We start from the raw sequence: 72,089 nt of genomic DNA on the forward strand, positions 1-72,089 counted from the left end.
CTCCTCCTGATGAGCATGGCAGCCTCTGCCATCAGTGTATGAATGTGTGTGTGAATGTGTGAATGTTGGCATGCAGTGTGAAGCATTTAGAGTGCTCCATTTAATTGCTAAAACACAAAAGACAATTCCTAACAAACTAATACACGTATTTACTGTTGTGTAAATTGGCCATAATTCGCTCATTAATTCATCCCAGAAAACAGAGCTTTGACTTACTCCACTCTGTATACAAAGGTCGACCTCCACGGCTGAATTTTGAAACATTTGTGCATCAAATTGCTATAATGAAGACACAGATCACCAACCAGGCACAACGGGCAACTACCCTGCGGGGCCCTGAAAGCTCCAGGCTTACTGAGTGTCAACAGGATTGTGCTAATTTAATTGACATTTTGTTTGGGAATATGCAAGACTAAAAAGCACAGTAACCAACATAACAAATGCCCTAAGGTGCTTTATTACCTGATCTTGAAGCCCTATCTTAAAAAAAAAAGAAGAAAAAATCTAGTTTTAAAGGCATTCATTATATCAGTTTTGTTGCAAATTCTTGAACAGTCTAAATCATAAATTAATGTGTTGATTCATTTACCACACAACAAACCAGCTAGCAGCTCAACACGGCCATGTACAGAATACAGAGCATATGATATCGTCACACTGTGGAACTTCAAAGCTAAATGTCCCCAAAATATGTTTCTCTTCTTGTTCCTACAGTTGAATGTTTGAGCTTCACTGTGCAGAATGATGTATGTGCAGAGTTTGTTTTAACATTCATCTGCTGAAAGTGGAAAGTTTCTCTGTGATCATTGAAAATCTGATTTTTTAAGGGGCGGGGCCTATGAACACCATTTGTGACATCACAATTAGTTTAGAAGCCATTCCTGGTCCAATATTTAGTTTACACATGTGTGATGTGGAAGCTTGACACCTCCAGTGCACAAACACTGAGAATAGACTTTACAGTGAAGTAGGAGACATCTGGTGTCCAGCAATTAAACTGCTGCAATAAAAACAGATTTGCATATTCATAGATTATAGCATTTTTAATGAGGGAGGAGGAGTAGATGTAATTTGAAGGATATTAACAAGATAATTGAACTTTTTTGTGGAATAACCGTATCAGACACAAATTATTTTTCAAAGTAGAGTATTCTATATGTCTTACAACATGTCTGGAGGGACTGAAGGAGGGATGAAATTGAAATAGAGGGATGAAAAAGGTTACACATCAAGCAAACCACATCTTCTTACCATATCAGAGTTTGACCCCACAGACTGTTAATATCTGAATTGTGATGATAAACCCAAATAATGTTTATATATGGATCTCAGAGTAATAACTAGGCAGCAAAAACACAAGCTTTGCATATTCCATCCCCAGTTTAATTGTAGCAGCGTCTCCACAGCAGTTACACTCCAGAGGGAGATGTGAAAACTAACTAACTGTGTTTCTGGCTGTGATTTTTCCACTCCACTATTTATATACAGACACACTGTTTCAGTCAGACAGCAAAGTGTCGCTCCGGGCTAGCTTCATAGCAATCTCCCGCTACGTCTTTCACACTGTCATCTTTTTGTTGTTGCAATGATTTGTGGGATTGGGAGGCATCATCAGGCTTCCTGTTCTGTCTCCTCTGCACTCCAGATCCTGCAGGAACAAAATAAAAATACTCAACTTCATCGTCTCACAACAGTGCCTTGTCAGAGATGTTATATTTACATGAAACATAAAAATACAAATGTTTCATCAGGAAAATGTGCTTCAAGAAAAACACAGGGTTCTTGCTCCTACTTAGTGTTCCGACAGTCAGACAGTCAGTCAGAGAGCAATTCCCTAAACTAAGCACACTCAACGGGATTCAAAGCCTCCGTTTCACTCTCACCGTCCCCCAATTAGAACTGAAATCCATAGACTCATTAGATTGTCCAGGTTACAAGGTTCGCTCATTCCCCTGACATCTCTTTCACACTAACAAGACAAACTCCGTTAACATGGAGCTTCCAATTATTCAGAAAAATGTGGCGGTGCTGGAAACAATGCAGTGAACAGCCTTTTGTCAGTAATTTGCAGCAACCCATCTGTGTGACGCACTCTGGACAATGGAGATGTGAGACACTATATTTTTACTTAATAAAAACAGCAGCATATATGTAGTATGTTCTGAGAACATCTTTGGCTTAAATGAGTGAGGGCGCTCAGAAGTTGTGGATATACAGTTAAATGGGCCCCCCACTGATTTCATGCATAAAGATCTGCTTACTTGTCATGGTTAGTACTGCTCAGACTGTGAAAACAGATGTATAATGTTTTGCTCTGGAGGAGCTTTGTCAAGTCTGAGGCAATAACCTTGATGATGTCATAGTGATTTCATCAGAGTTATATCACTTTTGGCCTCACACTACAAATTTATAACAGAAAGGCAGTGTGTTACACACTGGTGGTGTGGTTTGAAAGATGTCAGGAGTTTTGGAGCTTGACTTATACTTGGGGCTAACATTACACACACACACACACACACACACACACACACACACACACACATATATCTTATCCAGGGGCATTGCAATCACATGGTCAGAGCCCCAAACACACAGGATCTTTTTTTTTTTTTTTTACAGTCATTTATTTCTTGTGAAGCACCCTAACTTTTGAGATGTAATTCTAAGTCACTGGAGCACATCATAGTGAAAAAAGAAATGACATACAATGCTGGATATGTGCTGTAAAAATATTTAAGTAAAAAGTCAAGTGATCACTGAGGAAAACACACATAAAATGCTAAAAAATACATGATTGCTTATACAAACATTTGATACACACACACACACACACACACACACACACACACACACACACACACACATATATATGTTAAACAAGGCTGTTGCAAAGTCGTTGCCCATTTGATTGAAGGGCAGTGTTATATTATCCAACTTACTAACTACTGGGAGAGCATTGGCGTTGGTGTTTCTTTTTCATTTTTAAGAAGTTTTTATAATATATAATATATACTCTTCATTATTTTGTTAGAGTGTTTTGCATTAGGCATTTAATAAACTTTTCAACCCTTGTTTAAAAATATAAATGGCAAAGGACGTCGGTCTGGACTTCATTTCCCAGTAGCCTTTGCTTCTGAGGACGATTATAAAGTATCCCTGAACAGACTGAAGCTCCGTTTCAGTTAAAATATTGGATTCACGATTCATTTTATTGTAACAGTTTTGTAGAGCGTGTGTAAAAAGTTCGATTGAATACTACCAGAGAGTTAGACAATTAGCTTTAAGCCAGGACTTTATGCCAGTGTTAGTTTTTATTTGTTCCGCTTCCGGTTTATTCGACGCGGAACTAAACTCATGAGTCAAACATGCCTGTGTCAAGCAGCTCCTACAAACCTGTGAGCCATGTCATCTTCGACATGGATGGATTATTATTAGGTCTTGAACCGTACTTTGTGTTTATATGTAATCGTTTTATTATACACATGTGCACCTACGCTAAAGCTATGTCAATAGAGAAACTCATTCACTTCGAGTCAGTGCTCGTGCACGGTGAAGGGTTGCATGCCAAACTCCGTAGAAAAAAGATGAAGTTTGATTTCTTTACATATGGATGAAATGACTTAGCATATCCAACATGATTTAACACTGTCTATTAAACATTATAATCTACGGATAGATTCGGCGTGTATCTGATAAACCAGTCTGTGCTACAAACATTAAAAAACTATGTATTGCTGACCTTGATTGACGTTGACCTGAAGTTAACTGACTCTATTAATGTTTAATGTTGAGACTGGTTACGGCAGTGACCCACTGCTAAAAGTTGCGATTTTACTCACAGTTTGAAATTCGTGATTATGTATACATGCCGAATTGCCGATATGTTTCCACTGAACATTTTAAAAGTTGATTAAGCCAGGTTTAACGGTTTTGTGTATACTGCTAATCCCGGTTTCTAAAAATTGCCTTATTTCTTTATGATGTTTGGCCTGATGCCACCTCGTTTTACAAGAGAAAGTGGCACTTCAGGGATATAACTAAATGAACGTTTAACCTTGATAGTTTAATTTCCAAACGTCAGTTTAGTTGAGGTGTTAAAGAATCATGGCATATTGAATGAAGCACTTGTAATATTTACTGCTACTTTTTAAGTTGACAGCCAACTATTGGAGTCTCCTCTGTTCATTTGCAGGCTACAATGACTTAATTAATTGAAAGCTATTCATTTTCTGTCTGTATTTCCTCATTTCAGACACAGAGCGACTGTACACTGTGTCCTTCCAGGAAATATGTGACCGGTTTGGAAAGCAGTACACATGGGATGTGAAGTCAACAGTGATGGGTAAAAAGGCTTTGGATGCTGCCCAAATTATCCGGGACACTCTGGAGCTTCCCATGACAGCAGAGGAACTCCTCGCTGAAAGCAGACAAATACAAGAAAGGATATTTCCCTCTGCTAAACTCATGCCAGGTATGCTTCATTTACCACGTTCACCAGTGCCATATTTAAGGACTAACACAAAAGAATACAGAAATATGAAACAGTAAAATTGAACTGATTTGTTGTCAGCTATGAGTGGCCCATCAATAGCTTTTGTGTGGGCCGCTGTCCTCTTTATTCTACATGTAGGAGTGTGCTGTTTCTGCCATTTTTTGTGTGCGCACAGGACATTTGTGTACGCCATCTGCAACATTTTTATTCTGATATCTGCAGCTAACAATCATTCTCTGATTAATGAATAGATTATTCTGTAATAGGTCCAAAATAATGAGCAATAAACGTGTCTCTACTGTGATGGATAGATATTGATAACTAAAGTTTTAGTGTCATGCACATGTTCATTTCTGAGTGTTTTCTTTACATAACCTCATGGTCAGTCTACTGATCATACTGTCAGTGTCTGTCATGTCTGTAAGTTCTCATGTTTGAAATAGATTCAGAAAGGAAAACGCATCTTATAAATGTCCATTGGTGTTGTATAAGTATGGTGATTCAGCAGGCGCAGCAGTCATTTATTTCATACATTGATGCCCATGATGTCATGTCATCATTGAATTATAATGGAGAGCATCTGAGCAAAGACAAGAAAACCTTGACAACCTTGTCAGGGTTGACTTAGCAGAACCATTACGTTGATGTTCATTATTTTGTCGGCTCCTTCCTAATAGTGCGTAGAAGCAGTTGTTCGGTCGGTGTGTGCTGTTGTACATTAACAGTGCACATTTGTCAGGCAAACAGTAAAACATGAACTTGAGTATTTAGGCTGTCTGGATCTTGTTCAAACCTTCCTGGCTGCACACTATAGGACAATGTACAACATGTCATAGGAAACCATCTGGAAAGCTTTTCATAATGAAATTAATTCATTAAATTAAATTAATAATGAAAAAACAATATTGCAGTTTGACTGGTACAAAGAAAGATGAAAAAGAAAAAATCTTACAATAATACAAGTATGTTCTTCGTCAGCCACATGTTGAGGCGGGGTGCTCAGTCACAGTCCTGGATGTTTTGGTGCCGCAGACAATCTCTACTTTAATCTGTCAGTTGTTTTCTTGATTAATTGATTAGTTGTTTGGTCCATAAAATGGTGAAAATTGGTCACTGGTGACATCCTCAAATGTCTTGTTTAGTCCACAACTTACTGTCATAAAGGACTAAAGAAACCAGAAAATATTCACATTTGAGAAGCTGGAATCAGAGAATTTGGACGTTGTCTTCTTAAAAAATTACTCAAAATTATGTATCGATTGATTCAAATCGATTCATTTAACAGATGGCAACTAATCAATTAATTGACCAATCGTTGCAGCTTTTAGTTTTAATGGACTATATACAGTTGAATGGACTTCTTTAAAATTAGTAGTTACATTTTCCTCTAAGACTCCGTTAAGCTCAGCTATGCATGAAAAAATGTTGAGGTTGCCACTGAAAAAAGAATTGTCCAGCAAAAAAAGTTTAACCAGACTCTGCAAGCATACATTTATGGTGGATTACTTTGTAGCAGAAAATTGCTTATCAGAGGCAGTAAGCACCTGAATGCTGGCACAGTTCATCTTAATGATTAGTGTATTTAGTTAGTAGATGATGCTTGAAACAATACTCATTAAATATATTACATTTCCTGTGTGAAATATTGCATCTGCTCTTTTTTCCCTGAAGGATAATAAATAATTGAAGGACAATTTCATAAAGGTGTAATGGGTTTTTATGATGTTAGCAGAGGTGGTCTTTGACTCAGGCTTGCTTTCAGAGTTGAATACCAGTGGTACATTCTAACTAAACATGGCAATACTCAGAGTCGTGAGCTGTGGTTTGTTCAGAGTCTGCTTTTCACCTTACTCCTTAATTCTGTCATACTGCCTCCACTATTCATGGGTGTAAAAGCATTTAGTGGATATGTAGCGTTCATTCCTGAGGACAGAGGATTGCAGGATGCATGGGTTAGCAGTCTTACAGTGGCTCTGCAAAGTTGCAGTTTTTGGTTGCATTTAGAGGAACCTGGAATGGAACAGCCTTAATTGCCCTTTGTGACATATTTCATGTAGAAATGTGGACTTTGCAGGATTGAGCCATTGTATCTAGATGCAGTAATAATGTTTAGTAAAGTGGTAGCATGGTCAGCACTGCCGACAGTTTGCAGAGGACAGAGAGATGGTTTCAGTGTCCATGTTCATCACCTAACAGGCAAGTTAAAGGACTGTCCTCCCTGAGGGAGTTTTTATTACAGGTTTTATGGACGGTTTGTGGATGGTTATTCTTGAAACTGTAGATTCAAATCCTCCCACAACTATCAAAATAAAAAAAAATACAAATAAAAACATATGAACAAGTTGTGGACTGGGAAGGAGCTCCATATAACAGGGATTTTATTGAAAGCAGTCAGGATTAGCCTTGTAAAGTGACATATTTTTCTAATATCAGATGTTGTTGTGTACTAAAGGTGTGGAGAAACTGATAAACCACCTGCAGAAACACAGTATCCCCATCGCGGTGGCGACCAGTTCAGCTGGTGTGACCTTCAGTTTGAAGACGAGCCAACACAAAGCCTTCTTCGCTGTGTTTGACCACATTGTCCTGGGAGATGATCCTGAGGTGAAGAACGGCAAACCCCAACCTGACTCCTTCCTGGTCTGCGCCAGCAGATTCAAGCCTCCAGCCTCCCCAGAGACTGTAAGTACGACTGACTACAGATGTAAGACATTTAAGGTCAGGTTACTCCACTTCCCCAGTGTTCTTTGAAGTGTAGTGGTATTTAAATCAGTGTATCTGCAGGTTTTGAAAAGTCTTTAAAAGCACTGAATTCAGTTTCCTCAAAAACAGTTAGTAGAAAGTGTTAAAAGTCTTAAATCTAATTTAAAAAAGTCTTTGAGGTTTCTCTTGCCTTCTGTAGGCTGTAATGTTAAGTTGTTTTTGTAGCTCATTGCGAGCTGTCGGGAGACATTCTACACCGGTAAGGAGGGATTGTTTCGACAGTGGAGTGTGTGCAGAGGAAGCTGTTCAAACCTCTTTGAAGAGTTTCAGTCAGCATCATCAGACCCGTAGTAAACACTGTCTCTGCTGCAAGCTACAGTAGCCAGGAAGCTCTTCCACTTGCAATGGACAAGTGTCCATTTAAGCAAATACTTAAATGAATTAATCATTTTTTATCGCTTAAACTATCCATCCATTTTCTTACTCGCATTGATTTAATGAATTATATCATTAGGAATTCTTGTTAATATGCAACTGGAAAAATGTGATATGATAATAAATAACTGTTTTTGCGTCATGCTTTCACGCTATGGGCAGTATGATGGTGAAACAGGTATTGAATTGCATTCTACGTGGATTTAAAATGGTCTTAAAATGTCTTAAATTTAAAGGGGACATATTATGCTTTTTGTGATTATCTGTTATTTATATACTGTTATGATGTTGGATGTCAAATATGGTGAAATTTCAAAACCTGCTCTGAATGCTTTGTTTGCCACAGTTTTTTTCACCTTGCTGATGTCGGCTCATCACGCATGCTCATAAACAGCTGTCCTTTCTGTAGCCTTGGTTGCTAAGGTTGTTGCTAAGGTTTTTCCATGTGTTGTTTGTCTTCTTCAGTCTCATATTTTGGATCAGATTCCATCTCGAACATGTATGGATGGATTTGAGAAGCTGACATTTCAAGTAAAGAAGGAGAAAAAGTAGTGAATACCTGCTACTTTAGTTTGTTTCATGATCTGTTGTCGTAGCCTCCCGAGCGACCAGAAGGGCAGCTTCCTCAAGCTGCCCAATCATAACAGAGTGGCTCATCGGGAGGGGGGCCTCAATGCAACATTTCCTATAAACCCCTTCACTTCCTGTTTTGCCAGTTTCTTGGGGGTTTGTTTTGATGATGAGAGGAGAGGTTAACTAACTGTAAATGAGAATTTATTTTTGTTTGTCCGACCCGGTCGCACTCAATATTCACTCAAAATAGAGGATATCAATGGGCGTGTCGCAGTTGTCTTTCATTCTCATTGCAAAGTATGGACATTAAATTTACAATGATAAATTGTTGTGGCTAAAATTTGGTTGGCTAAAATTTCTGATGTTGTTGCCTAATAAAAAACAGACAGTCGTCAGGGGCCAAAAAGTTTTGCTGGAGAGCCGAATTTGGTCCATGAGCTGCTATTTACCTACTGGAGTAGGGAATGGATGGATGTGATGAATGTAGCTCCAAAGCAGATCACTTTGTTGCACCTGGTGAACAGTTTTGTCCTAAAAACAGACAAATGACATTAGAAGCAAAATATGACATAAAGATTTTACAGATTTTATTTCCAGTACCAGCCACTCAGAATTGCTGCCCCCAGCTGGCTGCCAGCTGCTGCCAGCCGGATATATCCATTCATTCCATTCAGGTAAGCAGGTTTGGTCCCTGTCGTGGACCAGCCGGCAATTCTGGGCGGCTGCATCTGTATAACACTCCAACAACAACAATACTATACAAATGATTTTACCAAAGAAATCTGTAAAAATGAATTGTTGTCGGTACATTTTAATAGATAAAGATTAGAAATGGTAGTAGTGTCTTCCCAGTTCTCAAGGTGTGGGGTTTTGATTGACAAGGTTATTTCTCTCACCACCAGATACCACAGTTGTTATACTGTATCTGCTCATTATATAAGTGACTCTTTTTTTCCCCAAAAGTAGCTTAAAAATATTGATGGATGTGCTTTTTATTTAATTATTTTGGATATTTTCTTTTTTAAACTTGCACCCGTTTGCTTTATGCAATGAAAAAAACACAGTTAGAAGATCTCTGATGAACAAGCTGTCAGTCATCTGCACCTGCTGCCCAGCTTCACCACCTAAATTACAGCACATACTACTGCAGCCTCATTATTACTCACTGACTAACTTTTTAAACTCTTCCTCCACTCTCTGTCTGTTTTCTGTACACTCATTACCATGTTCTCTACCAACCGTACAAGTCGATAGAGAGTACCAACCCGATCCATGGAAAACATCTGGAAAACCTGAAAAAGGTTTCCCGAAGGCTGAGACATAGCACTACAAGTCAGCAATATGTCCTATATCTAGTTGTATTTAGCTGCCTGTATGTCAGCCAATGGCTTTTTATTTGCAGCTAATGTGTTCCATTTGCAGTAATGCAGGCAGAGCCTGATGTCAGCCACTCTGCACTGACAGACGCGCACTTCTACTGTGGCACTTTAATCAAAAGTGGTGAGCTTTCAGGGTTCATAGGCTGTTTAAGATATATTTTCACTGTGGAAGCCTTGCGCAGTGTTGAGTCAGTCTAAAATAGCTGCCAAATATCTCACTAAAAGAACCAAATAACAGTGTGAGTCCTGACCTACTTCCATGAAAACACTCACACTGTAGACCACATGAAACAAATGTTAGCGTTATGCTAATTTGAACAAATCTGCTGTTGATCATTCTTTGGTGCACAACTTCTTAATTGAATATGTAATTTAATGACATGCTTGTTTTTGTTAATACAATTTCATTCAGTTTCTTATTCATGTAAAATTCATGTGTTTTTAGGAATATACTGCATATGATACACATCGTCGCCTATAACATTAATTATTTGGTGAGTTATTTTTCCACTAAGACCACTAAGCTGTAGTTGGCAGAGGTAATGTTTTTGCCCCACTGATCACATGTGTATATCTAGACCATGGCTGGGTGGGAGGTGAGATTTGTATGCAGCCTGAGGGAAAGTGTTGCCTGAGAAATCAGGAGCAAAAAACTCTTTTTTTTACCATGAAGCTTTTCATGTGAGTGTATGGTAACAATTAAAAGTAAAACCGGACTGAAAAATGTTGACAATGCTGTGAGTATAAGCTAAATAATAAATAAAGCAAGCTTAATGTTTTGTTTGGATCCTCACATTTATTTTGCAAAGTACCATATTGACCCAAATATAAGACGAACCCCCCCCCCCCCCTTTTTTTCAAGACTCATTTATGGAAAAAGATTTACAACTTGGAGCGTAGTTGTCGTCAACTGGAGTACTTCACCTGGATCACGGTCTCTCCTCTGCTCCGCTGAGCTCCATGTGTGTGTGGAGGGTGACGCAGAGGAAGGGAGAGAAACACAGAGCGATCATAAATGACAGCAAAACACGGTAGAAACTACGTTTATTTATGTTTTTTTACCTAATTTATGTGCACTCGTTTCATTTCAGCTCAGTGTGAGGCTCTCCACTGCATTTTGCTGTCATCTGTGGTTACGCTGTAAGTTTCTCTCCTCTCTGTTTCACCGCAGGCGGGGGCTGAGCGCTCCACTCACACATGGAGCTCAGCGGAGCAGAGGAAAGACAGTGAAGTAGTCGAGATGATGGCAACACTTGTTATTATACTGTTGCTCAGTTGTTGGTTAACTTGGCCTACTTTTCACTTTGTTCAAGACGATCACTGTGTCTCTCCATCTTTTAGGCCCCCCTGTGCTGTAGGCTAGTTTTGTGAGGGACGGTGGCTGGCCTCAGTCAGGAAGGGAGCACTTGTTTTAAAGATTTTTGGCACCATCTGTTGTTGTGAATGTATATTGACATTTAAAAGTCTTGATATTTATAAGAATATAAGACAACCCCACTGTTTTCACGTATTTCCAGGGAAAAAACCCTGTCTTATATTTGGAACCAATTGTAATTAAGTAGTCAAAACTAGGGCTGCACCAAACGATTATTTCTATTATCTATGAATCAGTTGATTATTTTCTCAATTAATTGATTAGTTGTTTGGTCTACAAAATATCAGAAAATGGTAAAAAATGTCGATCACTGTTTCCCAGACTCAACGTCCTCAAATGTCTTTTTCTTCCCAACCACAACCCAAAGATACTAATTTTAGGGCTAAATAAAACAGAAAATATTCACATTTGAGAAGCAAATTTCCTGCAAAAAATCCGTGTGAATGCTGACAGCTGAAATAAATCACAAAGCCAAAAATGCAGAAATCTGCAGCAATTTTTTTTTAAAAATCTTGTAGCGCCACCTACAGGTGGAACTGTATCAAATGCTGCAGACTTGTTCAGCATCCCCATCTGTACAACTTTGCTAAATTTGGTTAGCATGGAATATTTCATTTAAGAGATAAGGTAGTTAATAAGTAGTATAGTTGTGTGTCACTAATGGCCACAAGGTGGGGCTGTTGGTGTCATGTTTCATTGTGTTGTGCTCATTCTCAGGGAGAACTTCTGTACCAAGAGTCATTTTATTGAAGACAAGAGAAATGTAGAAATATATTATAATATTACAGTAGCGCCCCCTGTGGGTAGAATTGTATCAAATGTTGTGTGCAGTGTGGCTGTATGTATGTGTCTGTGTGGCATCATTCCCAAGTCTGGTCAAATTTAGCGTTGAAGAGTTATGGCCCTTATGTTAAGTGCATCAGGCCATGCCTTCAAAATTTTGGACAAATGGTAAGTAATACCCAAAAATGAACTCATAGGTTTTATCAGGGTTCATCTAAATATGGTGTGTACCAAGTTTGGTGAAGATTAGTTTAAATATTTGCCAACGGAAGCAAAAAATATGTTTACCAAAAAATTCAAAATGGCAGAAAATGTTTCTAGGCGCAAATAGGCATGGCCTATATCAGTTGAGTCGGCATCGTACCAAGGAACACACTGTGCAAATGTTGTGTTGCTGTACCTCATGGTTCATGAGTTATGTGGACGAGGCCTCACTTGAGCCTTCTAACTCTGCCTCCTCTATGGAGGACCTGTCAGTCGGTTCTAGAAAGGTTTAATACATTGGCAATTGAAATTGTAGTCTGTAACATATGCTGATTTCCAAATTTACACCAGGAAGCCTAATCAGAGGGCCAGAGAAAATCAAAGAGGTACAGAGTCAGTTAGTTATTCACATGAAGGTTGCATGTTTAAAGATGCTGTATAGCTTAAAGTGACAATCTCCAAGATCTCTGTTTTGTTCTCTTTGGCGGCACCGTATGGCGATAAGCGGTAATTGCAAGTGTGTTGTTCTTTTGTGTGGATAACATTAATAAATTACTCATTGGCTTTTTACTTGTGAAGCTTTTATTGCACTTACAGTAATGTAAGGGGTGTAGTTATTGTCAACTCGAGTACTTCACCTGGTTCACTGTCCTCCACTCTGCTGTGTGTGCAGCACACACACACACAAGGAGCCCTCGCTGAAATACAAGGGCGCAGTGGAGATGAGAGGATATAGCATGACTGTTTATTTATGTTATTTTCCAAATTTACGTGCACTTGTTTCATTTGAGTTCAGGGTCTGTTTGTCTCGTCTCCTCTGCTCTGCTCTGAGGAGCACCGAGGGGCAGGGCTCAGCACACACAGCGCAGCGCAGGAGAGACAGTTACTGTACGTGCAATAAAAGCTTTGCAATTAAAAAGCCAATAAGAATAAGCTTTGAAAAGATAGGCCGCTTCACACACAAGCGAAAGAAGAATGAGTCTGTTGCGTTAGCTCTGCTGATTCAAACGCATGGCAGGAAAGGTGCCACCGACACCTGGTTTGTAATAATCAAAAGGTACAAATAAATAGAATTACCGTAATTACATTTTTTTTCCATGTTTTCCATGTAAGGGTGTTGGTGTGTTTATTTGTAACCGCTGTGAGCCAATCAGAAAGTAACATTTTATTCCGGTTTTCTCACTACCACTGCTCGCTCTCTCTCTCTCAGCTGGCTCGGGCACGCTCTCTCTTTCTCTCGTCTTTTTCAAAATGAGTTGGGAAGCCGTCAGTAGCGAAACTGCAGCGAGACGCAGCAGCGAGGCAAAGGTTTGAAACAGTCAATAAAATTCAGTAAATAGTGAAACTGCCAGTTTCATTACTTCATATTCATGTAATAAACATACAAATGTCAATGGTAATCTGAATGAGTAATAAAGAAAAAGTAAAAAAAATCAGTTATAATAATCATCCACTTATAGTGATCAATTTGACCTGGACGGATGTGATCACTATAAACAGTTTCCACTGTGGTAAGGCCAGGGCTGGATAACATTTTTGTCCACTTTCTATCTACAAACCCTTTTTTTATTGAATGAAGTGAGCCAAAATTCTCAAATGCATCAGTGTATAATGTTGTATTAATACAGATAGCTGTCAGAAATAAAGTGTTAAATGAATGAGATGATTACTTCTATCAGGTAATATGTGATCAAAGCATGAGTATTTATTATTAGATATGTCTCAGTGCTGTAGACACAGTTCAGTCAGGACTCCAGGGCTGAGGATCAGTCTCCTGTCTTTAAGTAATACCAGTTTTATTGGAAATGGCAGCTGCAAACAGTTTCTTTCCCAACATCTATATAGTAACATCAAATGTTCATCATTCAGCAGGTTTGCTATTACTGATTGTATAAACCTCAACCTTAGTAAAAAGTGATTATATATCAGCTTTTAACTGTAAAACCGTGCGTATGTAAATGGATAATGTAAAAAAACACGGTGCAGTCAAAAAGAAATCATTCAGAAAGTGAGCAATGATGATATTTTCCTCATACTGCATTTGGACATTTACAGCCTAATTTAACAGGGAAATTTGAGGCATCCAATAGATATATTCTTGCTAACTCCTCTCCTCTCTTCTCACTTTAAAGGCTTTTTTGCTGCAAATAGGTCTGCCTGTGGCATGGCGCACCTGATTTTTTAATCTGGAGCCAGCCGCGGTTACGGCTGGCATTTTTCTTGATGAGATATGAAACTGCAGCTCAGAGGGGGAATCGACAGAGTGTTCAGTGGAATAACGAATGATGATGCGTCACTCCCTGGCTCCCACTCCGTGACAGAGGAGAGGAGAGGAGCAGGAGGAGGGGGGTGAGCGGCAGAGACATGAGACAGAGGGAGAGAGAGAGAAGGAGAGCGGGCAGAGGCAAAGCTAGAGGGAGGAGGGTGGAGAGGAGGAGGAGGTAAACAGAATGAGCAGGCCTATGGTAATAACACATCCAATTGTCAGCTCTTCCTGCCCTAATCTTAACTCTGAGGGAAAAAAAAAAAAAAACACTAGCTTGTTTTAGTCACTGAGAGGTGCAAGGAAAAGGCAGAAAGACAGATGCATGTAACACATTTTTGAGTTTGCACAGACAGAACGACACTTAGTAATAAAAGGATTTTCAAGTGCTATATAAAATGTACGATGCATTACAATGTCAAGAGGTCGTGATATGTAGCACAATAGGCAAGCCAAGCTCTGTAAATGGAACTGTATTCCCAAGCGTGTGCTGTTTTACATGGAACTACTCTTTGGAGACTCAAAACATGACTGCTGTTATTTGTCTTTGGAGCTATTTCTAAACATAATACCGTGCCTAAACTCTTTGTGGTGATGGGCCATGCCATGCAGAGCAGCTGTGTCACTCCTTCATGTGTTTTTACTAGTTTTTGGTCTACAGTACAGAGGAATGTGATATGTCTGGCTTTGGATACACATACAATACTTGTAAGTAGGATTGGTTTATTGTTGGTTTGGCTCTGCACATGAGATTTGTTGATGATGCCTAAAATATAGAAAATCGTCAGCGATATCCTTTAAGTGCAATACACACTGGCAGTGTAAGTCATTTGATGTGTATCATGATACAAATCATCATACAAATAGAAGACCTCGAGGTACTGTTGGATGGATGTGTCAAACCAGGGAGTATGTAAGAATTTTGATAAAATGACTTGCTTTCTGGAGATTCGATGTGCACTGATGCTGGGGAGTCAGCCCAATTTCCTGAGGAATTAGGTCCATATTGGACATACTCTTCATAATTTATGTCCAATCCCAACGTTCAGTACCAGTGCTGGAAGTAATGTGCCTTTAATGTATGTAATATGCAAAGCTTCCATGCAAGGGTTTAGTGAAATCTGAATAAATATGAACTTCATGGGTTAAAAAAGTTAAAGACAACTTGTTTTCTCAAAAAAAGTATGTATTTTATTTTGTATGGTAATACTGCATAGCATATATTCCTTATTCAATCATTGTTGACAGACAGATATCAAGGGTTATTAAAACATAATGCAAGGCGCAAATTACGTGTACGTGACTGTTGACATGATGCGTCATAGAAAGCCAGAAAACTGTAATGTTTCCTGTTTAGGAGGATTTAATGAAAATTTCCCCTGCAGCAAAGCAAATATATTACAAGATATGATTTAATGTGATACGCAAAATGCCAGGGGCAGAGCAGAGAAAGCCCCACGTCCCTCACTGTGAACAGTGAAGTTGAGTGGCCTCACAGGGGAATAATGTGGTGTCAGGCCCCCTGTCTGAGCTGACCAAAAGTGAAAGAAAAAGCACTGCTCTCTTTTCCATGGAGAGCAGAGACATTTTTCACAACTCCAGAGTAACACTGTTGAGACAGGAGATTTTACCAAAGGTGTGCTCGGCAGCCTGAATAAGATTAATGAAACATGAAAGCGAGCTAGTTCATGCTCACACCGATATGGAGGGAGAGAGAGAGGCAGAGAGAACTAGTTCTTCCACTGTCATTAATCATACAAGGCATTACACCTGGGGAAGGCTTCATAATCCAGATATTCAAATCAGGTACAATTAAGACATGAACTTTTCTATCTGAACATTAAATTGGCCCATTACTGCTATGACAAAGCTCACTATATTCACCCCCAACCTTCATCAAATACACACCAGCCCATAGGTTTCAAATGCAAATCAGCAAATTAAGGTTTTCATGTGAAAATATAAGATGTACTGTAGGTAAGTGGTTGAGGTCACTTTTTATATGCTTAAGTGCTCATTGATCATCCCTACATTGCACTTGCACATGCTCATGCATTCCTACATGTTTGTGTATATTCATTGGGTTGTTTAGTCTACTCAGCCATTATGATCACCAAAGGCTATGGTTTTTTGGTAGTGCTGGTCTGGATCCTAGTGGATTTCAGTCTCAGTTGTCCTTGCTTTACTAACTAAGGCCTCGGCATTCCTTATCTGCTATGATCCCCACAGCAGGATGAGATAGAAAAAGAGCTGGCAAAGTGTCCTCCACATTTGCTCCTCCATGGTGGTAGTTTTTTGGTGGTACTGGTGTAGATACGAGTACCGCTCAGTATCTGTGGTCCTCATTGGTTGCACTTGAGCCTTGGGGTCGCTCCTACCCGCCTCTCAGCATCTGTGGTCCTGCCGGACACAGATCATGGCAGAGACCCTGCAGGAGTATGAGGAAACGAGCTCAAAGATCCACCAAAGTGTTCTCCACATTCTCCACTTCAAGGTGGTGGTTCTTGATGGCACTGATCTAGATTTGAGTGCCTCTTGGCATATATGGTCCTTGCTGGACACATTGGAATCTTGGCAGTTCTCCTACTCACCTCTCTGTCATGATCCCCTCTGGAGTACAAGTGGGTATCTGAATCAGTAGTGGCTTGGAACTTCATCACTCTTGTTCAATAAGTCTGCCTTGGATGCCAACCAATATCTCCCTCTCCTGGAAGTTTCCAGGATTCTAGGCTTCACATCTAACCCATCTGATATGGCAGTCACTTTCGTTTCGAAGCCCCATTGAAGGAAAGCTCTGGTTGTGCACACTGCGTTGTTCATTGTCTGGGACTTCATCATGTTTGATAAGCCTGGCTTTCATAAGAAGCAAAGAATGAAATCAGCACTTCTAAAGCCCTCAATATGCTTCAAATGAAGTGCATGTCAGATCATCTAACATTGTCTGAAACCCCTTTTCTGATGGCAGAATCAGGGGTGTGAAATCAAATCAAAACAACTTTATTGTCCACCTGTGTTGCACAAAAGTAGAAATTTGTCTTCAGCTTGCGAGATACTTAGTCAATATCACATCATTCACATTATACATTACAAAAGCAGTAAGTAAAAAACATTTTACCACGTACTTCTTTTTATTCGATCTTGTCTAATTAAACTGGACTGTGTATGTGATGTTTCTCATTGAGCACAGATACAAAACTAGCCAATGCAGCTCTGTCAAAATAGTGTTGAATTTGTTTCAGGTGATTATAAGGCAGTAGATTCTAAACATTAATCAGTGAACCTCAAAGAGCCACCACTAAAGGGTAACAAAAACATATATTATTACACACTCATTTGACTATAATGTAATGAATTTAACATGCAATTATAATAACACTGTTATTCCTTCAAACAATGGGAAATGAGAGAGAGTAAGAAGAGGTTCCCACACAGACTGGATAGAGTCGGTGAATTCCCTTTCGGCCACGGGAGCTTTGGATGTGCAGATAATGATGCTGCAACAATACGGCAACTATGATTCAGAACCTGCCCCACCTCCATACTTTTATTGGCTTTCATCCCTCAGAAACCATCAGGGGTTTACAAGGATTCACATAATAAAGAATCAGCATTCTGATCCAAAGTAGGGGAAAAACACTCACTATTTCCAAGCTGCAGTGTGTGGACTTCACACTATTCATTTATCACTTTAACCGTATTATTGTTCTCCAGTTCAATGCTTGATTGTGCCACATGGCCAGGGTCAGTGATAGAACAGATGCATCTGTTATGATGGAGAAGCTGTGAGTGTTATAAAGGATGCCTTGAAAGGTTTCCATAAAATAATCAAAAACAATCCCAAGAGTTTTCAAACGGTGCTCAGGCTGAGAGGCTCACTTAGTGTTTTTTTTCTACTCTAAAATATTCAAGATGGTAAGCTTTTGGAATAAACTCTAACAAAATATTATGGTTGGATGAATGGTTTAAAGTGCAGTGATGGCCGAGTTGATTTAAAACCACTTAGCCCACACTCTGCAACTCTCCTCTTATCTAGTGTTGCGTATGACTTGCTCAACTTGCATCTGGATACACTGCTCCATCCTTCCTCCCTGTTTGTATTTTCCTAGCTGGATACTTTATCACCACAGACTTCAAATGTGTGGGTTAAGCTTGCTGCAGGGTCCTCCTCAGATCACAAGCAAAGCAAAGGGAGGCAGGGCGGCTATAAGATTTGCAGACACTCATTTTGGCTCAATGGTGATTTTTTTTGATTAAGTCCATGGGCTGTCCACAGGATTTTCTTTGGGTGAGTTGCAATCTCTTTACACTGAGCATAACGGTAAGTTATCTCCTAATGAAAACGTGCTCAGTAATAGCCGCTTCTGTTGTGAATGCACTGTGTCACTCAGTAAACACGTCAGCCTGTGTTTCTTTCTCACCAGTTTCACAGAGAACCTTTTAAACTTAGTCATACAAGTCTACTCTAGACTACAAAAAACATTTAACTCTACGTAATTCCAAGAGTCATTTTTATTAGAGCAAAGTAATAAACAAAAGTAATGAACTATAATAATAATGATCATTTCCACAATCCTGCACTAATATATGTCCTGATTCCATTCAAGAATACATACAAACCACCTTTAAATACATTAGACCATAATACTATTGTCTTCCACAATGTGAAAGCACAGAGGAGTATACATGGCTGGTCAATTTAAAAGAAACTCCTTATTTAACTCAGAACCGCTGCTTCTTCCTACTTTAACCTGAATAACAAACCGGGGCTAATGTTAGCTGAGAGGCTAGCGGAGCGTTAGCTGCAGCATGGCTGTGGGGAAGCACAGCACTAGCCAACGTTAGCCCCGCTTCTGCATGTGGATACAACCAGAGCACTGAGCTCCGGTTTGTCAAGTTAAAGTGGGAAGACGCAGAGGGTCTGACGGGCAGCTTGAGTGAAGTGGAGCCTGTGGAGGAAGCACTGGGACCGTCAGGGTGAAATAGTCTGTGGAGGGAAGCACAGTCAGGCGGCGGAGGAGATGGCAACAAATGGGCCTCTCACAATTGGCATAAATTGCCGATGCTGATATTTCATTTTAGAGCTTTTATCAGCCGATACCGATGACGTGCTGATAATATTGTGCATCCCTAGTTTTCAATTTTAATTAGCTTTGAATAATCAGTTTTTTGCAGCAGAGGTTTATCACAATATGCTTCCACTGAAAGTTAATAGTATAAAATTCATATAATATTAAATTATTGCTCAGCCATACTGAATATAAATGTTTTGGAATAATTGTGGTTAATTTGGATATTTCATATTATATGTACTTTTCATTCAAGTTTACAGTAGGTTCAATCATGGAAATTGGTTTAAAGTCATGGAAATGTATCACTCAAAATGTGTATGAACTATGAATAAGGAATTTAAACATCTAATTTGTGTCTGTTTGGAAAAGCAGTTTCAATGTTGCTTAGTGCACCATGGAAGGAATACTTCCATGGTGCACTAAAAAAAAAAAAGAATTAAAGCGAGAGTTAAACATTTTGTGAAATCTGTTTATTCGCTTTCTTTCAGAGACTTAGATGAGAAAATCAATACCTCTCACTGGAACTATTTCTTGGCAGACAACTCCTGAGTGCAGTGACTCCCTGGAGCCTAGTGAGGAATAATTCTTTCTGTACAGACAGCTATACTAGAACCTGTGCTCACCCATCATATCTGGCGCTCATCTGCACTGTAGTCAAGGACAGAAGTGCTGATTGGATGGATAAACTGTTTGAAATAGTTCCAGCACACAATGTCCTCTAAAACTACAATTTTGTTTTTTTTTTTCCCATTTCTGTTTATGCACAGATTAAACAGACAAGACATGTGTTCATTAGTGAGCTTCAGAGGTACTTGTAGGTGTATTTATCATCTTTGGACAGAGCAAGCCTAGCCTTTTCCCCATGCTTACACTCTTTATGCTAAGTTAAGCTAACAAATTCCCAACCGTTTCTCATTCCCAGGGCATCAAATACCGACGCATTAATACACTACTGTGAAATATATTTTTAGTCAAATTTGAGTTAAATATTTAAAGTGCACTTTTAAGATAACTGCTGTCACATACTATTCTAGTATATTTTCAGTAAGTGTAAACCACTGTTAGCATGATAGTATAGTTAAAGTACACTTTCACAGACTGAAAGTATATTAATATGATGTTATTATGAAATACTAAATAGTAGGGATGTCACGAGAACAAATGCTTCAGTACCAAGTCGATGCTAAAATTCTGCTGCAATTCTTCTGGACCTGATGGAGGCAGCATATATGCCTAAAAGTGTTCCAGTCTGCCGTTGAACACCTACCTACACGGAACAACAACAGGTGGAAGACGGCGACAAGTACAGCAGCAGCGATAGCTCTGTCTCGACTCGTCAAAAAGAAAAACAATAAGAGTCATGTATGGAAGTACTTTGTGTTCAAGGTGGATCATCAGATATTAATAATAAATTCACAAAAACCAGTATGCAAACAGTGGCATCGAACTTTTCAGACAAAAGGAGGAAACGCTTCCAACTTAGCGAAGTACTTCAAAGACAGATATCCAGATTGATTCAATGAATTGAAGGTGAGTGAGTTTCAATTCAAAAGTGTTATCCAAAGTGTTATCCTTGTTATCCTGAAATCACCATTACTTTTGTTTGAGACAGCTGGCACTGCTGTGTAGTCAACTATATTTACATACAACGTTTGCAATGGCTAAACCTTAAAGGCTACCGTGTTTAGGCTAACGTAATATAACCATAGCTCCTAGAAGTAGGCTACATCATCTGTCATCTAAATATATTATATTAGCGTTTTAAGTAAATATTTCCGGACTAATGGTCTGTCACCATGTCAGTAAATTCAAACGACTGCTTGCATTCTGAATATATAGAGGTGTGTGTATGTGTGTGTTAGTACATATGTGTGTGCAGCCTCTGCTGTTTTCTTACAGTCATTGAGCTGATAACTGAAACTTCATAGTTTTCCTTTCACAGTATCAGAGAGGAGGGTGTCCACCAGGAGAGACAAGAGCAAAGTCAGCAAACACATACACAGCCAACCATATCAGAAGCTTTTTTTGTCATGTTAATAGTTGTTTCTTTTTATCATTATATATAGGCCTATTTATTATTTCCATATTTTTTCATGTCTTGTCTCAATATTGTTTCTTTTAAATACTTGAAGGCTACATGCCACTGTTGTTGTTTTTTGTAATGTTCACATGTTTTTTGTAATGTTTACATGTTTTTAATAAAAGGAGTGTATGATGAAGTACATGGGATTTATTGCTGTGTTTTTAACCGTGGTATCGAATTGGGTATCGAGAATCGTGTAATTATACTGGTATTGGTATCTACTACTAAATTTCTGGTATCATGACATCCCTACTAAATATTATATTTTTACCACACTTGATTTAAAATTAAAGTATAATGTACTTCTAATAAATACACTACTGTGTAATATATATTACTGCTCTAGTATATTTTCAGTAAGTGTATTAAAAACTATTAGCATAATAGTGTAGCTAGAATAAAATGTTTCAGTATTTCCAAACTGTACACTTCAACACCACTGAAACAGAGAATACTCTAGTGAAAAAGGAGTTAGCTACAGCTACAGCACACTAAAGTGTACTTGCATCCAAACTATTGATCTATTAATAATAATTGTCATCTATTAGTAGTACAATTCATGTACATTATACGTGTGATGTAGTGGACTATATTTAAGCACATCTGCTTTCAGTTTTTGACCTTTTCTCTAATCTTTGACTTTTGGTGAAATATTGGATCATTTGAACATTTATTGAAATGAAAGCATGTGAGAAGTTTAGAGGGAAAAATCACTATTTGGTGGAGCTGTTAACAACTCATAAACATGTGAAATGTGTCCCCGACTACACACTGCTTTTTGTAAGACGTCAAAAGCCAAAAAGGTTGGAAACCACTGGTTTCATCTTTAACAATGTGTTGTATTTGAAAAGCTTGTTATAATGTATGTGTTGTTTATCCAGCCAGTCATTACAGCTTGGCCTTGTGGAGGCAAAGGCCTCAGAATCGACCTTGAACCATTTGTTTGACCTTTGAGATATGTTGCTCACACACACACATTAACATATACACTTCCTGTTCTTGTCCTCCATTATAAGAGTCCGTCTATCATCAACACTGGCTTTATTTCTGCTCTCCACAACAGAGATGATGAAATGTTACACATCCCTCGCTCGAGCTGCCCCGGGCTGCAGGATCATTTAGAAGATGTGGTGGGCAATCTGTCACTGTCGCTTATTCACTTGCCACTGCTCACAGGACACGAACGCACACATAATGCACATACTATTTTCCTTAGTCCTGTAGTGTGTTCATATATGTGTGTTTGACACATGCGTGGGCGCGTCGCCTTGTTAAAATTTTATAGTATGAATCAACCATGCATCTCAGCTGTAATAACAGTCATACTTTATTGCCACTGTTTCATTATATGTCTTCATTTCATACCTCTGTTGGGAACAAAAGCAGCAATGTCCTTGGGTTTCACTGAGGCCTGTAATATGTTATTGTATATTGTAAAAATACATAGACATTCTATACTTGAGTAAAGATGTTTTATTAGCAAAATGTGTTCTTTTCATAAATGGATTCTTTCAACACATTCAACAGTAAATTAGGATTTGCAGAATGATGTACGTATATGCAGAGTTTGACACTAGAAGGCTGTTTTAACAGCCATCTGCTGAAAGTGGAAAGTTTCTCTGTGTTCACTAAAGATTTTAAGGGGTGGGCCTATGAGCATGATTTGTGATATCACAACTAGTTTGGAGCCAATCCTGGTCCAATATTCAGCTTACACAAGTGTGATGTGGAAACCTGAAGCCTCCAGTGCACATAAACTGAGAATGGACTTTTCAGTGCATTAGGAGACATCTTGTATCCAGCAGTTAAACTTCTGAGATGAAATATATTTACATATTTATAGATTCTGGAATTTTTAATGAGGGAAAAGGAGTCGATGCCATATTATGGATTATTTTTTATATATTATACTTTTTTGTGGGAAAAACCATATCAGACACACATTATTGTTCCAAGCAGAGTATTTTTTTATACATTTTAATACATGTTTGGAGGGGATCTTTAAGCAATTTCATTAATTGATAGTCTGCCACATTAACAATCAATAGTCAATTAATTGTTGCCAGTTCAACTGTGTATGTTTTTCCATTACAGAACCGTTTTTTAACCACTGATGTGACCTGTGTTCACAGCAAAATCAGAGAACATTACAAATGTAAAGAACAGATTCAGTCTGACTGGTTTCATATAAAATAATATGCATACCTTCTTTACATGATTTGAGTGATGTGCATTGTTCACTGTAGCTAGTGCTAGTCCAGCTGCAGGAAACAGCTGCTCATCTGGAACAAATGGAAGCATGTGTATTTGAAGTCCTGCTTGTCCCGACTGTTAGCACCAGAGCTACAGTGGAGCTCTCTGCCATCTGATACTCAGCTCTCAGTCTGTGTTAACTGAGCAGCTGCTCGCCGCTTTGGTCGAAGATGCTAGTTTAGCATAAGCATGAGCCTTATTTAGCTAAACTGGACAGCCGCCAGACAACAACTCCATTGTGCTGCACACTTTTTTCTTCCTTGGACAGCAGGGAGGAGCGTTTTTTTTTTTACAATTTGTGTGGCCCTTACGGATGTTCAGCAAACACACCTGTAACTCTGCCTAAAGTAATGTCACAACCAGTGTTTCAGCAAATTTACAGTACATTTTCTGACAGTTAAACTGCACATCCTCCTCTTATGCATAACAGGCTAATATATTTATAATCAAGTAAACTATTAATAGCAATTAATCGATCCACCTTCCATGCTGTTGAACCTTAACCCTGGTCACACAGTGGTTCTCACACAAGCAGTCGATGTTAAAAGACATGGATCGGGATGGTGGGGCTGTATTCAGAACATCCCTAATTCATCCTCATCTCACATCACATGATCATCCTGAACAGATCTTCACAGACTCATCCTGATATTGATCTGATGAAACACCTGTCTGCTCTTTGTGTGCTCATTTGCAGTTCATTGGGTTACTCCTTGATGAACTCTGTGGTTCCAGTGTTTTAAGGTTGTGCGATGGAGCGTGTTTGACGGTTGAAGTCACACAGCAAAACAAACAGGATTGGAGATGGATAAGGGAGGTGTTGTGATCGCCGTGTGTGATGGCCACGGCTCAATCATGATCATCGAATCATTGAATTGGCTTGAATAAAGCTGCTTTAGCCAGACAATTGAGCCCAACGTTGTCATTTTTGTGTTTGAAAGGTATAACAAATCTTGAACTTGACGTCAGATGTTAAATATACTGAGCATCCTAACATGTCCCAGCAGTGAGCTGGGATCAGATTTAGGTAGTTGGGGTCACTGTGGTGCACTATAATGTATACATTGTTAAATCATTTCATTCAGAACCGAAATGTTCCATATTTTCCTCAAATGTTACCTGCCAGCTGCAATTCCAATCCAATGTCATCTCCACTGGGTGTTTATGTGCTGATGTCAAAAAGATGAAAACATGGCAGCTGCATCAAACAATCCACCGCTTCTTGAACTGAATCCCAGTCCACCTTAACTGGTTAACAGACTTGACGCCAAGAGCTAAATATGGAACTACTAAATTGGCTTGCAGAGCTTACAAAGAAAAAATGATCTCAACCACAGCCAAAAGGCAAAAGTTACAACAAAGGTATCCAACTCATGTTGATAGTTGCTTGAAGGGCTCCCTTCTTTTCATTTCACAATTAGTATTAGTGTCATTGTTATTCATACACATTAATTTCCAGATAATACAACATCATTGGAGGTTACCGTACAGAGATGACTTATTAATGTTTTTTTCTAGTGTGCATCTTCACCGGGACAGATTCATTCCACAGCCGGGTTAAGTTATCAGGCTGACAGACATGAAGTTGACACATTGGCTTCACCTCAGTGTCACATGCTGACAAAGTTGCTAAGTTGAACAACAAGCAGCAATTGGGCCAGACCAGATCTTTTAGTTTCATAGGAAAAAGCTTTTGTTCTAGAAGTTGTTTTTGTCAGTGCTGCAATGCTGATCCACCAGACCAGTCTCAACAGAACATTACACCATTAATGTCTATCTGCAGCATGATTTTTAAAAATTATCAATATGAATAAATATACATTCATTTGTCATCATATTTTGAACAGCATATAAAAATCTCAATGTGGCATTTTCTCTTTCTCCATGCCTTTTATCTCTTGTTACATACACCCAAATTATACATGTATAACAAAGATTGTCAACAACATTGACATAAACAAAAATAAATAAAAGTAAAACTAATTAAATAACAGAAGCTATTTTTCACCCCTTGTGAGATTAAGATATATCTTATCAGGGATATCATTACATTTCCATTCTGACATGACCCAGTACTGGAAATAACGAAAGATGATGAGTAGGTGAAGATTAATTCAAAGTCCACTCTTGCTGTGTCACCTTTACATTTACATTTAAACAGGAGCAGGACTTTATACATATGGATGTGGTTCAGGAAACAATTACAATAAAACTCTATGTACAGTAAGTCAATATTCATCATAGTAAATTACTCGGTATCATTATAAACCACCATCAAGCCAACATATATTATTTTCAATAAGGCCATTAACAGAGCTGTCAGTTGTACTGTTGCTGAACTCAAAATTGCAAATTCAGTAAATTATTACAACTGCTCTTATATTATATTTATTCTTATAGTCTTATATTGCTCTAATAAATGTGGATTGATAAATGGATTAAGAAATAATGTCTAGCATACCTACTAACAATATGCAAGCAGGTCATTTCTACTCCAAATTTACACAACAGATCATATAAAGTATTAGCAGCAGGTTAACTGGTCTCTAGTGTATGAATATAGGCCTCAGTTAGCTTAGATGAACATAACAGTCAGTAATTCACTGGTAGAAAAACTAGGAACATCAAATATTTAAAGTTTAGAGTCCATTTTGCGCAGGGACGCCAGATTCATTTTAGAATTGTGGGGGCCAAAAAGTGTGTGTGTGTGTTAAGCAAGAGCACAGGTCCCTGGCTTGAGCTCACCCATCTGTAGCACTAAGTAGCATGTGGTGACCACCCCAAGCTTTCTCACACTTCATTCAAGAGAAGAACCCCCACCGAACAGTAGAGAGGAAACAAAGAGAAACTCTGGCAGCTTCCAGCCGAGCCGGTTGGCGAGTTCGCTGTTAGCTCACCAGCTACGAGTCACCCTGTGAGTAGTTACTTGACCTTCCTGTTTGTGTAGATGAGCAGAATGTCGCTTTGTGGAGTGACTGCCACTTTACAGTGCTGAAAAATGATGTGAGTTTACACAGAGACATACTTACATAGGTTGAGCTTTCATCACTATAAAACTGTGATTGTCTGCTTTTCATTAGGAAGTTGATTCATCTCTGTACATAAAACAGCTGTGGAGTAAATAAACATCACAGCACCATGTGACCCCTTAGTGTAAAACACCATGTCCGCTCTTTTTTTTATAAAGAGATGATCTTTCCGATTGTGACCCAGCTGAAATGTAGCAGGACACCGCTCAGTCAGGTTCCTCTCATGGGTAGCCGTTCATTGTAGAGGCATCCTTATTGAACTGCTGTCCACAGCCAGCAGCGCTGTCTGCAGCCAAACAAGGCTTGGATCCTCTCCAAATCACAGCACACAGGCATCGGCTCCTGTCATCTCGCCACAACACACTCCTCTAAAGGGTTTGACTGTGTTTGTGTGTGTGTGTGTGTTAGTGGGCCAATTATGTTTGAGACAATAGCAAAGGTGCGTGTGAGTATCAGTGCACACCACACACACACACACAGTTTTCAGCACTGGCTTCACCCCACCTTCCCTTTGTCTTGTTTCATTCAGCAGCGCTGACTCGGGCACACAGTGAATCCAGATTCAGTTGGCTCTGATGAATCTTGCATGTTTTTAGGTGTAAGCCTGAGGACAGGTTGTAAATCTTCCATGGCATGTTTTGAAGAGAGTGGCCAGCGACCTCCTCATAGTTCCACCCAGAGGGGAGTGAATTCAGGAGACCAGCTGGCACCCCTGGAAAGAAACTCTGAAACTTTGATTAGTCACATTTACATACTGTACACCTTCCTACAGTTACAACTGTGTATGAGTCTACAACAATCTGTATATCTCTTCCTCCTTCATTTGAAAGAACGCTGTTTATTCCATCAATTCCAGCAATGTAGTACTATATTGAAAAGTGGTATTTTTTCCGCAGTATACTGATCTACTCTTTAAGTCTCATATTATGTGTTCTCCTTTGGGAAAAAAATTAGTATTCAAAAGGGAACATTGAGTCCATAGTCAGTTCCTTTAAAATGCCATTCTTGTCTTCAGATTAGCTCTTCATGTGTATGGTGTTTGACTTTTGCTATGATTGGCCATGGACTGTAACCGTGGTTGTTCATGAGTGATGTGAGTGATGCGATGAGATTATGCCATTGGTCAGCCAGCTGTGTTGGAGTTTCCCCATTGGCCGTTGCTCTTTCAAAATGAATCAGCGTGAGATGATGGAAGCAGAGCAACTGTATTTCCTGCTCTGAGCTCTCAGCTCCGGTATCACATGCAGTTAGGTCAGCTTAACTCCTGTTTAAACAGACACATAACAGCATCTCTACCATCTCCGCCTCTATCGTCAAGGGTGATCGACTCTCCAGCTGACAGTGCTGTCAGCAGCTGGTAGGAGAGATGCTCCATGGTGCGTTTGGATTTTATAACTGAGCCAGTACCAGGACGCTCAATTTTACTCCTACTGTGGTAGCCAGGAAGCAGAATAAAGGTGCATAGAGGCATGAGGGAGACAGTTAAAGCACCCCAAATAACCATCACAAAACACTCAGTGCAGAGTGAAAAAGGAGAGACATCTGCAGAATGAAACAGATGAAAGAGCAAGACATGAGAGGAAGTATTGTCCTTGCAACTTTACTCAAATGTTGCTTAACCATGTCATGTGATATGCTACTTCAGTACATGTTAATTGCATGTTATTGCATGTATGGAGTTGGTTTTCACCTTTATTTTTGTTGTTTTTATTCATTACGCAAAGCCTGAGGACAGACTTGGCAATGTATTTTTTCAAGTCACTTAATTGTGTGGTCTGATCTTAAAAGTGGTTGTTTTTTGGTCTAAGTTAAGAGGCGTACCACATAACCGCAACATCCGCTGTTTGTTTTCCGACGCAGACCTCTGTTGTATACATTACCCCTTAGTCTACCCCCGTTTCCTGTCTCTGCACATTTTACTGTCAAATAAAGGGGAAAAAAACCCTTTAAAAATGTACATTATTTACAGCTTCATAGTTTCCTGTTGAATTTTGTTTCAGAATTTGAGGCATATGCACATTTAAAGATAAATTAAAGTGAAGGCATACCATTGCATTATAAGACAATACATGTAGAAGATTTGAGGTTTCTTGGTGATGAAACCCCTAACCTTGTGTACAACTGGATGAACATTTTCCACAGAAGTTACCATATTTTTTTCAGTAGTCTGGAATCTTGAAATGTTGACTGGTTCAACATTAGATTAAGTTTGGGTTTCATTTAAATGGCTCTTCAACTCATTTTCAACCTAACTTGGTTGGGCAGTTTTTGTCAGTATCCATTAATCTGCCAACTGTTTTTCCATTAATATATTTATATATAATTGATTCCTCCATAAAATATAAAAAAATACCCATATTAGTTTCCCAGTTTACATCTTCAAGTGTCCTGTTTGTGTCCAAATCTAGTTGTTCTTGGAAATGTTTCCTTGTGAACATTTTGTTTTATCATTGTCAAGGAAAAAGTAAGAAATGTGCAGTGTTAGATGGAGGAAAGGCAATAGTGGGCGATATAAGGGTGTAATAAATAGTAAAAATTCTAAGCTCTCAGTACTGCTAATGTTCGACCGTCAGTCAGTAATTTTTCCCTCTTTTTTCCCCTTTACATCAGTTAGTGTACATGCTCTGAACTGGGTTTCTGAGGATTTATGTTGGCTTGAAAGGGTTGTTAAACTCTTTTCTCCCTCTAAAATGTTGGGAGAAGTGAATTTCAGTGGATTTATCTTGTTATATTTTTATGAGGCTTTGTTGCTCTGTGGCTGTGTTTAACAAGCAGAACACCTTCTCTTTGTGTGACAGCTTTGGTTGGGAAATGCTTTTGGGCTATAGTCAGCAGTACACAGTTACTGATACTGTTGTGGTTTCCTACTGTGGCCATTCAAAATGAAGTGTGTACACATTACAGTACATTGTGACACTAACAGTTGCACATTTATCTACCTAATAGTCCAGTATGCTCTATACATGCTAGCCTAATTGATGCTTGTCATGTCTCATATCCAGATAAAAACTATATGTGATGAAATACATTTTGGTTTATGCTGTGTTCAGAAGTATTCAGGCAGACGGTAGACGGCAGATGGACAAACCTCCTGGACGGCACAGGAAAAACAAACAAACAAATGACAGGAATGGCAGGACAGCAAAACGAAACACGCATGGTGATATGTTGCTATGGTGATGTCGTATTCGTTACAAAGAATGGAATAAAATATATTAATTAAAATTATTTTGTGTCTATTATTTTATGTAATTATTCCAGTAATGAATGTAGCAATAAAATACAGCTTTCTTTTAATATTATATTAAAACTTAAAATGAATGTTAAATTCAGGGGTCAATCATTCATTTCCAACATGGATAGTGAAAGGAGAACTGCACTTGGTCTATCCCTTTTTTATGTTAGTTTGAAAAAGAGACCACGACAACAAAAAACAAAAGAGCATATGGGTGCATCCTATTCTGCTAGAGTGTAGAATACATGGGGAATTTCATCCAGGAGCTGAAGATGGATGAAGACAGGTTTCGGGCATACTTTCGGCTGAACCATGCTCAGTTTAGCCACTTGCTCCATCTGATAGCTCCCTATCTCCAAAAGATGGACATCAATTTCAGGACACCCATCAGTCCAGAAGAGAGGTAACCTATTCATGTAATAAAATAATCTTGCCTCTGACTGGTATTATGAAGGCTAAACCCCTACCAGGGGTGCAAAACATCTATTACCTACAAACTTACCGGACATGTTTATATAGATGTCATACTTATTTAGATAGGTCTACTTATCTGTAGTGATTATATAGTTCAGCATTGTTTTATGGAGGTTATAGGTGATCCATTGTGGGAAATAGAACTGATATAACAATGAATGTAATTTACATTTAGTTGTTTGTTTTTTTGCTACAGACATCTAGCAACAGATCCGTAGCCAACAGTTTTCGAGTTGGAGTCTACACAGTGTGTGAGCTTGTCCCAGAAGTGGCCAAGGTCATTTGCGATGTTTTTTTGCCCACCTAAGCAAGCCTGGGAGAAGATTGCTGTGGAATTCTGGCAGAAATGTAACTTCCCCAATTGCTTGGGAGCAATGGATGGCAAGGACATGATGAGCCAAGCCGCCAAGTCCTCCTGATCGGCCTACTACAATTATAAGGGCTTCCACTCCATTGCCTTTTTGGCTGTAGTTAATGCCAGATACCTTTTTCGGATTGTGGATGTAGGTGCATTTGGCAGGACATGTGACCGTGGAGTCCTGGCCAATTCAACATTTGGAAAGACTCTGCACAGGAGCATAGCTGACCTGCCTGAAAATGCCACTTTCCCAAGGGCAGAAGACAGTGGTGTGGTGCCAAACACCTTTGTAGGAGATGCAGTGTTTCCTCTCAGGAGGTAGCCTACATGATGCATCCTTACCTAGGCAAAGTACTCCCAAGAGAAAGGAGGATCTTCAACTACAGGCTGTTCCGTGCAAGCAGGGTAGTTGAGAATGCATTCCGCCACTTGTCACGTCAATAAAGAATGTACAGACATGTCATGAGACAGCAGCCTGTAATTGTGGAAGCACTGGTACAAACAACATGCATGCTACACAGCTACATGCACTGGGACACTGCACCATTTTCACCTCCCCGGATTGACAACTCACACAGCACAGCTTCAGACAACATGGGCAGAGTGGACAGCAATAATAGAATGAGGGAGGCAATGAAGACCAGGGAGACCCTCACTCACTGCTGGAGAAGTATCATTCCAAGATGCTGCCCTGTAATCACCCTTTGGAGGACTTCAGAAGTAAATTTCATCTGTTATTAAAAAATCTACTACATTCTATGATTATTAAAACCAATTTTAAAACACTAAATTTTTGTCAATGCCTTGTCATTTAGTATATTTATGAACTTCATGCAATGGTTCTTAATACTTTAAATAGGTCACCACTTAAGAAAGCACACAGTATGTGCATATTTATTTATTTTTTTAAGTGCATAAATGCGTACATTTTTTAACTCAGCTCACAGTCTTAAGAAGTAACTGTAATTAATATCTAATATCTATAAAAGTGCATTACGCTGAACAACTGGCAAAAATGCCTCACACAATAGAGACCTTGCATGGAATTTCGAAACAAGCCACAGTGGAACAGTAATGTACTTTGCCAGTGTTTTACCTACTCTATCACTGCACAGAAAGTAGGCATTTTCTTTTGAAAGTGGTTACCAACAGTTACAGGCAGCCATACAAACATTCCGTGCTCCCAAGGCCTTTATTGGGAGCATTGCTTGCTTTGGTAACAATACCTCATGTGGGTGGAGTGAGAGATGATCTACCCCCTCACTCATATGCGCACGCACACATACACACACACAAGTAAGAGCATAAAAATATTCCTTGTCACAACCGGGAACTGGAAAACAACAATAACTGCCAAATGTATGAACTGTAATGAAATTATGAAAAACAAATCCAATGAAGTAACTGAGCTACACAAATCTAAAAAAGGCCCTTGATGTTTGAGAGGTTGAGAGGATGTTCCTGGTTCCTGGTCTTCATCCATTGTCACATCTTCCACAGGGGATTTCAAAGTGGTATAATTCTGATTCCAAAATTATTAGCTTCTTGTTGTCCAGATTGTCCATGTTTTTTTCTTGTATGAGGGAACTACATAACATAGGACTGTAAATTCTGTCGCAGAGGACAATATCTTAATATTTTTGACGGCAATGTCATCTACTGTCACCATTGCCGGTATTCTCTGATGTCTTCAACTAATTTTACCGTCCTGCTCCACTAAAATGACATCCAGTTTGCCACCTGCCGTCTGAATGAATCCGTGTAAACAAATCATTACACTTAGTATTCAGTGTAGACTTTACACCATTCCATTCTAGTGGTGGTAATCCACCTCAAGCTGTTGCCAAAAGGACAATTACTTATGCCAAAACACTTTAGCCATGGATTACTTGCATGGATGGACTAGGAGCAAGACATAAGGCCCAGTGTGCATCAAACTAAGTGCTTGTCAGATAGTCTAACATCAGTTTTCAGTCCTCACAACTACTTCCATCACTTTTTGTGCAACGCCATGAATACTTTCAAGAAGAGACTGTCTGAACATATACATACATTGTCCCCATTTGTGCACCTCAGCCTGTAAGGATTTTATAGACATGCAGAAGGTCTTGGAGAGAGGTTGGAGAAGCATCCTGGAGGAGGTTGCTTTACACCTAGCTGTCCATTGTGGCCATTCAGAACAATTAGAAACTCTTTTCCTCCCGGCTTGGTTGGATGACATGTTTTACGAACTAGTTTGTTTGAAGCATAGTGAGACCAATGTTTTGCCGGCCATAAGAACACTCGGGGGTGGGAATCTCACGATTCGTTTGATTAGATTCCATTCCAATTCTTGGTGTTGCGATTTGTTTTTGCAAATCAGAACCGTTGTGTCAAACCATTCACTCATGTTCTTGGTCCACTGAACTGAAACATGAAACATAACTGACAGTTAAGCTAACTGGTCTTGAAGAAAGAAACAAGAAAAAGTGAACTGCTTTAACAGCAGCCTGTATCATAGACTTTTGCAGTCAGTGTCACTTCAGATGCCACGATCATCGGGGACCCATTAATAGCACTTTTCCAGTGCAGGAACTTGAATTGAGGGCATTTTGTAATGCTGGATGTTGTTTTGGGCTACCGAACAGCTTGTGCTGGCCCCTGCAGTGCCCTGGATTCTCTATTCTCATGTTCTTAACCACTTAACTGTTCACCTACCAGCATATAAAAATTATGAGCTCGGCCCTGCTGTAGCCTAGTATGTGAAACAAGAACACTGTACCAAAGCTTCACAAGATTCTTAGGAGTTGAGGTTGTGTGAAGCTCGAGGGTAACGGTTGTGAAGTCCTTGTAGAACTAATGCAAATTACACATTTTCAACATCTGGCTAGAATGTGTCTCATCCAATGGATTACAGTGACTCATGAATTCTTCTCGGATGCATTTATACATTGCTTTAAAGATCCGCTCAAGTGTGCATGTGGTTTTGTAGTTTATATACATAGTGTCCATGACTTACCTCAGTTTATGCACATATGAGCTCATACACTACGTGGTGTCCATTCAGCCACAGATATTTTTTCTCATTGCTGTAACTTCCATCTGTAATCCACCCATGCTATCAATCCACTGTGAGCTGCAATGCATCTGTGTCTATTTTCATCCATTTCATTACAGCGCATTGGAAGCAGATTAAAGGGTCATTTTGCTAGCTCATTGGTAATTACCAGTTTTAATTGCTCCCAATCAAGGGAATTAATGTGCGGCCCTCCGTTGTGTGCTCTCAGTGTTTCCGACGCCATTGTTCCACTTCCTCCAGTTTCAGGCTTAGTGACATCACAGACGTCAATTAGGCTTTAACGAGACTTGAGGAGACCTCTTTGTTCTACCTGAGTATTAGAGTTGAGATGAACAAAGGTCCTTGAGGCTTTCTCTGAGACTTGCTTCTGGTGGCTTGTGTAGAGTTTTAGACTCATTGTAGTGCTATTTCCTGTATTCACACTGAAGTGTTGTTTCCAAGACAAACTTAAAGCTGTATTTTACCCCAATAATTAATTCACCATCCACCACTGTGTATAAAAAATTGAAGAAATGAGGCATTTCAAATTCAGGTTAAAGGGCGATGTGTGGCATACATTAATGCTAATTAGAATTAAAGGCAGAATATTTAATTACATAGATTTAGTATTGGCATCTCAAGATGAATAAAAAGTACTTCTATCCACAGCCTTTTTCTGATTTATTGTTCCTTTTGCATGCCATTATGCTGTGGAGTTACAGGAAGTGTGTGGATATTTGTTATCATTGGATTTTGTTGTTACTGATTTTGTTAGCCTCTTAGTATTATTCATCAGCATGGTGGGTTTTTCTCAAAAAGGTTTTATGCAAATCAAACTTTTCACAATCTAGAGTTAAGGCGTCAGTATGTTTCAAACAAACCTCTTTGTATAATGTGGTGTTCAACCACTTCTAAAGGCAACACTGTTTGTACCTGTTCTGAATGACCACGTTCAAAGGTGAAATGAAAAGCTGGCTGTCATAGCCTCCTCCTGGCTGCATCACTCTGCCTTTCCAATCTCTCTCACAGAACTGTGTGTCTTTTGCATTACAGTGTAGTTTGATGCAATGAATCATACAAGTGCATAGTTTCAGACAGTCTCCCTTTGAAGGTATTCATGGTGTTGCACTCAGTTGTGCAAATGAAAAGTGACAGTAATTGCATGAAGAAGAGCTTGAGAGAAGTTCCAACCCTGTCTTCTTTCCCACCCTTACACCTCCCGGCCAATCACTGCATGAAGGGGGCGTGATTGTGGGATTGTTTACCTTGGAAAATTACAAACATTTTCATCCCTGATTTAGGAACAAAGACAAAAATTCAGATTGTACAATTTTGGGCTCTGATAGAAAAAAGTTGACAGTCGTGATAAAAATGTGATGAAATCTTGTGATGAAATCCAAAACGGTGATCCTAGATTTCATTGTGAGACATGGCCACTGATTGTTGTGGACCAATGTCAGAAATGTAGGACCAGATTCTTACAATGTGACTGCCTCTACAAACCAACCAGCAGCATGAAATGCCATTGCTATGACCAAAGCTTGTTTTTTGCTGCATTTTCAATACATGCAAGGTGCAGATGGATGATGTGAGTTGATGACATGTCTCTGCTTGCATTTTTTTTTCAACTTACATTGTCATACTATGATTCCAGACATTCATCAGACAATCTGACATCCCTCAAAACTGACATCATACAGTCTGCTCCAGACTGAGACCAAGATTCTGTTAGACTCATCTCACACAGTGTGACATGATAAGAACTTGTAAGATCACCGTTACTGCACAGTGTGTAGAGGTCTGAACAGACTTGGACGTAGACTATGAGTCAGACTTTATCGCCCAACATCAATCACATATGTGTGTAATACCATAAATTCTCATATAAAAGGAAGTATTCAAATGATGGCAGAGTCTGCAATAACAGTCAGAGACGTGGCCAGCATAATCAAATAAAGTCCAGGGTAAAAAAACAAAAAAAAAAACATTGAGGAGGGTGGAATAACCTGCAGCCTACTATAAAAGCTCACATGGTAAATTTAGGATAATCTACATTTCCACAGCACTAATTCCATCACCACATGTTAAAGGACGGGTTCACAATTTTTTCAAGTCTGCCCTAAAACAATAATCAGCATTGAAACAGGTTTTTCTTGCTGTAATCATTCCTCCTGTTCATACTGACCATTAGAAGTAGGGGTGAATACAGCATTCAGAAAAGCACAAATAGCGGGTTTTTACAAACATTTATTTTGTACAAATATTTTGAAAAATTACTTGTTTTCAGGAAGAAAATAAAACGTCAAATAACAGCGCGCAGGTCAGGATTCATAGCCAAGCGAGATTACATTGCTGTCTCCATCTCTCTGCTGTGCTCCACTCTGTCTGTCTCTGAGTTATGATGTATAAATAGCTGCAGATCTGTGTGTCCGGCGGAGCTGAGCTTTGGCTCAGTGGTCAGCAGAGTCGTCTGTAGTCGGGGTTCAAGACCTGGTGTGCAAACCCTACTTTGCAAAAGAGTTTATCTAAGAACCCTTATTTTAACACCATAATATCCTAAAATTAGAAGTGTAATAAAAACAAAAACAGGATTTTTACGCTTTTTTCCACTTTTATTCAACTACAAATCATTTTGCTGCCTCAACAAATATATATATATGTATATATATATATATATATATATATATATATGAATACAAATACCGAGCTCTCTGCACATCCCTAATTAGAAGATCCCTTCATAATGTACAGTCCTCCTTCTGTGGAAAAATGTATTTAAAAGTTTATCTGAAGCTAATATGAAGCTTCAAGAGTCAAATCAAGTAGATATCTTTCTACGTTACAGTCTTTTTAGTGCCAAAGTCCCTCTTATTGTTACTTTACTTCCACCACAACTCAACAGGGAAACACTGTCTGAGGAAACACAAAGAGGGAATTTGATGCTAAGAAGACTGTAAATGTGTCAGATATCCACTTGATATGACCAACTCAGACTGCTGAAGACTCATATAAGCTCCACATCAACTTTTAAACGCATTTTTGCACAAAACAAGGACTGTGGATTTTGTTCCTCATCACTTACATTGTAAACGCATTAGAGCTGCAGCGATTAGTTGATTAATTAATTAGTTTCCAACTATGAAATTAATTGCCAGCTATTTTGATAATTGATTAATCATTTTGAGTTATTTTTTAAGAAAAAAAGTCAAAATTCTCTGATTCCAACTTCTCAAATGTGAATATTTTCTGGTTTCGTTAGTCTTCTATGACAGTTAACTGAGTATCTTTGGGTTGTGGACTGTTGGTAGGGATAAAACAAGACATTCGATGATGTCATCTTGGGCTGTGGGAAACAGTGATCAACATTTATGGACCAAACAAGTAATAGATTAATTGAGAAAATAATCAACAGATTAATCAATATGAAAATATTTGTTGCAGCCCTAAAGCGCATTCTGACCATCTTCTAATGGTCAGTAACAGGAGGAATGATTACAACGAGCAAAACCTGTTTCAATATTCATTTGGGCACCTGTCCTTGAACCTGTCCGTTAAGTATAACAGCCAGTGATGTCAAGCTAACCAACTAAACCTGCTCACAGGAACACTTAGTGTATTCCTAACAGAGAGTCTTTCTTAACCCACAACTCTTCAGGGGCACATTAGTATGTTTAACTGTCAGTGATTTACTGCCACTTTGTACCTTGCCACTTTGTATCACATCCACTACCCAGTCTGTTGGTGACGTCCTCTCACATTGTGCACTAATGGAATGGAGCCTCTTACTGAACCAGCTATATACAAATGAAAATATGTATGACTCCTTTATTTCACATATCTTTCTGCTTGTGAATCAGAGATTCTTTACACAGTGCACCTTTATTTGTCCAAAAAGGCCAATCCAGGCATATTTTAATAGATAGTTATTGACTAAAATAAAGCCAATGGAATCCCAATCGTTTCTCATTGTTTCATCCAGCTCAGCCTGCTAGTGTTACAGTGCTTCTGTCCTTTATGACAACCTATGGTGCATCAGTTCTACTGCATGTGAGTGTGAGTGAGTACTGTGCAAATGTTTTAGTCACTAAAAGTAAAGTGAGGATGCTTTCAAAAGCAATGCCATGAATAGTTTTTATTTATCTTCAAACACAGTTTCTTTAAGTGTTTTCTGATCTTTCATATTGACAACATTGACTGATGGTGAGAAACCGGATAAAGTGTCAAAGTTCCACACATACTCTACATAAATAGTAGATTGGCAAGTTGTACTGTCGACCTTTGACTTGCAACTCCTACCATGTCCATGTTTTAAACATGTAACATTCTGGAATGGATGCTTCTGTGTTTTATATATTGATTTTGCACTTTCAACTTCACAAGTGCAGTGCCCGTTCAAAACTTGCCCGTTCAGAACGGGGCAATTGCTTATTATTTCTGGAGAACCTTAACAAACTTAGCACAAAAAGTAAGGAAATTTGTGTTTGGTAGATTATTTCTTTGTTCTAACAGTGCTTCTTGGCAATAAATCTTATACCGTTGGAAAGCCTGGTGGTGGTGCCACATTTGTAAGGAACATGCATTTGTAGAATGAGAAGCAGAGCTGAGTATTTGGGTTGCGCCCATGAAAAATATGCCAAATCTTCTCTGCCAATGCCAAACAGCTTATTCTGCCATTTACTCTTGTTTGGTGTTTGGTGGATTGGATTATTGAAGTTTGAAGAAACAAGACATATTAGCAATTTAACAATTTATTCATTTAATAAACAGGAGCCTCAGTAGTGTGTGGAAGAACCATACACAGCCACAACAGCCTGGCACATCCTCCTCATGCTGGTCACCAGCCTGGTCACACACTGCTGTGGGATGGCATCCCATTCTTCAACCAGCATTTGTCACAAGTCAGCCAACGTGGTTGTGTTGGTCACTCTGGCACGAACAGCCCTCCCAAGCTGATTTATTGCCAAGAAGCATTGTTTCTACAAAGAAATAATCTACCAAACACAAATTTCCTTACTTTTTGTGCTAAGTTTATATGTATCAATTGCCAAACGTTTCAATTAAAATGATAAGGATTTAATAAATCAAATGGTTTAAATCCAGACAGAAACTGCACCAGTGAGACTAAACTGAAGTTGAACCGCAGAAGCAGTTTACGGCCTTCCATTGGTTGATTCTGCTGCCAGTGAAACATGTCTGCACTCTTATTGGCTACTTTTACTGCCACCGTCTCTTTTTTTTCTCCTGTGTACGCTCGTTCTTTTCTCTCCGACAGTTTAACTGAGCTGGCCATGTGCCTTTGTCCCACTCAGCCAGTCAGAGCCCAGAAGCCCCACCCTGCTGTGATTTGTCAGTGTTTATATCAAACAGTCTAATGCTGCACTTAGACATGGAGCTAAATGGCTCACTGTTCACTTGTTTATTCAAAATTAATTAAACGTGTCGCATGTCCAAAGAACTTCACACTTGACACTGCACTTCCTTGGGTCCTCAGTAGTACACCCGCCAAGTGTGAAGTTGATTGGATGAACAGTCCTCGAGATATTCGAAGGACACACATACATACATACATTCAGACAGACAGACAGAGATTCCCTGCTTTGTAGTTAGATGCTGCAGTGCGCATTCAAAACATGTCTGAGACATCCTGCAGTAAGTCTTGAACATACATGCCAAGTTTCGTTAACAGTACACAGTTCAATAGTAGAACTTAAGTCTCTTAAACTTTTTAAAGTGATTAATATTACAGATCTAACCCCACCTCCAACCACAATGTGGTTTGCAATGGCAGAGTGGCGCTGTCTATATTTACGCTCATTGACGCCACAGGCTGAAGAAGAAGCACATCAACGTTGCTTATGAGGTTTTTTTATATGTATCTCGAGAACCGCTCATCCAAACAACTTCACACTCAAGACTGCACTTCCTTGAGTCCCCAGCAATACATCTGCAAGGTATGAAGAAGATTGAATGAACACTTCTCAAGATATGTGAAGGGAAAACATACATATGCCTACATACATACATACATACAGCACAATATGGAGATAAGAGATAAGTGGAAGTACAATATGGAGCTCAATAATGTTACTGCAGCAAATCTTCACGTGGATTCAGGTTATATGAGATAGATTATTATACGTGCAGTTACCTTAGTAGCTGCATGAGTAAATATCAAAATATGCAGCTCGTTGAATAGTTGGTAACTGTTCCTCTTAACCCTCAGACTGCTGAGCCTCCACTCTCTCCCTCTCCCTGTCTGCACACTCCTGAATGTGATTATTGGATACTGAAAAATGATTAACCTCCTGGTGAAGGTTCAGTCGTATTAATTTACTGCAACTGTTGGAATGTCCTCGTCGAACATGTGCACAGATCAGGATTTCAAATGCCAATTAGCCCCCATGTTTTTCATATTTTCATTTGGCTCGGGTATGTCGCAGTGAGAGTTTTGCCTCACAAAAGACATTTATTTCCAAAGACGGAAAGCACGGCAGCAGCAGCTTGTTTAAAAAGAAACTTCACACAGAAAGATATTTTATAATTTGACTTCTAAGAAGATGCATGTTACTTCCCTGTGGTGAAATTCCCAACTTCTGGTCATAATCTCCAGTTTTGTTTTTTTTCTGGGTTTTTTTTTTTTTTGGTATTCCCTTGTTGATTAAAAGAGTCATGCTATTGCTAGAACTCATACTGTATACGCTGCAAGCGGTTACATGCTAACAACCCAGATATACATCAGACTTGATGATCCCTCAAGTGTCCATTTTACTCAACCAGAGTCTGTGGAATAATCTCCCCTCTGCACCTTCTTCTTCCTCTCTTTCAGCAGTGTATCATAGTTGGATAAACATTCTTATTCGTGGGTAAAAGCATCTTGTAAAGTGTCTGTCTGAATAGGGTTAGGACATAGGCTATATTTTCTCCTCTAACACTCTTGAAAATGTGAAGTAATGAACAGTTGTGACTATCTACCACTGGGCTGAACTGCAAAGACTTCTGTCTGTTGTCTGATTATTTTTACTGTTTTCCACTCATCTGTAATCAGATATTAGCTGTTTGAAATAATATGTTTGTATTTTATTCAAAATGTATGTATGGAAACATGAAACACTAGAAAATCTGGATTATTTTGTTAAATTTAGAAGAATACATTTCTACCCAGGAAAGTAAAATTTTCTTGCCTTAACTTAAACTCAAAAATCATCCAAGTGTTCAGCTTCAGTAAACATGTCTTTAAGTGGTGGAACAATCTGTCTGCTGTTTAGTTTATTTGACATTATGCCGCTAAGATATTTAATCATGCACAACTAAATGTCAAAGATGATGCAATATTATGTTTATTTCTATTGTGGTCCTTAATATAGAGACATACTCAAATACATTTTGATGTGAGCTTGCATGAAGGCCCAGTTTGACAAAAAAAGTTGAGAAGTGGATTTGACCTTCTGACAGACAATTCTAAAATACTGTGTGTAAAGCACAACCTTGCAGAGATGGACTGGCTATCAGAGTCCACATGTGGAACTTCCTGTCATGGTGCTGTGGCTGTTATATTGTGTGGCTGAACATTTTCAGGTGTGTTTATTTTCAGATTAAAATCTGTAGGAACTCACTGCAGACTGCAATTTCCCTGAATCAACATTGCTAATGAAAATGTACCTAATTGACATTTTACCTCAGATGTAATTGCCTCTGGGTGGAAACAAAAAACATACACAGTCAGTATTTAGTTACAACTTAATGATGATTAACAATTTTTTTTACATCTATAAATCACAGCCTTCAAGATTCACTTTTTCTTCTAACAAAAAACAAATTCTTTACTGTGGTCAGATGAATCCACATGTTGCACATCAGTGTTCCCTGTTTCAGGAATTGAATGAGAATGTAACAAAACTAAATGGAGGAAGATCACTGCACCAGAATAAAGAAAATAGCCAGTTTTTCTATCTAGCTAAATATATCCTACTTGAGTTTGCCACCGTTATGTATGTTAATGAGGTGGACAAAATATTAGGAACACAGTATCATTTTTTGAGTTTCTGATAACCGACACTATATTCTGATGATTATGTTATTATATGGTGCCTAAATGAACACTGAAATACGTTTTTCTTGCTGTGATCATTCCTCCTGTTCATACTGACCATTAGAAGATCCCTTCATAATGCATTTACAATGGAAGTAATGGGGGACAAAATCCACAGTCCTCTTTCTGTGGAAAAATGTATGTTAAAGTTTATCTGAAGCTAATATGAAGCTTCAGCGTCCAAATGAGTCAAATCAAGTAGATATTTTTCAACGTTACAGTCTTTTTAGTGCCACAGTTCCTCTTTTTGTTACTATACTTCCACAACTCAACAGGGAAACACTGTCCAAGGAAACACAAAGAGGGAATTTGATGCTAAAAAGACTGTAAATGTGTCAGATATCCACTTGATATGACTAACTCAGACTGCTGAAGCCTCATATAAGCTTCACATCAACTTTTCAATGCATTTTTACATAGAATGACTGTGTGGACACACTGGATTTTGGCCTCTATAACTTACATTGAAAGCACATTTTAAGGGTATCTTTTAATAGTCAGTATGAACAGGAGGGATGATTAGAGCGAGGAAAACCTCTTTCACTGTTCATATGGGACTGTTTTTTTAAGACACACTTGAAAAATTGTGAACTAGTCCATTAAAGAATTTTGACCCACATATGTTCTGTAAGGGACATTTTACAGTGTAAAACAACTGATATATCTGTTATAAGTTAGTATTGCCAATATATTGACCCAGCCTCTAGATGTAACATAAATGGTGCAAAGTCGTTTGTATCCTCTTTGGTTATTCTAATTCTGGGACACTTAAAATTCCTGAAGTTTTATGCAGGCAGTAGAAAAACAGACCTTGCATGAGTGCAACAACAACCAAAAGACTGGTAATAAAGGACTGATACACATTTCAATAATAAATAGATAAAACCAATACATGAGCCCTACCCTGACATAAACGTCAGTAGGCATATACTACACACAGAAAACTCATTGGGATTGCACCCCCCATCCCTATGTCCATGGCCTCTTATTTGAGTCATCTTCTCTCAGATATGATGTACTCTCTCAGATACAAAAGGCATGACTTTTGCTGACAAGGCCTCAGATCAGTTTGAGAGTGAAAAAACGTCTTCAATGCGGCGAATGAAAATATAGACAAAGGCAATGAAGTGAGGCTACAGGGGGCACCGTTCTTCAAATTGCAGATTTAATGGATAGTCCACCTGCCAGAGGTAAACAGCACTCCTCTGAGGAATGTCAAGTGCATCACGTTGAAAATGGAAATGGTGCTTCTGTTTCCCATTTTCCTGTGTTTGTTTTTGCTCTGAGCTCTGTGGTGTCTGGAGGGGTGAAATCCTGTAGACCTAATAGGCTTATAGGATAATATCACTTTGTTTTCCTCGCTTCTGTCCTTGCTCAGTGCCTGGTGTTTGAAGACGCTCCCAACGGCGTGAGGGCGGCGCTGGCTGCGGGGATGCAGGTGGTGATGATTCCTGATGACAACCTAGACCCCAGCCTTACCCAGGAGGCCACTCTGCGGCTGAGGAGCATGGAGGAGTTTGAGCCGCAGCTCTTCGGACTGCCGGCGTACGACTAAGCCCAGAAACCAAACCTGGAACCACACCATGTAAATCAGTCTCTTGGGGAAATGATGATGAGTGAGAAGCTGATTGTTTTCCTGCATGCCTCATCATGTTGTGGATGAATATTGATGTTCTTTTGTTGGCTCCAGTTAATGACATTTGATAGTTTTCTTTTGGATGAGACTTCACAATATTGGTCAGACCCTTAAAGCTGTTTATTAGCATTACAGTCAATATCGTCACTCCTGTTTGAAAGCTTTCTCAATGTGTCACACATATTTTATCACTAGATATTAGCCTCCACCCCCCTACAATGGAGGCAAAAGGAATTAATATTTGTTTCTCAGAACATAAACACTTAGAACTGGAGGTCAATGTCAAGGTTAGAATTTTTTTCAGCCCCAAAACAACTAGCTAGTGGACCTTGAGTTAAAATATTTTTGTCAAACTACTTTTTCAGAGGTAAAGAATGAACTTTCATGCCGAATTAAAAACTTGCATTCGATAAACTCAGCAGTAATGTGTTGACACAGACCTCACTGTGGACACTTCATTTTTCAGCAGAAAGTAGTTTGGCTGAAAACTGTTGACAGTGAGGTCTGAGGATTATCCAGAGTAATGGGGACACTGTTTCTGGACAGATAAGATGCAGCTGATGCTGTGAGCACCACAAACAAAGAAAATCCAAGCAGTCATCTCCCTTGTGTTGGGGTGAAGGCAGACATCTCATGGGGCGCATAAAACCTAAACTTATCTGCACGACTACATACCATTAGAGGAAGTGGAAAAATATGTCTATGTCTATGTTTGTGATTTGTGTGAACCGACCATTTAATGTAGATTATTCACTTTCAAAGTGCCACAATGTCAAACCTCAAGTCTGACACATACACATGGTCCTGTACTGTATCTGCTCCATGCCTCAGAAAGCCTCAGGGTTAGTCATCCAGGTTCAAATTGAGCCTCATTAAAAAAATGAAGGTTTTTTAAATAAGCATTTGTTCAACAACTCTATGTGTATGTAGGATCTGCTTCACATTGAAATAAAGTCAAGTAAACACTTTTAAAACAATGGATATATGTAATCATTTTGTTCTTTAAAGGTTTGATCTTGATTTTAATGTTAATTAAGAAATTTCTGTCTTTCTTTGCCTGCTGCACCAATTATCTTGTATGTTTTAAGTAGTAGGTCTTTAGTAGTATCGAGTCTTAAAGCCATGGATACGGGCTGAATTGGCCATTACAGAACTCTAAAGGTGTATTCACATTTCAGCTGAAAAACAAGGGTTTTGCATCAGCACAGTAATTTACAGCTCCAGAACTCCTGGCAGTGTGGTACTAAACACTAGACACCACCTATATATCTCTTCTGATTAGCTGATTTGACTTGTGAAAACCTACAAGCTACAAAGCTAATGTTGCTACCAGTAGATGGCTATGTTTCAGGCACTCTGTTTTTGTAACAAACCTGGTAGCTACATCTGCATGAGGATGTTTTGCCCAGCAAATACTTCTCTCTGGTCTCGATATGAGGCTTATTTTTATTGTACAGTTCTGGAAATTCAGAAACACAAGTCATTTGATTTTCATTCATCTCCCAGTTCAAGCAGTGGTCAACAGCAATTAACTGCACCCACAAAGGTCAGCACAGCTCGGTCAAGGTTCAATAAATTTGAACTTTCATCAAACACCCCCACTTCACGCACCGCAATGCGTACATCTGCACAGAGCTGTCATAACACACCACATACACAATAATGGAGGAGGTGCAAGCAAAAGCTGTTTTTTTTCATGGTAATGTGAATATGCTTTAATCTAAATGTCTAAAAATGTTCACTTATTGACCAAATTTAGCCCACTTTTAAACCAAGTGTCTTTTGACCTGCAAATCACCGAATCAGTGCTTACTGAACAATAAGCTAAACTTCTCAAATGTTTGTCTTTGAAATAATGAAATATTGTTCTCAATGTCATAATGTCAGACATCATCTGGTTAAAATATGAAACTCTTGAACAAAGTCAGTGAAGCAGTCAAATGTTTGTCTCTGCAGCATTGTCCTTGTTCTACAATGTGTTTAAGCGGTCTTATTGAAATGCCAAAGACACTACTATCTCCTCAGTGTAATCCAGGAAAGAGGCTGCGAGTTGTCCTCACCCTTTCATCTCTGCTCATGTCTTGCCTCTGCACTTACTACAATTCACATGTCCTTTCGTCGAGCAGGCTTTAACGGAGGGCCCGGCGCAGGAGCCTGGTTCCACGGTTCCCTCAGGCTGCTGAAATAGGATTTCACTGCACTTCCATCCACTTCCCCCCCCCTCCATGCCTTCCTGGCCTTTCATCCTCAAGGAGGGGGTAATCTCCTCAGCTGCTTTTTTTTTTTTCTCCTTTTCCTGCTCACATACTCATCACTCTGTAGTTTTACATGTGATTTACCCTCTCCTGTGTGTGTGTGTGTGAGCAATTGCCTTACAGTGTGTCCACACAGTGATTGCAGTGTTAAAAGGGATCTCTGTATTTTTGATTTAGATTCAAATGAAGGCTGCTTGAAAATAACACCGGATCAGACCACCAAAATGACTTCATCCAGTCTGTGTAACAACATTTTCTCTGCTGTGCAAATGTGTTAACTTTTCATTATCAAATAAAGAAATCCGTAACACAAACCCAGAGCGTGGTAATTATGCAATTTCCATTTTTTTTTATTTTTAATTCATTTTCTTCTTGACTTTGATTTCAGATTTAATTAGGTTATGGGTTATTTTCAGACATATTACATCTTTTTTTTCAGAACCTTCAGATGTTGGGAGAATGTAACTCATGCATGTATAGTGGATGTGCCGCCTCATTTTTAATTTATTCAAGCATTTAAATTAACTTGTATAGCTTTAGTAATCTTGTCACATACAGTTCACTGACTGTATAGTTGGATGAGAAACAATTTTATATATATACTGTACAATCAATGCAGGGTTTAAACTTGTGCTTATGGAGAAACATATCACATGTAAGACATGGCTAGAGCCACACTTTACAGAAAAAGGTGAGATAAAAGAACTATTAGCTAAAATTACCGTTTTGTCACCTTAAGACTGTGTGACAACGATGATTGTGTAAGTTAATTGCATGTCACACTGTAAGAGATGGCTCTAATAAAATCTCGGTCGCTGTGTCAGACTGAAAAGTTTGAAGCTGTCAGATTGTGTGATGTGATGAATGCGTGGTGAGTAATAGTGCTATGATGTCAATAGAAAAAACATATATGAAGATGCAGTTCAGGTTATGGCAACAAGGTAACAGGTTCCAGAGTTTAGTCAAAATGAGGCGTATTGACTGCTGCAAACGTCATCACATGTTCTTTTAATAAAGATGACTCAATAGTGTCATCCAACACAATAATATTAAACACATGACCCAACGTTATCATCAACATTACATGAAAAGCACATGTTGTCTGCAGCTCTTCCAGTACATGCATGTGTAGAGTTGATCGGTGGGAGGGGCCGTTGGTCCCCCATTCTGGTTCCCATTTCAAATATTTCTTTAATCAATCTCCTCAATGATACTGAACATTGAAACTCAAGATAATGTAACGATCCTATAGGTTTATATTCGGACCACCAGTTTCAATTATTTCAACTTTGCTTCTGAGAAATCACGTTTTGTCCATGATTTTGGTATACAGCAAAGAATACAATAATGCCCATGAGCCTCAGCGGCCGCTGCTATGGTGACGAAGCCATGGGCACGAATCGGAGCGTAATGAATTCAAAACACTTTGTCGCTGAAGTTGTAAACAATAGTGACCCAGAAACTGAAAGTAAACTGATTCACTCTGTAGGTTGTCAAATTGTTTTTCTTAACACTGTAATCATAAGCTTCAGCTCGCTGTTAGCGACACACATAACCAAATTTTAAGCTTGGTGATTGGATGTTTTTTGATGAAATGCACCTTCGGGAGTCGTAATCTACTTCTTCCCTAAAGTTTTCATGTACCTTCGACTTATTACTTAAGAATCACATATTGTTGTTCATCTTTTGTACTGTTGATTTAAGCGGGAGAGTTTCAAGCAGATCCAAGCTGTGGAAGTGCTCAAACTGTGAGTCACATAATGTTGTCTATGGCAAAAATGAATGGGATTTTTACTTCTGAAACAAGGGGTGCCTCAAATAGCTCCTCCTACTTCGCAACTCTGTAGTTTCCTGAGAAAATCTTTGAGGAAAATTCGTTTATTACAACTCTGTAGTTCTGATCATCAGTTCTATCAATTGTGATAATGCTGTGCTCACTGAGTAAATAGCTGAGATCTGGGAAGACACAGCATCATCACTAATAATAGATCTGACAGGTCAAGAAATGCTAATTAACCCTCATTGAACAAGCAAACTGTGTACACACTACTACAGTAACTGTTGAAGTAAGAGGTAGGTCTGTATGGGTAATCATTGCACTGTCCTCCCAACAAGTTTAACCTGTCTGATCATCTGACGTGATCTGATGTGTTTGTGACAATGGTGGCAATGTTATCATGAAAAAGGTTGTGCACTTACATGGAAATGACGTGGTGCAGAAGAGCTGTAAGAGCCACTTATCCACATACTGGTAATTGGTTAATTGTGTCTGCTGTAATCACATAGTATACTGTATGTATTCAAACATTTATGAGCAGTTTCTGTATAGTGTGTGTAAGTTTCAAGTATATTTTGAAGAGGATTATAGGTGAACTTTGCTAAGGTTATGTATATACTTGATATTTTTCTATTCTTGGGTGCAACAGTAGATTGTGCCATAAGGTAGTTTTAATGCACATGTGCTAAAATGTAGAGGAATCTGCAAGTAAGTCTAGATTGAGACAGTTTTTTGGTCATGTATTACGTGTTTAATGTGTGCATTGAGATAACGGATAATAACGTGTGTTACACTTTGGAATACAACATCATATCGGTAATGGACCACACTTTATGTAACTTGAAATACATTTTAATTCAGTGTTTTCCCTTTCTCCTGTGGACTTGTGAGTACACTGGGTTTAACAAGAACGGTGGGTTTAATTGAGTGGAACACGAGTCAAGATAGTGGCCAAGGAACTAGGGATGTGCAGAAAGCCCAGTATTTGTATTTGTATCTGTATTTGTTGAGGCAGCAAAATTATTTGTATCTGTATTTGTATTCAAAGTAAAGTGGAAAGAGGCTTAAAAATCCTGTTTTTGTTTTAAGAAAAAGTGTTAGAATAAGTGTTCATGAATAAACTACCTTACGAAGGAGGTCCGTCCCCACATTGGGTCTTGAACTGGAGTCTCCCAGATCATAGACGACTGATTACTGAGCTAAAACTTTACTCATCGCCTCATTGCAGACAGACCTCTACCTATTTATACACCCATAACGCAGAGACAGCACAGCGTGTAATGTGTAGGGAGGAACTTCAAAAGCAATCATTGCTATGCACTTTTCATTTATTGCCTATTTTTTACGACCTAACTTTGTGGAAAGGAGAAGGGGAACAACAGGTTATGGAGAGTCCCTTGGAAACACTTTGCTTGTGTCAGTAGCTCAGCTTTATCTCTGGGGAACACCCCCAACAAATAATTTTTAAAATATTTGTATGAAACAAATATTCGTATAAAACCCACTATTTGTGCTTTGCCAAATAATGTATTTGTATTCGGGAACACCCCTGCTAGGAACTTGACACATGGTAAAATGGCCACTGTACTGCCTGTGTTTGGCCCTTTAGTCATATTACTAATAACCAATTAATTTGACTAACGGTGTCTTCAAACTGAGTGTGAAGTAAATTTTACACGTTTTACTACATTGTACTGACTGTAAGCTTTACTGTTTTTTATTTTACCAGAGATGAAGTGTCAGTGAAGCTTGATGAAAACCTCTGAAGCAAAACACAATGCTGTCATTATAGCAGAGGAATGCATCTTTAATGTTGTGTTGCTATACGTTAATAATTCAAGGTTAAGTCTTCACTCGCTGTAAAAGACTTGAAATGTTCTTAGCATTGTAGTCTCAGTTGTGCTGCCATTGAACATCATTACCAGGCTTTTTGTCTGTGTTTCCATTGATTGAGAGCATTTGAAAGTACATGCAGGCTACCACACTGTCACTACTGTCTTGCTGCATGTAGTCCTCTTTGAAATTGAAATCTAGCTTGTGAGAAGTGTTGTGGAGCTTGGCGTCTTTCCTCTCATTTGTGCATTCTCTGACCCATTTCAAGATAATGGTTTCCAGCTGAAGGCTGAAATCATTTTCAGCTTGGGTTTTTGTCATACTTGAAACAGCTATTTTTAATAGTTTTGGCTAGGTGAGTGTATAGCAGTTCAGCCATCCTAATGCCCCCACATCACAGCGTGTCTCCGAACATACCTGTTACACCGATTACGCAAGAGCACTGAAGGCTACACCTTAAAACCTGTCCTTTATCCAAAATAAATTAGCATTCTTTCCCATCTCTGCCAATCACCCTCCCTTTTATCCTCGCAGCAAACCTTTTCAACTTTAATTCTGCCTGTGAGTGGAGAGGGCAGGAGAGAGACGGGGAGCGGCGGCAGAGATAGCTCCCTGACATGTTTCCCAGGCCCCTGTCCTCGTCTGTGCTCAGGACTGATAGGCAAGAGTGGCTGTGGGACACATTCATCTTCAACGTCAGGTTTTATATCCGGATTTTATCAGTGCTCAGACAAGCAGCTCCTCTACAGGCAAAGTCGAAAAACACTGGACGCTAGGGAGAGACGTTGTATGGATGACCTAATTTTAAACATTAAAGCTTTTTTTTTTTTTCGTCTTAAGGGGCTGCCAAACAGTCCCTCTGAAAGAGCAGGATGGGGAAGCTCATCAGATAATGCAGGCAGGCCTCTTTTTGTACATTTCCTTCAATCTTGTCTCAGACGTGCAGTATCAAAAGATACTGACTGAATGTCATATCTTCGAGGAGGCAGGGAAGCAGTTTTTGTATTTTTCTTCGGGAGGATTAAGAAGCTGAGGGAAAAGTCATCACCTTACGGAAGGAAATGGGGGATTAAATATACAGCAGCTTTTGTATTATAGTCAGGAAATCCACTGAAGCAACAGTGATTTAAGTCATTTAATTGATTTGTCTAAGGGAAATGATCAAAATCCAAAAGTTTGCATCTAAATACTCCACAATAGTTCTGTGTATGCCAACAGTCTTGTGGAAATCCTCTTTTTCTTTTAAAGACTCGGGCAAAACAAATGACTCGACTAAGTGCAAGGTAGCAGAACTTTAGATAGATTTCTCTATTCTCAACACCATGCGGAAGAATATCTGGAGTCTGCATATCTCCAAAGCACAGGCCATGGCTGAATTGCCAAGAAGGGTAAAGCACAGAAGAATGCCAAGATCTGATGGAAGTAGTTCTGCTGGATGCCATTTTGTATTCTGATGCCAAAGTGTGCAACCTCCACTTGAACCAAAAGGGATTTTATGGAGATGAAGATATCTAAGGCCTCTGACCGTGAGAAGCACTTTGTCTGTTATGAGATAGGATGCAGACACTGTGCTTTCTGCACTTGCTACTGTATGCTTCCTTAGTGATGCAAGTATACCTCATGTTTAATTCAGTATCCAGCGATGAGAGAATACATTTGATTACAGAAACAGGTGATACTGAGGATGATGTTAGGAAGCTGATTTGTGTATGCAAAGAGGAGTTTAATGCATAATTAAAGCCGGACAGTATGAGATTATCATGCTTTGCAATAACGCTTCATGGAATTTAACAGTTACTTCCTTGTTGGTCGTTTGATATCATGGAATAATTAAATTTGCTTGTTCTATATTTAGATTTTAGTTGACTAGAAATGGGAAAGAAAAGAGAGCAACAAATAACTGGACTTGTGAGTACACTGGGTTTAACAAGAACGGTGGGTTTAATTGAGTGGAACACGAGTCAAGATAGTGGCCAAGGAACTAGGGATGTGCAGAAAGCCCAGTATTTGTATTTGTATCTGTATTTGTTGAGGCAGCAAAATTATTTGTATCTGTATTTGTATTCAAAGTAAAGTGGAAAGAGGCTTAAAAATCCTGTTTTTGTTTTAAGAAAAAGTGTTAGAATAAGTGTTCATGAATAAACTACCTTACGAAGGAGGTCCCCACATTGGGTCTTGAACTGGAGTCTCCCAGATCATAGATGACTGATTACTGAGATAAAACTTTACTCATTGCCTCATTGCAGACAGACCTCTACCTATTTATACAGCCATAACACAGAGACAGCACAGCGTGTAATGTGTAGGGAGGAACTTGAAAGGCAATCAATGGGAAAGAAAAGAGAGCAACAAATAAACAGAACTTGAACCAGGGGCATTGTCAAATTTGCACTCAACTATCTGTCACGGGAGTGTTTTTTACTACTACAGCACAGTCTGCATGCATTTGCATGAAGGCGGTGTAGAAAATGATGCGTCTCCTGTGAAATGCATGGAGTGGATAGTCAGTTCTTTTCATCAGGGTGCAGCTTCACTGGGAGGGTGTATCCATGGATGCAGTGGTGCTGACGGTCCAGCACCCGCTGCAATATAGGTGTTATAAAAATCAGCTTATAATAGAAATCTTTGAATTTATATATTGTTTTCCCCTATTTTATTGAGTTATTTATGTGCAGTACACCGGTGTTTGTGGCAAGACAGGTTTTATCTTTGTATTTATACTTGCTCTCTATCTCACTCTTTTCTCTTTCATAGGCACATGTGCACACACATAAACAAATAACGAGCCTGACTCTGCAAAATGTTTACTTTACTCAATATGCATTTAATGACTTGTCTGTAACAGGACTTGTATCACGATTTTTTCTCTGATTTTTACATTTTATTTTATTAATAGACTATTTAACTGCAAATCTGAGACCAAAATTAATATTTAAAAATAACATATCACACTGTCACAATAAATGTGCGGAAACCTGTAGGCAATGTGCTGCTCTGGAACAAGCTGCTGGAAGGTTTTCAAACCTCACCTGAGATTCTGTCCTTTCAGTTTGTGGATTTGGGCGACACAAGTCAAGAGTTTCATGACAGAGTCACAGTGATGCTCACACCTCTCTCTAAATCATCTCAAAAACTTATGAGATGAATTTATGTCTCGATCTTTTACTATGACATCAGAGACCTGAGAAGCTTCAACTCACCTGTCTGTGTGTCTCTGTGCTACTCAGGCTGCTGCTGACAGGATTTTCATAATAAAATGATGCCTGACAGTCAGAAAACAGATCAGTTGGACAAGCTGTGGCTAATTTAGCTTATAAATAATGCTCATGTCTTAATGACACATGTGCAATAATAACTTTACTCTTGATCCACTCATGGAAAAAGAGAGAGATGGCTTTAAATAGTAAATATTTCTCCCACTAATTTCAAAGATTAATGTTTGGATTCATTACAGAACATTCTTATTAACTAAGCTCAACTGCTACTGACACTTTGGTTCTTCTTTTAAAAGGACCAGATGTCTTAATTTGCTTTTGGGGGGAATTTTCACCAACAGTAATAAAGTTGTTTAATTAGACAGCATGTCTGAGCAGCAATCACAAATTAGACAACAACACCTAATGCCTGAAATTATATATAATATCAAATGAACTTAGTTTTGTCCAGTGAAGCTGTTTTCAGTTCTATGACATTAGGAACATTTAAACTATAAATACTAACTGCTTCTGATTCTCCCATTATGTGGAATCAAAGCAGCTGGATTGTTTGAGATCTGTAAAAATATTGGTAGGGGTTCATACCCAAATCAACACCCATGACTGTGAGTACATACAACAACCAAAGGAATATTTCAGTAAAAGATGACTAATAGAGTAATAGCAATGAAAGAACAAAGAGCAAATTGGAGCAAGGAAGCATCAATAGAATGCTTTTGAGAAAAAGTTGGTCTCATAAGCGGATTGACTGCAGGGGCAGAGGGGGTGACCGCCCCAGGGCCCACACTCAGGAAGGGCCCTGCTGGGGACGTGCAGCAGGAATAGTAGAGCTTAACTCTTAACCTTGTCTATTCATTCTCTATATAGTTCTCATCACAAGAGGTGTAATCCCCACTTCCACCACAATGTGGGTTGCTACATTGTGGTCGAATAACAGAGTGGCGCCAATAACGGAGTGGCGCTGTCTGTATTTCTGCTTGCTGACTCCATGGGATGTGAAGACTGCAGAAGCAGTGATTCAAAGTTTATGACCAACTTTGCTGAAAACTTCCAAAATATGAGATATTTGTGTCTTTTTATGTTTGTGATCAATGAAACTCGCAAGACAAAGTTTCCACCGTCTGTGTCTCATTAAGAGCTATTTGGGTTTGTTCTATCCAGCCTCACTTTGCTGAGTGTTGAGCAAGAGATAAACACTGACAGACAAAAGTGGTTGGCAGGTTTGCCACCATGAAAGAGAGGAGTATGAAGTTTAAAAAGGGGATTGTGATATGTGGAGGATGGAGGATGGTGGAACACACAAATAGACTACACTACACTATAGGCTGAGCAGGGACAACAATCGGTGAGTGAAAGATCCATAATTAGTCTTTATTAAAGGTTCTGTGTGTAGGAATCCTGCTGCGCTGTGGCTGCTGGCCACTGAGACCCAATCTGCACTGCCCAACTTGCACAAATATGCATTAATCAACTTTCTTACCAACCGTGTTTACGTAATACGGTTGGTGGTCATGGAGCAACATGGTGTGGCCAGGCAGTAACGAGCTCTGTGCTGAGAGTCTAGCTCCGCCCCTGGTTGGTCTTGAAAACGCTCCTTGACCCCAAGAGTAAGACTGTTCTGTAACCTGGGGGTCAGGACAGAAAAAGCTCAGTCACCACACGTCTTGAAGCAGGAACCCCTGTTCTGATTACCTGAGAGACCTATTGGATTTTGACATCAATAATTCACTGATATATGGTGGACCCAAGTTGTGTAAGGCTTTAAAAGTAAATAAAAAAGATTTTGAATTCAATCCAAGGGTCAACAGGGAGCCAGTAGCGGGGTGTTATGAGAACACTGTGGAGATGTGCAGTTGAATTTTGAACTAAGTGTAAACGTGCTACAGTGTCCTGTCCTTAAACAGGAAGACAGTAGATTACATTAGTCAATGTGAGAGGATACAAAACAATGGATGATTTGTTCCAGCTGTTGGAAAGATAAAAAGAGCACAGTTTTTGCTGATTTGCCAACTTAACGTTAAACTCTCAAAGTTTATTTCAGAATCAAAAATGACCCCTGGGGTTCTGGAAGCCAACTTTTAGTTAGCAACCAGGAGACCTAAGTGCTGGTGTGAAATGCTCTGATTGGGCATGAAGACGAGAACTTTAGTTTTGTTGCAATTTAACTGTAAGAAACTTTAAGCCGTCTGAGCGCTGACATCACTAATACAAAGTGTAAAGCAGACAGATTTTACCTTCCCCAGGTTTTACAAATACAGGAATAAATGTACTTGGAGTGTGTACAACAGCCAACTGCTTTTAACCTTGCTGAACTAGCTACCATATTGAGGTTTAGGACTAGGCTTAATGGTTACAGTAGTATTAGGGCAGGCAGAATCAACAACTGATACTGATTGGTTGATATTTAAAGGTAAGTATGTTGTAAGTATGAAGGCATAGGATAGCTGATTGGTGTAGATCATAGACTCTCTATAAAGTTGGACACAGTGAGATGTGACGTCACCTGTTGGTTTCACTGGAGCTGGTTTGAAGCCCAGAGTTGCAGCTTATGTTTGGCGCTATCTTTTCCATTTGGAGCCAGGACCTTCCAAATGAGGAGTACATGGTTTTTGCCCTTCTGGAAAAACACCCTGCTTCCTTGGACCCAAGCTAACGCTAGCTACTTTAGCTAAATTGTGCTAACAGAGCAGGTATCATACTCAAGTAATATTAAACTTAGTGACATATTGCGACAATAGTCCAACTCAGTGCGAGTGCCTGAACCGGGGAGAGCAACGGGTGAGCCAACTGTCAATCACAGCTGTCAATCAACGCCCACACAGCAGAGATCACAGCTACCATAAGTCTTCAAATCTTATTAACAGAGCAATAATTTCCAAAGTGACTCAAAATGACTGACTTAGTATTTCTAGAGAGAACTTTTCACACGCTCACTGGTAACATCCTGGCACGAAAAGAGGACACTGCCAGTGCATGGACAGTTAAAACAGAGCAGCACAGTGCAACAGCAAGAAATATACACAAATCTATTATATTGTAATTTATTCCCATGCATGCTGCTCAGAGTAATCTCAGGCAGCGGCTCTTCTGGCAGCAGCACAGTGTCTCCCTCTCTTGCACCATGTGCACACAGGCGGGAGTGAGTTACTATGGTTACGGGGATGCTGTGTCTCTTTCACTGAAATGTTTTTGTGATTCCCAATAAAAGATTTTTGCCCCCACCAATATGTATCTTTCCAAGTTTGCTCCCCCATTTTAAAACATAACCAGGTGCCCATAGTGAGGAGCATAGATATTTTTTATCCCATGTTTTAAAGAAAAATATGTGTAATATCTTGGAATGTATATCAAAAATGCTACCCAATAAACACAAGTCTTATGAAAAAGGTGTTGGTTCATAAGGCCAAAGAGAGGTTGAGTGGGTTAGTTGACCATTAATTATGCTAATTTTATTATGAACACAACTAAGTACGACTGAAGAACCCTTCCAAATCTCACTCCAAGCTGATGTCAAAACTTGGCAGCCCTGTCAATGGCAGTCAGTTGGAGCATCTACTGGCCATTGTGGCACTTTAAGGTACTTCCACACTGGCTCCAGCCTCAAGCTGTGGTAGTTACCGCTTGTCCTTGACATCTTTCTCAGGCCCCTCCTACACCAATCAACATTGACCTGTGAGAGAAAGACAACATGCTATGATTGTCAGGGCTCATTGTGTAGTCTGACATGTCTCTTGTCCAAATTATAGCTGTATTTTAAGGCATCCACCTAATTAATCAGCATAAGAACTGATCCCAGCATCACAGTCATATTTGATAGAGCCTCTGGCCAAGTCACAAGCACTGCTGCCAGGGTTTGACTGCAGATGTGTTTTTTTTTTGTCTGTGCCAGCAAGATGCTCAATTTTATTTCTTTCTTTAACTAAAATTACCCCATCAAACATTAATAATATTGTATGCTTTTAATTTGAGCGTGCACAGGTCTGTTGAATTATTTATGGTAGGCATTGATTCCTGACTTAATTTTTAATCACCTCTCTATCTATTCCACCTTGCTTTCCACTTGTATGACACAGCCAGTGTGAAACTGGCAGGGGAATAGTCATTTTGGTATGCCTCAGCAGACGTTCTGCCTCAGCTGGGATATCACACTTTGGCACATCATCGCCGCTCTCTCACAAATTCTTTGCTGTGGAGGGCTCGACAAGAGTCAATAGTGATCTAATACAGAAGAGAAAAATGTAAAGTAAAAGGGAGGCCATGAATACTTTACACAGGCTTTTCTGCAAAAGAGAACAGAGACAAACGAGCTAACAGAGCTTCAGCATCTCATTTCCACGGTCCTCACACTCTCTCAGAGCCTTCTCTCTGTTTCTATTTATCTCTCATTGTTAATCTTCTCCTCTTTTGAGGCGTACACTAAGTGGCTTAAAGCTGCCATTGTAGCCAATAGAATGTGTGCAAACAAATGTTCCACAAAACGCCTATTCGATCCCTGTATGTCAGTGCTGTGAGGATGACTGGTATGGCCTTCAACTTTACAGAGACGCCTCCCAGTTAAAGCTGCAATAAGAGGAAATGAAATATAAATGTATACAGTTAAGAAAATACCACAGTTTAAAGGGAAGTGAATGATGCAGTACAGGGTCATCTGGGTTCAGTAAAAAACTCCCTCAGGCATCATCATGAACATGTCGTGAGAGTTGGTCGCCCTTGATTTCCTGAATTATGTATGTGGCCATCAGTCTGAGGCGCTGGGAGCAACATTTCCATCCTACAGTAGGGTGTGCACAACACACTGAAATACACAAAATGTCTCAGTATACCTCAGCCAAGTTTTCAATCTCTCTACTCATGATGCTATAGAGGTGTGACAGAAAGCTGTTAATTTCACATAATATCTGTTAGCCTTTCAGATTTACACCAGCAGCAGGTGGGGTATAGAAATAGTTGCCATTTGAAGGTGCCCTGTGTACCCAGTTTTACTGACATCTACAGGTGGATACAATGCACAAGGAAATGCAGCGGACAGGAAATAAGACTGCAAGCTGATAAACATGCAGGATTTTTAAATACTTTTAAAAATGACTTTGCAAATGTTTCATGAGAAATGAAGTGAATTCAACAGGTTTTTAGACCTCATTGACACTCCCAATGTGTTTTTTCTGAGTAACACTTGTTTGTTTACACCTTTGAATTCTTCATATATGAAGTTAGCTGCTCACAAAAATAACATTTTTGTAATGTAGCTGATGTAACATGTACCTTAATTAGTCAATTAGTAAAGCATGATATGTATTTGATTGCCACCTCCAAAAAAAGGACTAAAACCAGAGTCTACATAGAAGCTGTGTGAGGGCTTTCAACAGTGAATTGCTCTTTGAGCCATATTTTTTTTTTTTTTTAAAACTGGGTGCTGTGTGAATAATGGGAGGAAGCTCAGATGAATATGAAGTTGGTCTGAAGCGTCTATGATAAGAAGGCCTTTGCCTAAAATGTGCCATAATAGATCATTGGGATATACGGCATAACGAAAAAAAAAAAAACTTGGGAGGACATCAAGATAAATGGTGGCCATTTTGCATGCACGATTTTCAAAGCACCATGCTTCAATACGGGATCATGATGTAAATCTTTATCCTGCACCCACCCACATACCTGCTGATGAAAAGTTATTGAGGTTAAACCTTTCCAAATGTCTGAACCCACTCTAACCTGCAGCCTAATTGTTTACATCTTGGCAAATGTGCACCATTGAATGTCATGCTGAATTAGCTACTAGTAGTTTCCGTTTGTTACCATGGAAACAGACAACAACCACTCATCTCATACAGAAGAAAACATTTAAATGTGATGATTATGAAGCAAGATCTGAATTTATCACTGCATACCTGATTACTTAATGAGAAAAAAACAGCATTGTACAAGGCAGAGGGAGGGAAACGCTTCCTGCTGAAAAAAGCACAGGGCAACCTTTCTTTCATCACATGTCAGATGTGATCATACACAAGCTAACATGACTATAACATTTATTATTTATTATTATTATAGCAGCATTCATTCCAAATAGTTTGACATGTAACTAATTCTCCCTCTACCTAACCAGAAAGAGACCCTGTGTTTACAAGCTCTTGTTGTAAAGCAGCTTTCAATGACCCACACTCCAGGCCCCCCCTTGGGATCCTAATGGACAGTGAGGGATGCCCCTTGTCCTTCCATTTAAATGGCCCTTTCAGCTCTTTGCTGAGTGGCCAGGAAAGGCCCCTCGGAGCTCTGTCAGTCGGTCTCAGAGCCCGGCTCTGACCAGGCAGCGAGCAGCACGTCTGCACTCTGGGGGCCGGCCAGGTCGATGGAAGTGTTTCTCTTCAGGCCGTCACCTGCAAAGATGTCAATAGCACTCAAACCACAGCAAACACTGCATTAAATAACTCAAGCTGTTTGCTCCCTTTGTAATGGTTTTAAAGCAATAGTGGCAGTTTGATTTTATCCATATTTCTTATAGACTTTCATTGGACAGCTGGGTAGAAGGAGAGAGGTGAGCAAAAGATGACATCGGTAGAATTAAAGAGGTGTGTCTTCAGTTGAAGTCAGCTCCTCAATTTGCAGTGGCCTCCAGCTGTCCACATGCAGTACGGCACATGAAGGAAGTGGTAAACTGCCGGGAGGCAGACCCGCTGTGAGGCTGCTTTGTATGAGAGATAGGTTGGGAAATAACTCCTAAAAAAACTCTGGTTCTTTGAGTCTCTTTGAGTTTTCAAATAAAATATCACAATGCATTTTTTTTTCTAGACTTCAGAAGTTCTCATACCTGAGCAAAAACAAAGGATTGAATGAATTTGTTTTCTGCACTTGGAAAGAGTTAGACAAGTTGTCCTTCTTTGCTCCACCGTTTGTAAAACACAAAGGCACTTGTTATCTTGGAGGTATTCATACATTTCTAATAACAAATTGGTGAACGCGATGTTTATATAGAGATTTAAATAGAATATGACCTTGTTTGAAGGCACTAAGCACTATGCCACTTTGTGAGCAAATAATCACAAAGTTCATCTACAAGCTTTTCAGAGGTTTCAGCAGCATCTCAAGGTCTTCATCGGTTTCAGGTTTTGGAATAGAATGGAACAGAACAGGTTCATTTGCTGATGAGTTCACATTATTTTGTCACTCATAATGATCCCAAGGTTCAATTATGACATTCCTGTTGCTTACAGAATACATTTATATAATACTTTTACCTCTACTTTCACACGTGTAGGTCGGGGTGGATGGTTGTGTAGAATGCCACATGACTCTGACACACATAGACTAGGATTTATGTCCTGGGTCCCATATGTTAAATCAAATTAAATGACAAAATACATTCATCCATGCATTAGAGTTAAGGAAATGTCGTGGCTTGACTTGATGGCAGGCAGCTGGAATCAAATCCCGGATGTTGCACTTATGTGTTATGTGTCTATACTAGTAGGATACCAGGGCACCACATAGTATGAACATTTTGCATTGGAAAGAAAGGTATTGTAATATTGATAGCATTATGTAAAATGTATGATTGTAATTTAAACTTAACCAGCACGCAGCACTTTCCTTAACATGTCAAACTGTCATTTGTGCTTTGCATCTCTTTTTGTTTCCTTTTTTTTTAAACTTTACTTATTTTATTATTTTTTGATTTTATTATGCAGACTTATGTATGTTTTGTTTTACTACATATGTAGCCTATTTAATTAAATTAAAAGCATAATTTTACTGTTTATCTTGAACATAAAACATTACTTTGGGATGAAACTATGTTATTCTATTGTATCTTTAATCATATCTGCTAATAGGACACAGGGATAAATCTGACCACTCTGGTGCCAAAGGAGTAAGAACTATAATTTGAATTAGCAGAGGTTCTTTAGCATGCACATATAAGTTACTAACCAAGCTAAATCAAAAGGTATGCAGCAGTTCAACTCACAGAATTAGCATATATAGTATCCATGTCCTGAAGTGGCACATTCATTTGTGGGACACTCTATTAATACCATGGATCATGGATCATTGAATATTTATGCCATACTTCAAGGAATACATCATTCCCCCGATCAACAGAGGGAGCTTCATATCTGGTGCAGCAGACAGAACAGCATCAACAGGCTTGTGTTAATGTGAAAAAATGACTTATTTCAGGATAGGGGGGGGGGGGGGGTCAAGTATGAGCTGTTGGTTGCAATGTGGAGGTGTGGTGGGGTAGGGATAGAGCCTCACTGGAGATGTGGGGAGAGCAGGGAGAGGTCCACCTGCTGCTAACCTGTGTGTGTTTACTGTATGTATGTCAGCAGGTTCAGAACAGAGTCACAGTGTGAGAGCCACAGACACCAGGCTGCTGGCAGCAAGAGGCTCTGGCCCAAAAACATAGGTGGCACTATTGAGATGCAAGAAAAATTGTCACTGAAAAAATGTAACCTTCAAAAATCATGATTTTCTGGGCAGTAACTACTGGCAAACAGGCTAAACCTGCTGGCTAATGTGCACCCTACACTCCATACTGGTAACGTTAATATAATGAAAACAAGACAGCAACATCTTATGTAGCCTTGAAGTTTAGCAACAACCAGACCAGGCTCACTTTAGGTGGACTGACCTTTAAGGTGGATCAGCTATTCTCATTTTATGCCTAGAAACACTGTTCAGTTACAGACCATTGGATGATCCCCAGACGAGGAGGAGGAGGAGGAGGAGGAAAGAGTTTTAGCACTGATGGCACACACTTTTAGTTATACAAGGTTTGCTTTACTTTGTGACAAATAAAACAAAGACAGAAATGGAAGCATATCTCCAGGGTCTCTGCTACAATAAAAGCCTGAACAGTGTTTAAGACTTTATGTTGGATGGCCAAACTTTTAGTTAGCCATCTCCCAGCTGGCAGGAAAATACTGTATGGCAGAGAAAAATGAAAAGAATGAAAAAAAATCCTTTTTCTCTCATGCAGCAATCATTCTCCACTCTTCTAGTGAAGAGTTCTCAGATGGCCTACAGGGAAATAGATGATATGCAAATGAGAGGTATTTTCTATGTGTAGAATTTCAAAATGTTTGCTTTTGGCGCTGCGACAGAGATGGATAGCAGTGAACACCAATCCTTGTCAAAAATTCATGCAAGTCAAAAATTCATGTAATCAAAATAATGTGAGAGATGCTATAATTACATAACACATTAATACACAGTGGATTTCATTTTTAAAGTGCACTGCACATTTGTTGTGTGCACTACCTGCCCAACACCAAACAGCAGAAAAAAAGTTTGCAACTAGCTGGTGGAGAAAGTGGAATATTTGTTGATAATGCAAAAGAACAGTCAGACATTGTGTTTACAGAAGTTATGGCCCGATTTGCCAAAAAAAAAAGATAAATTAATGCAGCTTTAAAGGGGACATATTCTGCACATATCCAGGTCTATATTTTTTTTTATCTGGGGCTCTTCTGGAATATCTTTGTGTGATTTACAGTTCAAAAAACTCCTTATTTTTGCAGGCAGCATTTCTACATACGTTAAACTCAAGTTTTAGAACTTTGACCATGTTTAACATAGATGTCCAACATCATAATAGTATATAAATAACAGAAAATCACAAAAAGCGTAATATGTCCCCTTTAAAGAAGTATTTCCTGATTTTGTCATAGCTCCCAGTAGTATCATCAAATCTCATAATTACCTCACAGTTCACTGTTGATGTTTTTAATTTTTAAATTTAAACTGATTTAGATTAGATAGAGAGATAATTACATGGAGCAATACATCCTTGTATTAAAATAATTCCATCTAAAATCAGATTAAAACTGAAACTAACACAAATAGCACCTGACATAAGTCAGTTTCAGCAGCATAATCTCGCTGTGAGAGAGCTCCACTCTTTCTATCTGTCCTCTAACTGCGCTGTTAGTCTGCTCCAACACACTAGGGGTGTTCAGTACATAGGAATAAATGCAAGAATGAATCTTTCAAACAAAAGCCAATTAAAAGATTGCAAACTTCACAGAAACAATCCTAATGTGGTAACTGTTACAAATAAGTGTCTGCTGAGCTATTAACCTTATAGAAAGTGTTTCTATAGGCTGGTGTTATACTGCACTGAACTGAATGTAACAATTTGAACCAGCAACAGACTGAACGTACGACTGAACTAAAAACTGTAAGAATCAGTACTGAACAAAGCACAGCCGTATAAGATTTTTCTTCTTCTTGTAAATTTACAGTGTGGGACGCAAAATACACCCGATAGTCTGAGAAAATCAGAGTGTGTGCTTCGCAGAGGTAAACACTTTGCTGCTTGATAAACAGGTGATGGGAATGTGTTCATGGGACACTACACGAGTAAACAAACCAGAAGAGAGATGCTCCCTTCTGTGCCTTTTAACATTTGAAAATATCTAAAAGCTGTTTTCTGACTGTTGACCCCATGTATTGTATTTTTTTTTGGAATGCTCACTTATCTGGAGTGTGTGTGTTTACTGGCGGTCAGAGGAGGCATGACTCAGCACACAATGTTCATGACAAACTCACTGAATACTGAGGAGAGAGAGAAGAGGACAGTGTGTTGGTGTAGTGAGAGCTGTGTTTGCATCAGTGCAGCAGCACCACTTTAATTATGAATTACTGAGATGATGAATTACTCATGTCTCTTGGTGCTTTGGAGCTAATGCATTGATTATAGGCTGGGGAATGGAGGAGGAAAGTGAGACAAGAGATGCCAAATTAAACCACACATTTATAGATCTAACAATTGCTACTACTGATCTGTCGCACCTCCAGGTCCATCAACACCACGCTCAAAACACAGCGTTTTTAGTCTTCACCCATTCTTCATTTTCTTATTTATTTCTCTCACTTATTTAAAGAGAATGTAATACATAGTCAAAGCAGAATTTTTAGTGAAACAGTAACAGCGCTTGGCAAACTCAATTCCAATTCTTACTTTTTCACAAGGTTCAGCAGCCAAAAGACAATTACATCTGATTGACAAGAGCCGTGACACTGTTTACATAAAAGTTGGTAAACTCTTCAAGTAAAGGCCTGCCTTCGACAAGTTTTCGCAGAGTGAATCCAAGCTTGCGCCTGTCATGGTTGTGAGTTGTCCCAGACTCTATGACACTTGACACAACATTTTTAGATTTTTATCATAGCCAAAAAGAAGATGTGCTCAAGTCAGAGCACATTAGGAGACAAGTGTGAAATAAGATATGTGTCAAATTAGAGCACAAAAGGACACCAGGGGCTAGACTTATAAATGATGTGTACACAAAAAAACCTGCATATACCATTTCCCACATGTAAAACATAATGTGTGGTGAAAATGTGCATACCTCATACATATTTCAGACCAGGCATACACATGTTTCTCCAGAACCAGCTGTGGGTTATATAATAAAGGGGAAATGGAATAATGAGATGAGAGACACTGCACTGATTATGGGATTTTTATAAATTTTCGCAGTGAAAATGCCAATCAAAGGCGCATTTATAAACTTAATATTGATTAATTACTTTAGTGTGATCAATTTGATCATTCTTTTGATTTACACTGTTCACTGTTAATAATCTTTTTCATCCTTAATTGGGACACAAATGACCCAAAAAGTCAGTTTCAATACAAGTGCTATAGAGAGCCACACAGCCGTGTGTAATGACTGTTCTGGCTGTTGGAGAACCTCGCCGGTGCAATACAATCAGTGAAACTGCACTTCTTTCCCTTTTGTTTCATTTAAAGGTCTACAGATTGGTGGAGCAGGCAGCATACTGATATGAAAAAGACTGTTTTTTATGGCTAACTGTAGGATCGGAGGCTCGTGCACATGTGCCTAGCTCCACAACGAGTGAGAATTCTAAAATAAAACAATGTATACAAACAGTTTTATAAATCTGATGAAAAGAATGTGTATGCATATTTCTGGCTTTGTGCCTACACACAGTTTTAGTCATGAATCTACACAGTTTTATGCATCTAGCCCCAGGGCAGAGAGTGAGACACACACACACACACACACACACACACAGACTTCTGACATGTTTTTGTTGAATGTTGCAATTATTCACTCCAGATTGCTCCAAATGTAATAATCTTGTAATCAGTACATCTCATCTGAGATCAGTTGTGTAGTTTGTGCACCTCCATATCATCATGTCAACACTAAGCAGGAGCGTATGATGATGTATGAAGGGTTAAGCTTTGACAATCACTGTGAAACTCATCAAAGAATCCATTTTTTAACATAGTGAGTGTAAAAGGTGTAAGCCCCATTTCTATACTTTTCTACATTTTGAATCAGAAGAAAAGACATTTTAAAAATGGTTGGATAAAACAGAAGGATCCCTAGGACTCCAAACAATAAGAGTGAAGTAAAAAAAGGAAAGTAAAGCCAATCTCAACAGAACACAAGGGTTAAAAATGACTAAATAACACACACGCCATCCCTTAATTTATATCTTAAAGGGGCCCATAATTTTTCAGTTAGGGTGTAATTCAGGGATGGCTCTCATGCTATTTGGTATCACAGTTAAGCAGTTTTTAACCTTTAAAATGCCCTAAACTGCACAGACAGTATATTAAAACCCCTTAAAGTATTACAAGCCATTAATCCATCCATTCATTAAGCCTTTTAAGGTACAAATTAAGGGTTACCTGAAAACCTTAATTTTATTTTGTAAGTTTAAAGGGTCTTTTAGCCCTTAAAACCTAAATAGATTATCCCTAATCTGAAATGCAAAGAGGGTGGATACTGTGCTCATCCAACCACTGTAAGCTACAGGCTCAGAACAAAAGCAGCCTAAAAAAGAAAAGAAGTCTGCACATTTCTTTTTGGAGCTTTTCAACCTTCAGACCTCGAAGGTCTTCTGACGTCAGGCGAGTCTGTGCATTCAGGGTTGTTTATGTCTTTGTATTTCTGCTTTTTCAAATTTCTCAGACTGTTAAGGGATCTATGGCTACCATGCAAAAACTTTTTCATCCGAAACTTGATAAAATCTTTATATTATTTATAGTAAAAATGACACATGCTAATGATTCAATCTTATACAACTTATACAAACACAATAATACAAATGTACCGGTTGATAGTTTTTACATCATTGTATTTGTAATAATAAACGACACATTTGTTCTTTTTAACTGCTCATTAGATGAAGTATTTCATCAGCTAAAAAATTAAATGAACGGGATATCATTTTTTTTTTCCTGATCCTCACTAAGCCCCTCTCCATACAGAAAGCTGCTCCTCAGGCCAAGCTGAACAGAACCCTTCTGTAGGGGGGTGGGGGCTGTTCTAAAGGGGATCTGAACTGCAACAGGCCAGCCACCTCCCACGGGCCTGGTGGTAGCCTAAAGCAGGCCAGAGAAAAGAAAGCAAGGAAGAGGAAAAGGGGGAAAGAGCTAAAAAAGAAAAATGACAAAAAAAGGATAATACAAGCAAACAAACAAAAATAATATTCTGCCATAAGAAAATCCAAGCTAATCATGCTTTTTTTTCTTTTTTCCTTGCCTGTTATATTGTTGTTATTATTGCTGCTTTTTTTTTCTTTGTCTGTTTGAGTCTAGTTCTTCCTCTTGTCTTGTCTTGTACTGTGTCATATGTATCACCATGCTCCTCACTTGTATTGCGCTATAAACAAAACAAAACAAGACAAAAAATTAAAATGAAAAAAAAAAATGTACTCGTCATGACAGTCACAGCAGGTTATTGTCTCTCATGACATCGATGCGTTCAGGTACATTATCATTTCTTGCCTTGGTGACGGTAATTGAATTAAATACATTTGAATTTGAACTTGATTTACGGCAGGAATAGAACACAACCTAAGCCTGTTATGTTATCATGGAAGGATTTATTCAGAATTTTTCATGGCTAAATATAGTGGATTGGGGTAGTAGAGGAATGACAGCCAATTACAAATCCCTTGTGTGTGCCCTGAGGATGTATGTGGCACCCTTACAAAGTGGTATTATTACAGGATCAAATTATAGTCAAGGCACCAACAGGATAACATTTTTTTAGAGGTTTTTGCTATTTGGTGGCTTCTGCAGGGGAGTCCACTGTCTCTGTTGGAACAGAATAGAAAGCTTATAACAGTGCTCTCCCTCTATCAGAGCCCCCTGTGGACTGAGCAGGAGCAGCTATAGGTTAGGCCACTTCCAGACTGGATTTTAATGAGACGTCAGATGAATTAGGGCTGGTAAAAAATCCCTGTATCCCCTAATTTCCCCCTCATTAATTAGACAGAAAGCACACTCATCAAAGGGATACTGCACTGGAGCCTCTTGATGGAGGAGTTGGCCAGAGAAGAGAGGAACTGGTTCCAGGGCGTTCAAGTCTATGGACATTATTGACCTACGAGTGAAATGGGTTGGCCCCAGTGCATATTCTGGGGCCAGAGGATTGACGCAATCAGTTTTAATGCTACCAAAGAAATACTGGTGATCTGAAAACCTGTTTATCTGATTTTTTTTAACATTAGGAAAACTTTTTACCTCCTTTTATGTCTTACATAGAGACAGATACCATCAATCTTTCTTAAATCAATGAGATATAATGAGGATGGTGTTTGATATTTTTTATATCGCTATTTAATGTGAAAGTTTTGCATGCACTGACAAGCACCACAGAACTTTTTAGCCTCTTTTAACTCATTGTTTTGTGAAATGTTGTGTTGTGTGAAATGCTGTATTTTCTAAAATGTTGGGGTGTTTTCCAAAATATTGCTGTGTCTCCTGAAATGTTCTTATTTTGCACCTCAGGGCCACCATAGCTTTCAGTGAAAAAACCCAGATATTTTTTCTCAGGGGTTGGTGGAAACCAAACCAGAGCTAAAAGGAGAGTGAATAGTGGACTTAATCAGGTGAAAACAAACATGACTCCAAATGAATTTTGTTCTGCATCTGCTGGATGTCTAAATAAGCAAGTGTTTGCTAAGATGTCCACCATTTTAACACTAGAACACCTTCAAGCAGTATGTCAGGGCTGTGTGTCTGTCAGCTTGTTTTTTTTGCGCACAGCCAAAATCAATTAATTCAGCTTTAAAACAGCATTAAAGGGTTAGTTTACCCAAATCTATACCTAATCTAACCGTATATAGGTTAGATAACCTTCTCTATAACCTTAATCTATTTGCATGGCTAGGTACAACTAAAGATAAGTGAGAAAATCAGTGTTTTTTTGGTTATTCAGGGAAACCTACCCTTTAAGTAAATCTGAATGAAATTCTAAGGAATATCTGACTGAGATTTGTGATGCAGAAAAACATTTTTTTTTCTCTGTTTCAATGAGCAACAATCACAACAAGGCTTTCAAACAAAACAACAGAAGATATGAATGTTGCCTGATCTGACACAGCTGTCAAGGTAAGGGAAGTTTATTTGTACAGCACATTTCAACAAGGAAATTCGAAGTGCTTCACATAAAACATAAAAGACATCAAGACACAATGTAAAAGCAACACAAGGTAATATAAAAAGACATTTAAATATAATTAAAAAGTCTTGCATTGAATTCAAAAGCCTCAGATTTGATTTAAAAAAAAGGCAGCAACAAAAGTCTTCAGCCTTGATTTAAAAGAACTGAGAGTCGCAGCAGACATTCAGTTTTCTGGGAGTTTATTTCAGCAGCTTTCAGCAGGATAGGATTGTTAGTTGTATGTTACTTACTTACCTCTATGGCATTAAATTTGTGTCAAAATAGTTGAACAAAATCTCCTAAGAATGAAAGAAGAAATGTTTTATTGAAAGTGAATAGGGATAAACTGAAACAAAAAAAGACATTTAAGGCCTAATTTACAATAAATTTATACATGTGTGCTACATTTGATTACAGTATTCCCACTTTTCTTTCACTGATTGGGATTTCTCTTTTTCTCTATTTTTCAGTTTCAGTTCTGACTAGGGATGTCAGTTTCGGTTAATTTTGCTTTGGACAGACCGACACCCATGAAAGGTTGTAATGTAGCTTTTGTTTGTGAGAGCTGTTCAGCAGTAGGTGGTCAGAGTTAATGTTAGCTTGACTTTTAGCTCATCCTTCTTCTCCTCAAAGTATTTTTTAATGCGTTTAGTCACAGTAGCTCTTAATGGCAATTATACAGATATATATACAATATATAGATGGGTGAAAAATTAAAGGAAAAACTGATACACATCTGAATGCTTGACCCCTACAGTGAGAGGATCTGTTGGCTCTGTTATGCAGTGGGGGCATTTCACTGGCATGGTTTGGGTCCACTTGTCCCATTAGAGGGAAGGGTCACTGCAAATCAATACAAAGTTGTTCTGAGTCATCACCTTTATCCTATGATGAAACATTTCTATCCTGATGGGACTGGTCTTTCTCAAGCTGACAATGCCTTGATTCATAGGGCACAAGGGGTCAAATGAGGGATTATCTTTTTGAAGAATGGCGCTCCCCAGCCTTGGCATTGATTCTACAAGTCTCTGGAACTCCTCTGGAGGGATGAACACCAATTTTCAAAAAGATATTCCCTCATTTGGTGTTTTGATGATGGTGGTGGAGAGTTCTGTCTAACAATTTGGTCCAAAATCTCCCAAAGGTGTTCAATTGGGTTGAGATCTGGTGGCTTCAAAGACCATAGCATATGATTCACATCATTTCCATACTCATCAAACCATTCAGTGACCCCTTGTGCCCTGTGAATTGGGGCATTGTCATCCTGGAAGAGCCCACTCCCATCAGGATAGAAATGTTTCATCATAGGATTTGCAGTGACCCTTCCCTGTAAGAGGACAAGTGGACTCAAACCATGCCAGCAAATTGTTCCTCACAGCATAACAGAGCCACCAGATCCCCTCACTGTAGGTATCAAGCATTCAGACCTGTACCAGTTTTTCCTTTAATTTATCACCTGTCTGTATATAATAATATGAATATAAGGCAATCCTGATTATAAGAGGATCCCCCTTTTCCAAAAACTATTTTTGGAAAAATAACACTACTTTTTGAATACTTACAACATAGTATAGTTACATAATGTTACTCACACTCTCCTGCCAGGCTCTTGAAAGCAGTAAAAAATTATTTTCTTCAGCTGTTTGCATTCATAAGGCAACCTGTTTGTCTTTTTGAGCTCCTTATCATCTGTCACAGTGGTATTTGGCAGCTTGACATATTCAGTTTATGTGGTGGAGACGTCGGAAGATGCTTTGGACTCGTTTTCACTCGTCATGAATTTATTTCCTCCATGGTAGAAAAACACATTACACCAGTCTTCAGAAACTCCTGGAGGTTAAACTGGAATAACAAAACACTTTGAGGGCTGTCTGACTCTAACTCACTATAAACAGACTTTAAGACAGTTGCTAGCTTAGCAACATTAATGTTACAAACAACCCATAATGCAACACTCTGTGTAAAAGTCAGTTTTACACCGGTACTTTCTCCATTCAAAAAGAATATCTGATGTTGTGAACACACAATTGTCAAGCCGTTAGCGGAGTGTGCATGCGAATTAACCTATAGACCGACATGCATAATCAGTCAAAAATAAACTGAACTGAACTGAAACTAAATATTTAGCAACAAAACTGAAAAGGAAATCAGTGAAAGAAAAGTGAGAGTATTGTAATCAAATGTAGCACTCTTGAGGTCATTTTTTGGGGTTCAGTTCATTTTATTGGCTTTCAATTCATTTATTTTTTATTTGATTCTTAGGAGATTCAATCATTATGACACAAATTGAATCCCATATACCCTGACCTCCTCCCTGAAGATGTGTTCAGACAGAATGCAAAGCAAACTTAAGGTGAGGCTTGAATGCATACACAATCAATGGAAAGACATAAGGAGGCACAAACAAATGTGAATCTGAGCAGATTCTGAGGCTTTATGTGTCAGCTTCAAGAATGTAGAGAGACAAAATATAACAAAATATGTAAATATACTAAAAGTTCTGCATTAAGTGTTAGCAAAAAGTACTTCATAATTCAGATAGGAGGTATAGAAGCCACAGTAGACCACTACTCCACTAACTCTTCACAGTACAACATTTGAACAGGATGTTCCTATCGGTACACAGGCTTTTCCAAAGTTTTAATTCACATCTCCAGCACTGCTCATGTGTAACCGTCTTATATCCAACCAGATTTTAGCAACAGAAAAATAGCATGTATTTGCTGAGGCAGCTGTCGTGATAATTGGCCTTTTAGAATCAGTTGACCCTTTAGTGGAGAGCTATCGATTTCATAATCACCGCTGTACTTCTCTCTCTGACCTCTACTGTACATGGCAAAGGCCGGACCGCCATGTTTCCAGGAGCATAATTAGAATGGATCCAATATCTTTTTTTATATGTGTCCACAGCTCAGCTGTAGCAAGCTGCAGCCCCACCCCCTTCCCCTGCCAGACCTTTATTTACCCGAGTAGGCCTGCTGCATTTTGATAAGAGCCTCTGTCTGGAAGAATTAATGTAATGCCTACCCAAGGAGAGGAGTTTCAATTAGGTAGCAGGACAAGTTAGAATGGGATGAATTCAAGCAAAATGCACCGGCACCTCATCCCATACATGAGAAGAATATAGAATCCTCTTCACTTTTGAAGACTCTTGCTTATTTCTGCCTCACTGATTAGTTTTGTACACATCCACATTTCCATGCAGAGCATCCTTCCTCCTTTAGCTTGATGGACTGTCAGCCTGTACAGACTGCTGCTCATTTGTGCACATTTACCCACTTATTCTTTCTGTAAGACTTTCAAAGTGTTGTTGAATGCAGAAAAATTCGACACAGCCAAACAAACTTGTGATGCATCTGTAGGAGTTAGTTCTTTCATTTTTTTTTTTTTTTTTTTTAGAAAAGTCAAACTTTGGGCTGGCAGCGAAGAGTCTTGTGCGGCTCCTGACGGATGTTGCCAGCCTTTAGTCATGAATTCTAAATCACCTTCAACTAATTAATGTGGAAAGGCCACGCTGCAGCCAGACATCCTCTGAAAGAGCGAGACAGCAGTTTAGAGAGGAGGCGGCTGTTCGCAGCTATCAACTCACAAAAAGGAAATACAAAAAAAAAAAAAAAGAAACGTAGAGGTACATACATGAAGTGAAATGTCGCTTTATGTCTGCCAGGAGCTCTCCTCTTCTCTTCTCCTTTTCTTTGCTCCCCTCACCTCCCTTTCTCATCAGCTCTTTGGATCACCTCTCTCCTCCCCTCCTTTCCTCCTTTCTTGACTTTTTTCTTTTCTCCTCTCATGTGCTCATCTCTTTATGTCTCTTCCTTTTTTCCATATAAGGCCTTCCTGGATATTCTACTTCTCTTCTACTCCTGTCCTCTCCTCCTCACTTCTCTCCTTTACTCTTTTTCTCCCTTAACTCCTGCACCCTCCCCTCCTTCTCCTCTCTTTTCTTTGTTCTTTCTCTTCTGTGCTCCTTCATCTCCTTTTATCCTTTCTCCTGTAATTTCTTGACCTCTTCTCTTCTGTCCTTATCTCATCTCCTCCCTTCTCCTCTCTCTTCGCTTTCTTCTCTTTTCTCCTCTTCTCTTCTTTTCTCCTTTCTTTGGTTCCTTCATCTCAC

The 72,089-nt window shown here is 39.0% G+C and overlaps 1 protein-coding gene across 1 annotated transcript; it reads left to right on the forward strand.

The window, feature by feature from the left end:
• Positions 1–3,181: 3,181 nt before the first annotated feature.
• LOC122976469 (pseudouridine 5'-phosphatase) lies at positions 3,182–44,333 on the forward strand. The gene is made up of 4 exons (XM_044344972.1): positions 3,182–3,435; positions 4,253–4,471; positions 6,945–7,174; positions 43,213–44,333. The coding sequence occupies exons 1-4, from the start codon at positions 3,366–3,368 to the stop codon at positions 43,387–43,389; spliced, it is 696 nt and encodes a 231-aa protein (XP_044200907.1). The 5' UTR covers positions 3,182–3,365; the 3' UTR covers positions 43,390–44,333.
• The last annotated feature ends 27,756 nt before the right edge of the window (positions 44,334–72,089 follow it).

Source organism: Thunnus albacares, chromosome 24 (genome assembly GCF_914725855.1).
Source record: "Thunnus albacares chromosome 24, fThuAlb1.1, whole genome shotgun sequence".
NCBI lineage: Eukaryota > Metazoa > Chordata > Actinopteri > Scombriformes > Scombridae > Thunnus > Thunnus albacares.

What these genes read in the sequence shown, in the direction of transcription:
- LOC122976469 (XM_044344972.1), top strand. Translation starts at nt 3,366, where the DNA reads ATGCCTGTGTCAAGCAGCTCCTACAAACCTGTGAGCCATGTCATCTTC. An exon ending in CTCTGCTAAACTCATGCCAG is followed by an intron (nt 4,472 to 6,944) that starts GTATGCTTCATT and finishes TGTGTACTAAAG; the next exon opens with GTGTGGAGAAACTGATAAAC. An exon ending in CTCCAGCCTCCCCAGAGACT is followed by an intron (nt 7,175 to 43,212) that starts GTAAGTACGACT and finishes GTCCTTGCTCAG; the next exon opens with TGCCTGGTGTTTGAAGACGC.